Source organism: Acipenser ruthenus, chromosome 50, assembly GCF_902713425.1.
Source record: "Acipenser ruthenus chromosome 50, fAciRut3.2 maternal haplotype, whole genome shotgun sequence".
Classification (NCBI taxonomy): domain Eukaryota; kingdom Metazoa; phylum Chordata; class Actinopteri; order Acipenseriformes; family Acipenseridae; genus Acipenser; species Acipenser ruthenus.
In genome coordinates this window covers 3,599,278-3,671,366 of record NC_081238.1, presented here as the reverse complement: position 1 = coordinate 3,671,366, position 72,089 = coordinate 3,599,278, and the positions used below count along the sequence as shown (strand labels likewise).

General features: G+C 44.1%; 1 protein-coding gene across 5 annotated transcripts; it reads right to left on the bottom strand.

Moving 5' to 3' along the window:
* Window positions 1-23,666: 23,666 nt before the first annotated feature.
* LOC131721996 (zinc finger protein 79-like) lies at window positions 23,667-52,800 on the bottom strand. Of its 5 annotated transcripts, none has more exons than XM_059015486.1 (5): window positions 52,569-52,800; window positions 39,127-39,219; window positions 25,570-35,427; window positions 24,825-25,329; window positions 23,667-24,491 (listed from the first exon to the last, which is right to left on the bottom strand). In XM_059015486.1, the coding sequence occupies exons 4-5, from the start codon at window positions 25,297-25,299 to the stop codon at window positions 23,872-23,874; spliced, it is 1,095 nt and encodes a 364-aa protein (XP_058871469.1). In that variant the 5' UTR covers window positions 25,300-25,329; window positions 25,570-35,427; window positions 39,127-39,219; window positions 52,569-52,800; the 3' UTR covers window positions 23,667-23,871. The 5 variants fall into 5 exon arrangements, with proteins under 5 accessions (XP_058871469.1, XP_058871465.1, XP_058871468.1 ...); XM_059015482.1 differs by having other exon boundaries at window positions 34,825-35,427; XM_059015485.1 differs by having other exon boundaries at window positions 24,825-25,326; window positions 34,825-35,427.
* Window positions 52,801-72,089: the final 19,289 nt, after the last annotated feature.

Sequence of the window (72,089 nt, the reverse complement as noted above, 5' to 3'; positions counted from 1 at the left end):
CAGCCTGAAGGGGAGGAAGCCCTGCCGCCTTGGCAGCCTGAAGGGGAGGAAGCCCTGCCGCCTTGGCAGCCTGAAGGGGAGGAAGCCCTGCCGCCTTGGCAGCCTGAAGGGGAGGAGCCCCTGCCGCCTTGGCCGCCTGAAGGGGAGGAAGCCCTGCCGCCTGAAGGGGAGGAAGCCCTGCCGCCTGAAGGGGAGGAAGCCCTGCCGCCTTGGCCGCCTGAAGGGGAGGAAGCCCTGCCGCCTTGGCCGCCTGAAGGGGAGGAGCCCCTACCACCTCGGCCAGAAGGGGAGAAGCCCCTGCCGCCTTGGCCGCCAGAAGAGGAGGAGCCCCTGCCGCCCTGGCCGCCAGAAGGGGAGAAGCCCCTGCCGCCTTGGCCGCCAGAAGAGGAGGAGCCCCTGCCGCCTTTACTGTCAAGAGGAGAGGAGCAGGAGCTACCTCAACCTCTACCTCCACCACCACCATTGGGAGAAGTGGAGCTCCTGCTGCCGCCTTCATGGCCAGGGGCTCCCCTCCCGCTGTCGGCATCGCCTAGGGTCGCCTGTGTCTCCCTTGCATCTCCTAGGGTTGCTGCCGGTCCTGCGTCGCCTCCCGAGGGTCCGCTGCCGTCGCCTCCCGAGGGTCCGCTGCCGTCGCCTCCCGAGGGTCCGCTGCCGTCGCCTCCCGAGGATCCTCTGCCGTCGCCTGGGGTCGCCAGAGATCCTGCTTCACCTGGGGTCCCTACACTGTGGTTGGAGCCCCACGGAGGGGAGCTGCCGGCCATTAAGAAAGGGGGGGAGGTCAGGAGACCAGCTCCCCCAGCCGCACTTTCGCGGCAGGAGAGAGTGTGGAGGGAGCCCCGGAAGAGGGAGCTGCCGGCCACGAAAAATTGGGGGGTGCCGGAGATTCCACCATGGCCACCCCCCGGAAACAACTTTCTTCCCCCTCTTCCGGGACATTGAGACTGAGGGGGGAGGTGGCCGTTGGGGCCATGTGTGCTTCGCACAAGGGGGGGGATATGTAACAGGGCGAGCAGCCCTGTACGTTGTTTATTTATTTTTAGATCGGGGTCTCCCCCTCCGCCCCTGTGCAGTGTGTTTTTCTTTTGTATTTAGTTTTATTGTATTATATTTATGACGGCGTAGCGCCGTGTTTTGTTTATTTTTTAAAACGTGTCCTGGCAGAGGCGAGATCAGTGCTCGTCCTCTGCCAGGAGTAATGAATTAAAACTCGTGCAGAAGGTGGCCATCTCCCGAATGAATTAAGTGGTTTAATTTGTTGCTAATCGGGAGATGGTCACCTGTTATAAAAAGCCTGCAGCTCTTTAGATCGGGGTGGGTGTTTGGAGTAGAGAGACGGAGAGCGAGAGGGATTTATTTGAAAGAAAACAAAACTAAATTTACAACATACAGGAACAGTGACAGCGACTGCCCAGCCTGACCTGTATGGTTTGTTTATTATTTATTGTTTATTTTGTGTGCGAGATTTGTGTTTGTTTACTCTTTTATTTTGCTCGGTGAGTTTTTTTTGTTTAAATATTTTATTTATTTTTGGTTGCATTAAATAAAACGGCGCCCGCGCCACTGCATCATACCTTTTTGTTTTTGTTGTCCCTTCTTCTGCCGTGACGTCAGACCAGTCAACCATTCCTGCCACACGGGTCTTGGGGAGATTGTTGGCCCTATAAGATAATGATCTGCTGTTTCCTCAGGTCTGCCTTTTTAGACGCGCTGGATGTGCGGAATGTGCTGGCCGGGAGCAAGGATCAGCGGGGAGAAAGAAGCCTCCTGATAGAGAAATAGGGAGAGCGGGGAACCTTTGGGCAGAACCCCAAGTATTGAATAGGCAAGCATAGCGAGCCGGGAGAGTAGGACGGAGATCCGGGTCGTGCGGGTAGCGGCGACCGGGATATCGTTGCCAAGGGCAACACCTTTTTCTTTGTAGGTTTATTACTGTGTTTTATTTTCTCTTTCTTTGGCCTTTTGTTTTCATTGTTTTGTTTGAAGCACCTGCGAGTGCTACTGCCCGATCCCTGGTTTACCAGACTCCTGGTATTCTCTGTTGGTTTGTTTACCATTGTTGGGAAGCAGACCACGGACCCACAGCGCCATCTGCGGGCTAAAGAAACCAAATACCTCCTCAAAACGAACAATAAAACTGGGCACCTGTGTGGTGACTCCAAATACACCTGTCTGTCTCTGCGTCAGTGAATTACCCACCACCCTTCCACACCATGTTTCTGTTGAACAAACATACATAGAACAGAAAGTTTACAGACGAGAGGAGGCCATTCGGCCCATCTTGCTCGTTTGGTTGTTAGTAGCTTATTGATCACAGAATCTCATCAAGCAGCTTCTTGAAGGGTCCCAGGGTGTCAGCTTCAACAACATTACTGGGGAGTTGGTTCCAGACCCTCACAATTATCTGTGTAAAAAAGTGCCTCCTATTTTCTGTTCTGAATGCCCCTTTATCTAATCTCCATTTGTGACTCCTGGTTCTTGTTTCTTTTTTCAGGTCAAAAAAGTCCCCAGGGTCGACATTGTCTATACCTTTTAGGATTTTGAATGCTTGAATCAGATCACCGCATAGTCGTCTTTGTTCAAGATTGAGTAGATTCAATTCTTTTAGCCTGTCTGCATACGACATGCCTTTTAAACCCGGGATAATTTTGGTTGCTCTTCTTTGCACTCTTTCTAGAGCAGCAATATCCTTTTTGTAACGAGGTGACCAGAACTGAACACAATATTCTAGATGAGGTCTTACTAATGCATTGTAAAGTTTTAACATTGATTTCAACACTTTTCACAATATATCCAAGCATCTTGTTGGCCTTTGTAACAGGGGAGATCTGGACTGACTGTCTAGCACATCCGTATTACTGCAGGTAGAGGGCAGCAGTCTCGTGGGATCCGCCTGTCGGCCATGGCGATGACATGGAGAGGTGGGGAAGAGGGTGTGTGTGCTTTCAATCTCTATGAGTGGCTGAGGGGCAGGCCTTGGGAGACTGCTCGGCCCATAAGAACTGGCTTGGTTATGTGCTCGGATGGCCGTGTTGGGGGAAATACAGTGTCGCTGGCAGAAGAGGCCAGAGTGAAACAAGGAGCAGGCGAGCCCGGCTGAGGGGACAGCCTTTCATAAAAAAAAAACTAATTTTCACAGAGCAATATAAATAAATATGTACCCGAGGGGACGTGTGTAGAGGTACGGGGAACCCAGGCCAACCCCAGTGTATAGGCACAGCTGAGTGTAGGACGGAGACCCGTGCTGACCGGCTTAGCGGCAGTGGGGGCACTGCATAAGCAGCACTTTTGTTTGTAGTTTTATTACTGTGTTTTATTTTCCTTTTTTCTTTCGCCTTCTGTTTTCATTATTATTTTTGAGCACTTGAAGGTGCACGGATTGGGATACCTGTGTTGGTAACCCCGTGGTCCTGGTTTACTGTCGGCAGTATCCAGACCACAGACAACAGCGCCCTCTGCGGGCTAAACTAAATAAAAAAATAAATAAGTAAAATAAATAAATCTGGGCACCTGTGCGGTGTTTGCAAATAAAATCTTCTGTCTCCCGTGTCAGTGAATACCCCCACCCTTCCACATGTGGTGTTAGAAGTGGGATTCACTGGCACTGCCTAACCCAAGCAGTGCAATAGCCAAGGGAGTCACAATGGACCCGCAGCAATTCGCCGCAATAATGGACCTCCTGCGCCAAACCCTGACTGAGATAGGGCAGGGGAGTGTACGAGCTGCTGCGCCCGACCCAATGCTACGGCGGCCAACAAAAATGACGGCAGAGGATCGGCCGGACGCTTACCTGGAGGTGTTCGAGGGGATGGCGATTTCTGCCGGATGGGCCCGAGAGCATTGGGCTAGCTACCTCCTGCCCCATCTGACGGGGGAGGCGCAGGCGGCAGCGAGCTCCCTGGATCCGGTGGCAAGGATGGAGTACCCCACGTTAAAAACTGCCATCCTCAACCGCGTGGGTGCTACTCCAGAGGGCTACCGCCGCAGATTCCGGGAGGAGAGCTTTTCTGCGGGGGAACACCCCAGGGCCATCGCGCACCGGTTGCAGGATTACGCACGGGGATGGTTGCACCTGGGAGCCACCACCACTGCCAGGCTGGTGGAGGTAGTGGTGGTCGAGCGGTTCCTGCAGTGCTTGCCTCTGGAACAGCGGGTGTGTGTGCAACAGCAGGCACCCGCCACCCTAGAGTTGGCGATCCAACTGGCAGAGCAGTACCAGGCAGCAGAACCAACGCCCGCTAAGCTGCCTGGAAACCGCGCTACACCAGCATCACCCCCTCTACTGGCCCCAGGGAGGGTGAAGGGGGGGAGGGGTAGCAAGGTCTTTGGACGGAGTGTGGCGGTGGGAGCTCCCGGCCCGAGAACTGGGGCAGAGTGGGGTCACCCAAGGGCTGCTGCGGTGTTGGACCGGGGTCTCGCGCGGCCACCCTACCGACGAGCCCCTTTGATGGGTCCTGTGTTTCAACCTCCTGCTGAAGCTTCCTGGTGAGAAACCAGTTCACTGATGTGTGGAACAAGCTGGGAGGTGAGCCACATCGACCGGGATTGCCCCGCTATGGGATGTGACGTCATTCGACCAGGTAAGACTGTTCCATTCCATCAGTCACTCCAGCAGACGGATTTTGTGATTCCTGTGTCAGTGGATGATCTACAAACCCAGGCTCTCTTAGATTCAGGGTGTAGTCAGTCCCTGATACAAGAGAGCTTAATCTCACCGGGGCATAAGCAAATAATGGGACAGGTGCATATAAAATGTATTCATGGGGATGTGCGCACTTATCCCAAAATGTATGTAAATCTGAAAATTGGCCAGCAGGTGACGCGAGTACAATTGGGTTTGTGTCCTCGATTGCCGGTACTGGTAGTTCTGGGATGGGACTGCGAGCTAAGAAAGAGGAAGTAATTGGCGATTGGTGAAGAGACTGGGGGGGGAGGCCGCAGAGTCAGCGCAGGGGTCTGGCTCTGCTGCCTCCGCTCAGGACCGACCTGATCCCGAGTTGGAAGCCATGGGTGCTGATTTTTTAGCTTGTTCCTGTGACTTCTGACTTGAGAAAGGGCATGACGACGTGCTGAGCAGGCTCTTTGACCAAGCAGCGGTGGTTAATGGTCGTGTGGTCGAGCCCAGATGCGCCGCCACGTACCCTCACTTTGAAATTGATCGAGACCTTTTGTACCGTGTTGAAAAATTACCCCAGACGGGGGAAGTGCGTCACCAGTTGCTCATTCCTCAGCCCTTTAAGGAGGATTTGTTGCAGCTTGCTCACGCTATTCCCCTATCTGGTCATTTGGGAAGGGACAAGACTAAAGCGAGGCTCGTGACACGGTTCTATTGGCTGGGGCTGGATGGTGACGTCAGACGTTTTTGCGAACGCTGTGGGGAGTGTCAGAAAGCTAGCCCTAGAGCCGTCCCGCGAGCTCCACTGGTGCCATTGCCCCTAGTGGAAGCTCCATTTGAGCGTATTGGAGTAGATAAAGTGGCACCGTTAGAAAGGAGTGCGGCAGGATACATACACCTATTGGTCATTTTGGATTATGCTACGCGTTATCCAGAGGCCATTCCCCTCCGAACTGCGTCTGCTAAATCTGTTGCCAACGAGCTTGTGAAGGTTTTCTCCCAGGTGGGGATCCCCAAGGAAATACTGACCGACCAAGGCACCAACTTTATGTCCCGGCTAGTCCGTGGAACATGTAAACTTTTGGGGATTAAGACCATTAGGACCTCAGTTTTTCACCCTCAGACCGATGGTCTTGTGGAGCGTTTTAATAAGCCCCTCAAAAACATGTTGCGCAGATTTGTAAACAGTGACGTGCACTACTGGGACCAGCTGATTCCTCCCCTTCTCTTTGCTATCAGAGAGGTACCCCAGGCTTCCACGGGTTTTTTGCCATTCGAGTTGCTGTATGGACGGAGAACCCGGGGTGTGCTCGATCTGGTCAGAGAGATGTGGGAGGAGCAGCAGGACAATTCAACCAATACTGTCCGGGATGTGTTGGACCTGCGCAAACGTCTTGAGTGGGAGTGGGAAAATGGGCACATGACAATTTGCAGCAGGCTCAGCACAGACAGGAGACCCAATATAACAGGGGGGCCCTGTTGCGCACGTTTCAGCCGGGGGATAAGGTGCTTCTGTTGTTACCCAGCGGGTGGCAAGGACCGTTTGAGGTTACATGCCGGGTTGGGAAGGTGGATTATGAGATCTGCCAGCCGGAGCGACGGAGAGAAAAGCACATTTACCATGTAAACCTGTTGAAGCCTTGGTTACAGCAGGAGGCTTTGTTAGTGGCGCAAGCAGATGACGTCACCGACCTGGGACCTGATCTTTCTGTGTTGGCGAAACAGGGGTCGGTACAGATTGCAGAGAATCTGACACCAACACAGAAATGTCAGGCGCGGGCGCTGGTGGTGGAATTTCCTGATGTGTTTTCTCCCGTCTGGGGCAGACTCGAGTAGCCCATCATCACATTGAGATTGAGCCGGGGGCGCTAGTTTGTCAGAGGCCGTATCGCATACCTGAGCGCAAAAGGCAGGTAGTAAAGGCGGAGATTGACGAGATACTCAGACTGGGTGTAATAGAGGAGTCCCAAAGTGACTGGAACAGTCCGATTGTTTTAGTGGATAAGCCGGACGGGTCAACTCGATTTTGCATTGACTTCATGCGGGTTAATGAAAAATCGAAGTTTGACGCTTATCCCTTGCCCCGAGTAGATGAGTTGCTGAAGCGTCTTGGCACGGCTCATTTTATGACAACACTGGATTTAACGAAGGGGTACTGGCAGATACCCCTGACCCCAGAATCCAGAGAGAGGACAGCGTTTTCGACTCCCTTCGGGTTGTACCAATTTAGGACCATGCCCTTTGGGTTGCACGGAGCACCAGCCACTTTCCAGCGGATGATGGATTGCATTTTGCTGCCCCATCAGCAGTACGCCGCTGCTTACATAGATGACGTGGTTATCCACAGCGAGGACTGGCCGAGTTATCTGCGTAAGTTAGCGGCAGTACTGTAATCCTTGCGGGAGGCTAGGCTCACTGCTAACACAAAGAAATGTGCCATTGGGAAGAGTGAGTCGGAGTATTTGGGGTAGCGGCCAGATCAGACCGCTGATTGCTAAGGTGAAAGCCTTGGCTGACTGGCCGGTCCCTACAACCAAAACCCAGGTGCGATCTTTCTTGGGACTAGCGGGCTATTACAGGAAGTTCATCCCGAGCTTCGCCACGCTCGCTGCTCCTTTGACAGACCTCACCAGGAAGGCTGCCCCAAATACGGTTCAGTGGACGGAGCCGTGCCAGAGAGCATTTCTCGCTTTGAAGCGAAGGCTGTGTAGCAAGCCAGTGCTATGCAGTCCTGATTTTAGTAGGAGGTTCACCCTGCAGATGGATGCGTCAGAGACAGGTCTCTGGGCAGTGTTGTCTCAGGAGGTGCGGGGAAGCGAGCATCCTGTCCTGTATATCAGCAGGAAGCTCCTTCCCCGCGAGATAAACTATAGTACCATCGAGAAGGAGTGTCTCGCAGTAAAATGGGCAGTCGAGTTACTCCGGTACTACCTCCTGGGGCGACACTTCACCCTGGTTACAGATCATGCCCCCTTAGCATGGCTTCACCGGATGAAGGATAACAACACCAGAATCACGTAGTGGTACTTGGCCCTGCAGCCCTATGCCTTCAGGGTAGTCCACCGAGCAGGGAAACTGCATCAAAACGAAGATTTTTTCTCTCAGGAAGGCATGGGGTTGTAGGATTTTCGAATGGACCGGTGGTGCCATTCTGAGGGGGAGGATGTGTAACAGGGGAGATCTGGACTGACTGTCTGGCACATCCGTATTACTGCAGGTATAGGGCAGCAGTCTCGTGGGATCCGCCTGTCGGCCATGGCGATGACACAGAGAGGTGGGGAAGAGTGTGTGTGTGCTTTCCCTCTCTCCGAGTGGCTGAGGGGCAGGCCTTGGGAGACTGCTCGGCCCATAAGAACTGGCTTGGTTGTGCACTCGGGTGGCCGTGTTGGGGGAAATACAGTGTCGCTGGCAGAAGAGGCCAGCGTGAATCAAGGAGCAGGCGAGCCCGGCTGAGGGGGCAGCCTTTCATAAAAAAAAACAACTAATTTTCACAGAGCAATATAAATAGATACGTACCCGAGGGGACGTGTGTAGAGGTACGGGGAACCCAGGCCAACCCCAGTGTATAGGCACAGCTGAGTGTAGGACGGAGACCCGTGCTGACCGGCTTAGCGGCAGTGGGGGCACTGCATAAGCAACACTTTTGTTTGTAGTTTTATTACTGTGTTTTATTTTTTATTTATTTTTCTTTCGCCTTCTGTTTTCATTATTATTTTTGAGCACTTGAAGGTGCACGGATTGGGATACCTGTGTTGGTAACCCCGTGGTCCTGATTTACTGTCAGCAGTATCCAGACCACGCACAACAGGGCCCTCTGCGGGCTAAACTAAATAAAAAAATAAATAAGTAAAATAAATAAATCTGGGCACCTGTGTAGTGTTTGCAAATAAAATCTTCTGTCTCCCGTGTCAGTGAAGACCCCCACCCTTCCACAGCCTTTTTTATAGCTTCCCCACATTGTCCACATGAAGACATTTATGAGTCAACATAAACTCCTAGGTCTTTTTCATAGATTCCTTCTTCAATTTCAGTATCTCCCATATGATATTTATAATGCACATTTTTATTGCCCGCATGCAATACTTTATACTTTTCTCTATTAAATGTAATTTGCCATGTGTCTGCCCAGTTTGATGTAAGACCATGCTGTGGAAGCCTATCTAGCAGTGCTTGTCTGTTTTATGGGGTTCTTTTCACTTTGATATATGTCATCAAGGAACGAAGAGACATTTTTTCAGGAGAAGACAGTCTCCTTTCCACTTCATTAACAGACACCTTGTGCCGAACTGCTTTGAAACTTTTGATGTTCAAATCTAGGAGTGAAAACACATCTGCACTGTATCAGTTCTCCACTGGTCTGTGTCAGCTTTTTAACTGTTTCTTCTTCAACTCTTGACTGCTCATTTGCACTTTTACTACCTTTTCTAAATTTCAGAGGAAGCTTTCCTTTTTGTGAACAAGGTCTTCCTCCTTCAGACACATTATCCTCAGTATTCCTAAATTGTGTGTCAGTGGAGCTTTCTCTATCATCAAATATGTTATCCTTTTTTTATGGATTTGAGTGCTTTATCTTATCACTAATTTTTTTTTTCTTTTAACTATGTCTGAACTCATTTTCTTTGTCCTCTTCTCCTTTCTTGGATGCTTTCCTCTGCTGCCTTTTTCTGCATTACCTGTCGTAGCCTCTCGAATTACATTTGGTTTACCACTATTCTGTCAGGTGTTGAGTGCATTCTCCAAAGTCTACACTGTTTCTCTTTCTCTGTCCTGCCCTCATATCCATCTTCCCTCAGCCTCTTTATAGCACCTCCACCTACTTTTTGGTTTCCACATTTATTTTCCTTATACAAGAAAACATATTTTTAGAAAAAATAACATTTTCAGTCTAACCACCAACCAGTAAACACACAGACACACACAAAACATAGCTCCACTAACCCCAGATCAGTACTCACACACACACACACACACACACATACTGCTACACTGATCCCAGATCAGTATATACACACACACACACACACTGCTGGGCTGACCCCAGATCAGTACACTGCTCCACTGACCCCAGATCAGTACACTCACACTGCTACACAATACCCTATACTGCAGTCATTACACATCTAAAGCAGTTCATGTTTGGCAGTGAATAAAAGCTTTTGTTTCTTAAAAGTGACTGGAGGTGCTAATTTGAGTCAAGCGTCGGACATTTACCGTGGAGCCTCATGTGACCGAGTCAGACGATGAGAGCGCAGTGACGTATTAAAAGGGAGCATACCGGCATTTGAAAAGCACAACCGCATTTGAAAAGCACAATCTAAATCAAATCCATATTTGGTGTGACCACCCTTTGCCTTCAAAACAGCATCAATTCTTCTAGGTATACTTGCACAAAGTCAGGGATTTTGTAGGCATATAGTCAGGTGTATGATTAAACAATTATACCAAACAGGTGCTAATGATCATCAATTCAATATGTAGGTTGAAACACAATCATTAACTGAAACAGAAACAGCTGTGTAGGAAGAATAAAACTGGGTGAGGAACAGCCAAACTCAGCTAACAAGGTGAGGTTGCTGAAGACAGTTTACTGTCAAAAGTAATACACCATGGCAAGACTGAGCACAGCAACAAGACACAAGGTAGTTCTACTGCATCAGCAAGGTCTCTCTCAGGCAGAAATTTCAAGGCAGACAGGGGTTTCCAGATGTGCTGTCCAAGATCTTTTGAAGAAGCACAAAGAAACGGGCAACGCTGAGGACCGTAGGCGCAGTGGTCGGCCAAGGAAACGTAGTGCAGCAGATGAAAGACACATCATGCTTACTTCCCTTCGCAATCGGAAGATGTCCAGCAGTGCCATCAGCTCAGAATTGGCAGAAAACAGTGGGACCCTGGTACACCCATCTACTGTCCGGAGAAGTCTGGTCAGAAGTGGCCTTCATGGAAGACTTGCGGCCAAAAAGCCATACCTCCGACGTGGAAACAAGGCCAAGCGACTCAACTATGCACGAAAACACAGGACCTGAGGTGCAGAAAAATGGCAGCAGGTGCTCTGGACTGATGAGTCAAAATTTGAAATATTTGGCTGTAGCAGAAAGCAGTTTGTTCGCCGAAGGGCTGGAGAGCGGTACACGAATGAATGTCTGCAGGCAACAGTGAAGCATGGTGGAGGTTCCTTGCAAGTTTGGGACTGCATTTCTGCAAATGGAGTTGGGGATTTAGTCAGAATTAATGGTCTCCTCAATGCTGAGAAGTACAGGCAGATACTTATCCATCAAGCAATACCATCAGGGGGGCATCTGATTGGCCCCAAATTTATTCTGCAGCATGACAACAACCCCAAACATACAGCGAAAGTCATTAAGAACTATCTTCAGCGTAAAGAAGAACAAGGAGTCCTGGAAGTGATGGTATGGCCCCCACAGAGCCCTGATCTCAACATCATCGAGTCTGTCTGGGATTACATGAAGAGAGAGAAGCAACTGAGGCTGCCTAAATCCACAGAAGAACTGTGGTTAGTTCTCCAAGATGTTTGGGCCAACCTACCTGCCGAGTTCCTTCAAAAACTGTGTGCAAGTGTACCTAGAAGAATTGATGCTGTTTTGAAGGCAAAGGGTGGTCACACCAAATATTGATTTGATGTAGATTTTTCTTCTGTTCACTCACTTTGCATTTTGTTAATTGATAAATATAAACTATTAACATGTCTACTTTTGAAAGCATTCTTACTTTACAGCATTTTTTCACACCTGCCTAAAACTTTTGGACAGTACTGTATACAGTGCCTTGCGAAAGTATTCGGCCCCCTTGAACTTTGCGACCTTTTGCCACATTTCAGGCTTCAAACATAAAGATATGAAACTGTAATTTTTTGTGAAGAATCAACAACAAGTGGGACACAATCATGAAGTGGGAAGAAATTTATTGGATATTTCAAACTTTTTTAACAAATAAAAAACTGAAAAATTGGGCGTGCAAAATTATTCAGCCCCCTTAAGTTTGTAGCGCCACCTTTTGCTGCGATTACAGCTGTAAGTCGCTTGGGGTATGTCTCTATCAGTTTTGCACATCGAGAGACTGAAATTTTTGCCCATTCCTCCTTGCAAAACAGCTCGAGCTCAGTGAGGTTGGTGGAGAGCATTTGTGAACAGCAGTTTTCAGTTCTTTCCACAGATTCTCGATTGGATTCAGGTCTGGACTTTGACTTGGCCATTCTAACACCTGGATATGTTTATTTGTGAACCATTCCATTGTAGATTTTGCTTTATGTTTTGGATCATTGTCTTGTTGGAAGACAAATCTCCGTCCCAGTCTCAAGTCTTTTGCAGACTCCATCAGGTTTTCTTCCAGAATGGTCCTGTATTTGGCTCCATCCATCTTCCCATCAATTTTAACCATCTTCCCTGTCCCTGCTGAAGAAAAGCAGGCCCAAACCATGATGCTGCCACCACCATGTTTGACAGTGGGGATGGTGTGTTCAGGGTGATGAGCTGTGTTGCTTTTACGCCAAACATAACGTTTTGCATTGTTGCCAAAAAGTTCGATTTTGGTTTCATCTGACCAGAGCACCTTCTTCCACATGTTTGGTGTGTCTCCCAGGTGGCTTGTGGCAAACTGTAAACGACACTTTTTATGGATATCTTTAAGAAATGGCTTTCTTCTTGCCACTCTTCCATAAAGGCCAGATTTGTGCAGTATACGACTGATTGTTGTCCTATGGACAGAGTCTCCCACCTCAGCTGTAGATCTCTGCAGTTCATCCAGAGTGATCATGGGCCTCTTGGCTGCATCTCTGATCAGTCTTCTCCTTGTATGAGCTGAAAGTTTAGAGGGACGGCCAGGTCTTGGTAGATTTGCAGTGGTCTGATACTCCTTCCATTTCAATATTATCGCTTGCACAGTGCTCCTTGGGATGTTTAAAGCTTGGGAAATCTTTTTGTATCCAAATCCGGCTTTAAACTTCTCCACAACAGTATCTCGGACCTGCCTGGTGTGTTCCTTGTTCTTCATGATGCTCTCTGCGCTTTAAACGGACCTCTGAGACTATCACAGTGCAGGTGCATTTATACGGAGACTTGATTACACACAGGTGGATTCTATTTATCATCATTAGTCATTTAGGTCAACATTGGATCATTCAGAGATCCTCACTGAACCTCTGGAGAGAGTTTGCTGCACTGAAAGTAAAGGGGCTGAATAATTTTGCACGCCCAATTTTTCAGTTTTTTATTTGTTAAAAAAGTTTGAAATATTCAATAAATTTCGTTCCACTTCATGATTGTGTCCCACTTGTTGTTGATTCTTCACAAAAAATTACAGTTTCATATCTTTATGTTTGAAGCCTGAAATGTGGCAAAAGGTCGCAAAGTTCAAGGGGGCCGAATACTTTCGCAAGGCACTGTATATATATTTTTAAATAAAGTTAGTTGTTTGGGACGCACGGGTGCTGCAGACCCAGGCTTTGTTTACAAAACGAACAAGGCCGATTTAATTTAAATTGTATCAAAAATGAAGTGTGTTTTTTTTTTACACAAAAGCCCTTCAGCTGTGTAGAAAGAAAAGTAAACAAAGAGAAAAGGGCTTCTGTCCGAAACATCTGAATCATTTAAACCTTTGTGTACATAAAAAAAGTCAAATGTGATTTTCTTGAACGTGTTTTCATTTTCTTGTTGACTAATAAGTTATTCGAGCATCACAAAAGTGCAATACGACTTTTCAAGCATTATTTTGAAAATTTTCAAAGACCTAATTTAAGGATCGACAGTTTTCAATGTTGATAACTTATAACCAACTGTAAAATGATTTACTGTATAATACCAAAAATCTAAATTATACTCACTTTGAATGTAGATAAACTCTGGACCAGTAAACTTTCTTATTCAGTAACACTGAGTCAGTTTGGGTACCTATACCTAAAAGCAGACAACAATTCAGTGCATGTGAAAACATTTTTACAGTTTTCCACAAAAAAACATATATATACATATATATACATATATATAACATATATATATAATCATAGGAATGTACCTGGTGAGGCCATTTTGACTTTTTTACCCTTGCAGGTTAAGCAGTAATGTCTGTGCCTTCGTTGCCAAGTTCGTTACTTAGCAACTGTAAACAAACAAACAAAAGTCAGCGGAAGCAGCTAAAACAAAGACAGAAAACAAAACGGTAGCCTTTAACAACATATAGTGCAGTTCAAATAATATTAAACATTTTCTCAGCAATTTTTTTCATGAATTTTCCAAGACTTTTTGAATTTATTCTTTTTCCAGGGTATTTCCAAGCTTGGAATTTGGCATGTTCAAATTCTGTGATGTTTCCAGGATTTTCAAAACCGTACAAACCCTGTATATAACAATATAGCTTTGTGCATGGTAGGAATACCGGCATTCATTTTTTTGTCAGTTGTGGGCAGCACTGATTGTACTTACATTGCCTAGATGGAATCTGCGTGAGAGAGCAAGGCGCTGGAGAGGAAGGCTCTACCAACAGCACACAAGATGGAAAGGAAGACAGGCGGTCATATTCAGAATGCAGTCTAGCAGGTGAGTGACTTCCACTAGCTGTGACATTGTCGTTCTAGATTGTGTGATATCCACAGTGTGGTTGAGAGGGAGGGAGCATATACAGTAGGTAAGATTACTAGGCATTTGTTTTTACTTTTTTTGTTGTTGTTGCGCAACTGGAATGAATCTGACCAGTCAGAAGCAAGGTTAACACCCTTGACACACATCAAACACACACCTCAAAACACATCACGCCTCAAAACAGAAAAGTTATCAAACAAACAAAAATATTATCACGGTCCTACTGTTCTATACATTGTGAAACAAAGCCAGCAGTACGTTTGTATTCGATGTGACACATCCCAACATTACCAAGCTCATACATAGTTTTGAAGATTATGAGCCATATTTATAAAGCATTTCTGTCAAGTTCACCAGACTGTTTTAAAAAGAAAAACTAGATAAAGTAAAGGTAAGTTGTGACCTGTAATAACACGGTATTATTATTATTATTATCATTATTATTAATAATAATAATTTTGCTCTTTAAAAATACTTGAAGTTAATAAACAAAAATGATTAAAGAAGGAATTTGTAAAGAAACACAATTGAGATTGCAGTAAGTTGTATATATAAATGTATAACAATAAAATTATTTTGTTGAAAATAGCAGTTCAACTATACTGCTATTGTCCAGCTGTCTGCTGACAGTTGGAGATGTACCGGGCTTCAAATCAGACTACTACTACTACTGGTACCACGAAGAAAATAATAATAATACTACGAGTACAACTGTACAATTACAACTGTAATTTATGATAACAATAAAACTGTTGGATATATAGGGATGTTCAGTAACTCTGATTATTATTATTTGTTTATTTAGCAGACGCCTTTATCCAAGGCGACTTACAGAGACTAGGGTGTGTGAAATATGCATCACCTGCAGAGTCACTTATAACTACGTCTCACCCGAAAGACGGAGCACAAGGAGGTTAAGTGACTTGCTCAGGGTCACACAGTGAGTCAGTGGCTGAGGTGGGATTTGAAGCAGGGACCTTCTGGTTATAAGCCCTTTTCTTTAACCACTGGACCACACAGCCTCCTGATCTATAGAGTTGACAAGTCCAACCTTTATTTTACAACAGTTGCCGGAGGTCAGGGTGGTAACCTTTTATCAAAACGAGACCTGTTGTAATGGGACAGCCCATCTCTAGTATGTCAAATAGGAATGCATGGGCGGGGTCATGTATTTATTTCCAGTCTTTTTGGATTGTTTCCAAGTTGCGTCTGGCGTGGATTGACATTCGGCTACTTCGCTCGCGCGGCTCTGTCCAGTGTGGATGCATTTTAAGCTTTAAAGACACTCGCCTTTTTGACGGAGTGCAGCTAAACTGCACGTGGTTTGGAGTTATGCTCTGACCTCAATGGATTGTTCAAACGGGAGGAGTTCTAGTTATTTAACAAAAATCAATAAAGTAGGCTGTATAAAAGTGCTTATAACTTTCATCAGCATCAGTCTTTACTGACTTTGCTTTTACAGGCTTTACGTTTACTTTGTGTTTCTAAACTGATGTAACCCAGTGCAAGCCTCTACAGCTGAAATTAACATGCTTTAAGCCATTCCACCACCTAGCCACATGCCCTAAGCCTACAAGCAGTCCATTTTACTTTTATGTCCTGCTTATATTTTCCAGGTTCCAGTCCAGGTGCTAAAGCGAGGGCGGGCGGTTGGAAAGGTTTCAGTGACTCCAGAACTCGGAAAAAACACCAGCGAATTCACAGAGGAGAAAAACCATATTGCTGCTTTGACTGTGGGAAGCATTTCAGACAGTCATAACATCTGAAAACACACCAGCGAATTCACACAGGAGAGAAACCGTGTCTCTGCTCTGACTGTGGGAAGAGTTTCAGAGATTCAGGAGACCTGAAAAAATACCAGTGAATTCACACAGGAGAGAAACTGTATCTCTGCACTGACTGTGGGAAGAGTTTCATAGATTCAGGAAACCTGAAAAAACACCAGCGAATTCACAGAGGACAGAAACCTTAAAGATCATGTTCAATGGGACTTTTCACTTATTCGAGTCACTCATTATGAGTCCCTGTGTAATAATAATCTATTTATATCACTCTTAACAGCATGCATTTTAAATGGTAAAGATGCACTTGAGAAAGTGGGTGGTGATGTGGACATGTCTCTAGTTTAACTCAGGCTGTCAATGCAGACAGTGCCTGGGAGCAGGAATATACAGGAAGGAAACTATTCTGCAACTTATCCGATATACGAGTCAGGAGAAATCGGTAACTCGGTGGATTTAAATTTTAAATTTGATTAATTTGAAAATAAATGAATTGATCAACAATTATCCCGACTCCGGTATATAGCATCCAGAGACAAGACTGCATCATCCTTACTGGGCAATCAGCTGGATGATTTGACTTGTAAATTCATCACTTTTCTAAAACAAAGGAAAAATGATAGTGTCCAATGGCTGTATTATGACACGAATCACTGAATATTGCGTGACATGTAGGTTTGCAATGTGCATTGTCCATGCTTTTATTTTAGCCTGCTTTTAAATTGCCCCAAATAATACAAATGTGGCAAGCATGTGTATGGATCTTAGGTATAGAAAGGCAAGTAAACGCCTGGGGGGTCTATAGATTTTGCAATGGATTTATTTGCCTTTAGTACAGATAGCTATATACCAGTGCTAGACCGGGACCTTGTTACATTTTGTAATGAGGACGTGTGTAATCGGAGTTCTTGTGAGACTTGACTGTACAATTCACTCTTAAAAGTGTGCTGATTTAACAATTGATTAATAGGGCTGCAACGAAGGGTACATTTTGACCTTTGAAGGCTCAGAACACACTTTCCGAAGGAAGGTTTGAACCTTCAATGGTACTAATTTGCATAATTGACTGATGACGTCACCATAGCTACATCATATTTTATATTTGTTTATATTTGATTGAAAATCATGTTATTTTACAAGTAATCTATATAAATGGAATAAAACATTCACATGTAGTTTAAAAATACGTTCCATAGAACAGTAATCATGCTTTTATAATTTAAATACCAATAAAAATGCACATTGTTTATTTATACGTAATTGATGCTGCTTTGATGTTGTCCGACATCATCAAAAAGACGTAAAGCACAGGTCCCTAGTCATTGTTTCTCTGGAAAAACCCGAGAAAACTATTCAATGGCCATGTGAGACCGAAAGGGGTGGATCTGAGCAATACACATAGCCCCAGCACCACAGAGCTAACACGGCCATAAACAAACAAGATAGCTGCTTCTGCATCCAGCGTTCAAAGAACCTCACAGACATTTGCAGAGCTTTTTGAGATGTAACAGTAATAAAATAATGACGTGGATCGCATTATTGAGGAGTTTGGTGATAAAACGAGTGATCAGGAGATAATTTATCATTATGCACGACTATGAAGAGGTATGTGAAAAATACAGCAAACAAGGGCTGGGGTGGGGCTGGAGATGCAGTACTGAGTGTCCTGTTGATATGCAGTGCCTTTTAAACCTGTTTTACTGTGAAAAAATACTTTTAAACAACGCGTCTAAAACAAACTGTGCATGTGAAAATAAATTTGACCTGATGCGCCTGAGATGCTCTGAATAAATGGACTGCAAAGGGTTAAAGCTTAAAATTAAAGCAAAATTATTTCAAATTTGAAAAGTGAATATATCAACTTCTCCTCACTCCTCCTCAAGCATGCTGAAAGAAAAATGGCGCTGAGTCCTCTGCACTACTCGTGTTTATCTCCTGGGGCAGAGCCAATGACACCCGACGCATACAGGGCTCTTAAAGGAGCAGCTTTGATCGAAGTGCTCAGGTAATTCAGACTATATGAGATGTATCCCATTCAGTAATGGTTACATTTCGTACTTGAAAAGGAACATGAAAATATGAAAGAAAATACTGAATCGTAGGGCACTTCATTTCTTAATTCTTGAATGTGTAAAGGCACACTGGCGGATTTTAACTTAATATTGATTATCTGGGGTAAATTAAGTAAACCACATTGGTTAGTATATAAATTAATTATAGTATCTCAAAAGAAAATATGACCTAACCTATCAGTTAATGTAAATAAATTCAATTAAAATACCAAGATTAACTTACTTCAATATATACTTTATGTTCACTGTATATAGCTAACTTAATATTTAAAACACTATTCCCCATTAACTTAATAGATGGTATTTCTGAAAGTGCTTGAATAACATTCATAAATAAAAACAGACAACTCAGTTTAAAAATAAAATTACTTTTGTTTATTTCATTTTGTAATTAGTTAAGTTTGTTCAGAAAATCATTAAACCATATATTTGATCAGAATTATAAATAGAGTATATCTAAAACATTAATATATTCGATCAAGATATATTCGGTTCAAACAATGGATTTATTTAGAATTTCATTGTACACCATTTACAAATTAATCATATAATTTCTATGCACCATGGAAATTCAAAAAATATGCATATTTACCATATAGAAATAAGTTGAGAAGTCTCGGAATAAAGTTTTGACTCCTTGTGGTGAAGATGATTTTGCAAAGTCCAGAGAATGAGGTTTAGTTTTTCTTTGTCTGGTGATTTCCTGAAAGAAATGAATGCCTGGCTGTGTTTCTGTTTGGAAATTCGCAGTGATGTCCAGCAAGATAGAATCATGAAGCTGTCCTTTCCAACAAGCCATGCCGTGTTACAGAAAAAGTTACTCAGATGATGTAGTTTTCAAAGGGATCTCCCCCTTGAAACGTATCGATATGAGTATATAGAAAGATGAGCAGAGGAGAGATTGTGGACAGCCGATGTTGAATGGATGTCCACAATGTCAAACAATCCCCTTTCTATCCTTAGAAAACAGTAGGCAGTTTCTTACAAATTCTGGTCCATGATTGGACAGTTTGAGAACACCCAGAACTGGCCATTCCACTAGTCCATAGCAACTTTGCATCCTCTCCAGACAGTCTTGTTATACGAGATGGCTTTTCACTCCATACCTGAAGACACTATTTCCAGATGGCCATGGTCTGGTTCTGCTCTAACACTGTATATGTTAATGGGAAAATCTCTTCAATACACAGGTGGGACAGTCTTTGAAGTATCACCCAAAAGAGACTACAGTGCCAAGAAAAAGTTTGTGAACCCCAATGATAATTGTGGAAATTCCATAGTTTTACCATGGTAGCCGCCTTGAATCAAAACCAGTCTTTTCTTAAATATACAATAGAGTTGATATTAACCAATTCCATGTCTTTTGAAATAAAATGATGTATGAATTAGACAAACAATGAGTAATTAAGATTCAGGGTATATGAAAAAGTAAGTGAACCCCTGGTTTTATCAGCTCAGTTAAGGGAATAATTAGAATCAGGTGTTTAAATAATTAGGTAGATCTTCAGGGGTGTTTGGGAGGCCCCACCCTATATAAAGATCAGAAACTTTGTGAGTTTGGTCTTCATCATACAGGTGTGTGGAAACACATCACGATCAAAATAAATCTGTGAGGACCTCAGAAAAACAGTTTTGATGCTCATCAGTCTAAAAAGGGTTACAAAACCATTTCTAAGGATGTGGGGCTCCACCAATCCACTGTCAGACAGATAGTCTACAAATGGAGAAAGTTCAAGACCACAGTCACTCTACCCAGGAGTGGTCGTCCTACCAAAATCTCTCCAAGAACAAACCGGAAAATCATCAAGGAAGTCACAAAGAACCCTAGCAGAGTAACATCCAAGGATCTGCAGGCCACTCTCTTGGCTAATATGAGTGTTCATGACTCAACTATCAGAAAAAGACTGAACAAGAATGGTATTCATGGAAGGATAGCCAGGAGGAAACCACTGCTCTCTAAAAAGAACATTGCTGCCCGTCTGAAGTTCACCAAAGAGCACATAGATGATCCACAAGACTTCTGGAACAATGTTCTCTGGACAGACGAATCAAAGGTAGAACTTTTTGGCCTCAATGAGAAACGTTATGTTTGGCGAAATTCAAACACTGTGTTTGAACACAAGAACCTCATCCCAACTGTCAAGCATGGTGGTGGGAATGTGAAGGTTTGGGGCTGCTTTGCTGCCTCAGGACCTGGACGGCTTGCCATCATTGACACAACCATGAATTCTGCATTGTATCAGAAGATTCTAGAGGAGAATGTCAGGCCATCCGTCCGTGAGCTGAAGCTGAACCGGAAGTGGGTCATGCAGCAAGACAATGATCTTAAACATACAAGCAGATCTACAAAAGAATGGCTGCATTTTAGAATGGCCTAGTCAAAGTCCAGACCTAAACCCCATTGAAATGTTGTAGCAGGACCTGACGCGAGCTTTCCATGCAAGGAAGCCCTCAAATGTCACCGAGTTGAAGCAGTTCTGTAAGGAGGAGTGGGCCAAAATTCCTTAAAACCGACGTGAGAGTCTGACCAACAGTTACAGGAAACGCTTAGTTGAAGTCATTGCTGCTCAAGGGGGTGCCAGCAGTTACTGAATCTAAAGGTTCACATACTTTTTCACACATGGATATTGAATGTTATCATGTTTTTGTGTCATTTGTTTAATCAGGTTATCTTTATCTATTATTAGGACTTAGATTAAGATCTAATAACATTTTAGGTTTGAAATATGTGAAAATCCTAAGGGGTTCACAAACTTTTTCTCGGCACTGTAGATTTCAGTTTTTGTTTGGGTTTTGTTCAGCTACAATAAGGCACAAGTAAACCTCATGTTTTTACTTTATGAAAATGTGTCTATGACCACTGTTTACTGTGAAAAAACGGCAATGGCAAGGAATTAAAAAAATAAATAAATAAAATGTGACAAAGATCGCGCTAGCCTTTAAAAATGTGCATTTGTAAAATCATACCATGCGTTTTCAACCATAACATCTGCATATTGCATCAACATAGTTATATTATTTTCCAATATAACTATTTCAGATTAATGAAGTTAACATGCAAAACAGTACACAGTAAAAATAATGATAGTAGAAATAGACATAGACAAGATTACCATGAAACGTTTTTTATTTTGAAAGTCCCCCATTCACAACGTAAAAATTAGTGTTGCACCAAAGTCTCTGCGGGTAGCTGTCAACATCATAACTATTTACAGTTTTGCTATTTAAAAGTTCTTTAAAATGTTCCTTTTAGCACCCAAGTCAAAAAATGACTTGTGCTTTTTCCAAATCAAAGTCAATGAGCCAATATCCAAACATATAAATTCCGTGCTCGTCCCAGCACTAATATTAATCAATCATTAAATCTGCACACTTTTAAGTGTTAATTGTAGTCAAGTCTCACAAGAACAACGATTACATACATGTCTTCATAACACAATTTAACAAGGTCCTGGCCTTGCATCAGCATTTATTTATCTATACTAAAGGAACATAAAGCCTTTGCAAAATCTATAGACCCCCTCCTCCCCCTGTTTATTTCTATTACCAGACTGCATTTTAGATTTTATGCTCTGTAATGATAGCTTAATCTATTACAGTTGTAGCTAAGCTACATATTAATTTGTAATTCATCACAGTATAAAACTGTATGTTGTCACCAGAGTGTAAAATCTGTATGCCTTTCTGTACCTAAGATCCGTACACATGCTTGTTACACTTGTATTATTTGGGCCAACTTACAAAAGCAGGCTAAAATAAAAGCATGGACAACGCACATTGCAAACCCACACCTCACGCAATATTGTCATTCATGTCGAAATACAGCCATGGGACACTATCATTTCATAGGTTCTAGAATCATGATGAATTTACAAAATGAATCATCTAGGCAACTGTCCAGTAAGGACGGTGCATTCTTGTCTCTGGGATGCTATATACGAGGGTTGGGATACTCGTTCTGATCAATTTATTTATTTTCAGATTAATTAAGTTTAAATGGATAAGGGCGTCTGCTAAGAAATAAATAATAATAATAATAAATGCTAAACTCTGAAACTCATTTACCACACTGAGTTAACGATTTCTCCTGACTCGTATATCAGATGAGTTAAGGAATAGCTTCCTTTCTGCATATTTCCGCTCACAGGCACTGACTGCATTTAAACTGACTGCAGAGAAGCCTCTGTGACATTGAAATAAAGTCACAGCATAATTATTATTATTATTATTATTAGCAGACGTCCTTATCCAGGGCGACTTACAATCGTAAGCAAATACAGTACATTTCAAGTGTTACAGTACAAGTAATACAATAAAAGCAAGATAAATACAATGACTTTGGTTCAAGCAAGTACAAGTGTGACAAAATACAATTCAATAATACAGCAGATAACAGTGACAGTGATAGTTATTATTATTATTATTATTTATTTCTTAGCAGACGCCCTTATCCAGGGCGACTTACAATCGTAAGCAAAAACATTTCAAGCGTTACAATACAAGTAATACAATAAGAGCAAGAAATACAATAACTTTTGTTCAAGTAAAGTACAAGTTTGACAAACCACAAATCAATAATACAGCAGGTAATAGTGATAGTTACATCAGGATATGATTAAATAGTGATAGCTACATCAGGATGTGATTAAATACAAAGTACTACAGGTTAAAAACTTGGCAGATTACAGTATTCTGAAGTACAGGATTAAATGCAGTAAAATAGGGGCTGATAAGAGCAAAATAAAGCACATTTACATGAAGGGTGATAGTGTCCCAGGATACAAACAGAGGAGTTCTACAGGTGCTCTTTGAAGAGGTGAGTCTTAAGGAGGCGCCGGAATGTTGTCAGGGACTGGGCAGTCCTGACATCTGTAGGAAGGTCATTCCACAACTGCGGAGCAAGGGTGGAGAAGGAGCGGGCTTTGGAGGCAGGGGAGCGTAGCGGTGGTAGAGCTAGTCTTCTAGTGCAGGCGGAGCGGAGAGGTCGAGTGGGGGTGTAGGGAGAGATGAGGGTCTGGAGGTAGCTGGGTGCAGACTGGTCAAGGCATCTGTAGGCTAGTACAAGAGTCTTGAACTGGATGCGAGCGGTGATCGGGAGCCAGTGGAGCGAGCGGAGTAGTGGAGTAGCGTGGGCGAAGCGAGGCAGAGAGAACACTAGGCGGGCAGCAGAGTTCTGGATGAGCTGGAGCGGACGGGTGGCGGACGCAGGGAGGCCAGCCAGGAGGAAGTTGCAGTAGTCTAGGCGGGAGAGTACCAGGGCCTGGACCAGGAGCTGGGTAGCATAGTTGGTGAGGAAGGGTCGGATTCTTCGGATGTTGCTCAGGAAGAATCGGCAAGTGCGTGCCAGAGTGGAGATGTGCTGGGAATAAGAGAGGCAGGGGTCCAGGGTGACTCCGAGGTTCTTAGCGGAGGAAGAGTGTGGTAGATTCCAGAGGAACAGAGATAGAGAGATCAGAGGAGGGGGAGGAGGAGGGAAAGAAAAGGAGGTCAGATTTAGAGAGGTTGAGTTTGAGGTGATGCGAGTGCATCCAGGAGGAAATAGCAGACAGACAGGTAGAGATACGGGAGGAGATGGTGGAGTCACAGGTGGGGAAGGAGAAACCTGTCTTGCAATCTCTGGTCATTTCAAAATACTGTATCCCAAATAACAAAGTGACGTCCCAATTAAACAAATAGCATTGGGAAGAACCACCCCCAGAATTCTGTCCCATTTAAGTAGAAATACCGATTATCAGTGTCCCGATTAGGTTACACAGGGACTCAATACAAGGTTAATGCTTTTCCTGAATGAGTGAAAAGTCCCATTAATATGCTCTTTAAGGTTTCTCTCCTCTGTGAATTCGCTGGTGTTTTTTCAGGTTTCCCGAGTGACTGAACCTTCTCCCACATTCAGAGCAGGAATACGGTTTCTCTCCTCTGTGAATTTGCTGGTGTTTTTTCAGGTTTCCCGAGTGACTGAACCTTCTCCCACATTCAGAGCAGGAATACGGATTCTCTCCTGTGTGAATTCGCTGGTGTTTTTTCAGGTTTCCCGAGTGATTGAAACTCTTTCCACATTCAGAGCAGGAATATGGTTTCTCTCCTGTGTGAATTCGCTGGTGTTTTTTCAGGTTTCCCGAGTCTCTGAAACTCTTACCACAGTAAGTGCAGTGATACGGTTTCTCTCCTGTGTGAATTCTCTGGTGTCTTTTCAGGTGTCCTGAGTCATTGAAACTCTTCCCACAGTCAGAGCAGTGATATAGTTTTTCTCCTGTGTGAATTCGCTTGTGTGAAACAAGGCTGTGTGACTGACTGAAACTCTTCCCACAGTCAGAGCAGTGATATGGTTTGCTGGTGTTTTGCTGGTGTTTTTTAAAATGCCCTAACTGAGTGAAATCTTTCCCACAGTCAGGATATTCTCCATCGCCCGGCCTCACTTTAGCTGCTGGACTGGAACCTGGAAAATATGAACAGGAAAGAAAGTAGAGGGACTGCTTGAAGTTTTGGGGCATGTGACTTGGTACTGGAGTGGATTAAAGCATTTCAGCGGTGGAGGCTTGCAGTTTAGAAAAGCCAACGTAAACTTAATACCAAAGCAAAGTCAGTAAAGACTGATGTTGGTGAAACTGATCCCTGGGATCAAAATCTGACTTCAAAGTTTTTTCCCCGGTACAGGAAAAACAAATGTCTAGTAATCTTACCTGCTGTATATGCTCCCTCCCTCTCAACCACACTGTGGATATCACACAATCTAGAATGACAAATGTCACAGCTACTGGGAGTCACTCACCTGCTAGACTGTATTCTGAACATGACCGTCTGTCTTCCTTTCCATCTCCTTGCATGCTGTTGGGAGAGCCTTCCTCTCCAACTCCTTGCTCTCTCATGCATATTCTCTCCAGCACCACACTACACTCCCGCAGGAGTACAGGCTCCAGCTCAGGGATGTTTGGTTTGAAGTCCTCGGATTCTTCCTTCCCTGGTTCCATGTGGTCAAACTCTACTTCAGGAGGATCCTGTTTAATACGGACAGTTTCCAGCACCTCTTCTTGTTTAACAGGAAGGTGTTCTTCGGTCTGTGGGATCTCCAATTCATTGTGCTCAGCTTTAATCTCCAAGACCTCTGGCTGACTGCTTTCACATTCCATCTCATAGAGCACCTGTTTAATAGGGAGGAAAACCAGCCCAGAGAACTCCACTCTAATGGGTTCAATTTCAGGGAACTCCTCTTTAACTGGGATAGATTCCATCTTCACACTGTCCATGACATCACACAGGATGCTGTTTAGTAGCTGCTGAAAAAAAAAACATTCCAATTATTTATTTATTTAGTGATTGATTTATTTATTTAAATATGGTGTTAATAAGGTCATTCAAGGGGCTGACAAAATCTTGCCTTAATAGCAGGGGTGGCTTTACTATTGAAGGGACACAGAATTTCTCGTGATAAGCTTAAAATACCAAAAGTTTACATAATTTCACCATATATATATATATATATATATATATATATATATATATATATTGTAACAAACCAGGAGAGTACTCCCGTGTGTGACTCTCCTTTTGCTTCCACCGACTGGCACAGACACAAGGAATGTTCAGGTAAGTAATTCTTTATTTACAATATTTACACAAATTATCACTTTCTCTGCGTTGAGTAAAGCCCTGTACGGGTCACTAACTAGCTCACTTCTTCGTCCCTCACTAACTGATTCAGAAGTACCGAGTCCAGCAGGCCGAGGCCTTTGCAAGTCCTTTCCCTGTGGAGTATTCCTGCTACACAGGTAAGTATGGACCCGGTGCCCTCTGCTGGAGTCTCTCGGCCACACAGGTAAGAAGAAGGAACGCCCTCTGCCGGAATGTCTCTGTAACACAGGTCAGGACAACGCAGACTCCCTCTGCTGGAGCCTTGTCGTAACGCAGGTAGGAACACAAAGACACCCTCTGTTGGAATGCCTCTGTAACAGGTCAGGGTAACGCAGACTCCCTCTGCTGGAACTGGCTGAAACACAGACAAGAACAGAGAGATTCTCCTCCCCCTGTTGGAGTATCCTTGAACACAGGTGATAGGTAAGAACAACGTGGACACCCACAGCTGGAGTATCGCTGCAAGACTGGTAATAATCCACAAGAATGCAAATGGAATTGTATCCTGGTTGTGGGGGTGAACCCCTGCAACCAATGTCCCAGTGCTTCACAGGAACACGGGGGTATCCCAGAGTTCAAACACAATATCCTTGTTTGTTTACACCGCCTGTGGAAACTGCAGTTCCTGTCTGTACAATAAAAGCCACGTCCCAAAACTCCAGACCGTTGCCTCCGTTCTTATTATTACAGTTCGCTAATTGTGCTGCGTCTTCATGCGCGCTTCCCTCTGAGTCCCGAGACAAACATACACCCATATACAAACGGCAGTTGTGACGGTCCCAACCGTCACGGAAACTGCGGAATTGTTTTAAATTCGTCACCGGTAGCCAGCGTCTCTTGTCCGGTATTTCATAAAAATAAATTAAACTTTAACAAAACAAAAGACTACCTCACAAAGAGGATAAACGCCCACAGTAAAACAAAATACAGCTTTACTCAAAACGAAACCAAACGTTCACTTTAATGCACTTTCAATTCTCTGAGCCCTGTTCAGCAGTACACACCGGCGGTGCTCCCTACGATCACCCCCTGCTGTACCGCTCCACTTCCCTTTATACCCAGAAACCCCGCCTTCCTTATTAAAGCTTAGGTTCCTGGGTTGTATAGTTTTTCAAATGGCGTCGCCATTTCTTAAAGGCGACGCCGCTCTTTCTACAATATATATATATATTTAGGGCAGCAGTGTGGAGTAGTGGTTAGGGCTCTGGACTCTTGACCCGAGGGTTGTGGGTTCAATCCCCAGTGGGGGACACTGCTGTTGTACCCTTGAGCAAGGTACTTTACCTAGATTGCTCCAGTAAAAACCCAACTGTATAAATGGGGAATTGTATGTAAAATAATGTCATATCTGTATAATGTGAAATAATGTATAATGTGATATCTTGTAACAATTGTAAGTCGCCCTGGATAAGGGCGTCTGCTAAGAAATAAATAATATATATATATATATATATATATATATATATATATATATATATATATATATACAGTAATCCGTCACATATCCACAGGTCACATATCCGCCCTAACCGTTTATCCATCATGATCAGCCTCTTCAGCAATGTTAGTTTATTATTGAACAGAGAAGATTAGTTTAGATATTGTAGATCCTACCTAAGTTTTCGTACACTGGGTTGTATGTGCTCCATGCGCTGCCATTGATGGTAGTGTCACATGAGCTGTGTGTTGATATGTAAACAAATCCAGTTCACCTGCGGGGGGCGTATCAACTTCAACCTCCATCTCGATCACCTGCCTGTCACTCAGCAGCGAATGCACTCACCCACACGGCAGATGGCTACTCTGTCACAAGCTTTAATACCCTGTATCTTTCTAAACAAGGGATTTAGGGGAGCTCCCAATAAAAGCTGAATCTCAAATCAATAATTGTATGAACATATTAATTGTTACAGCTGTGTATAATGGCATTTAAAACAGGATTCATTCATCTGACTTTTTACATATCCACCCTTACTCTGGTCCTACCACAGTTGGATATGTGACGGACTGCTGTGTGTGTATAATTAGGGCTGGTACAATTAAATCGAAAATTGATTCGTCATTACATACATTGAGATAAATACTGGATAATCAGTTGAACAATTATTTTTTTGTAACGCTCATAGTTCATTATTTAGTTTATCAATGAAATCGCACCAAACTCGTATTTCTGCCAAAGGCAAGAAGTGGGCGTGTTCTTTTTTCCTGCTCAAGTGTTAACTATCATCTGACTTGCTGGTCCCATCCGGACAAACAGCAAATCCATTTTGAAAGTGCTTTGTAAGTATTCAATGTGAACACAAAGCCTGACGCCTTGGATGCAGAGCAGGTCGACAGGCTTGTATTCCTTGCAAACAACATGTAGTGTGCACATTGAGGAAAAAGTTAGGTTTTTGTCATAACCCTGGTTCCTTGAAACAGAAATGAAATCATTACCAAATGGGTATTTACCTAAAGACCTAAACCTGATTAAATATATCACAGCTGCTCAGCCGAGCCTCTGTGACGCAGTCATGCCCGCCCCCGAGAGTATAAAAGGACTGCACACACACACAACTCAGCGTCATTTTTCCTTCAAGCCTGCTTCAATCATGGATGCAGCAACCTTGAATGTTAATGGTTCCCTTTGAAGTACAAAAATTGAGGGAGAACTCACCTCTCTGTCTGTGTTGTAAGGTTGACTCGGAAGCAGCCCTTAACACTAGTTCCATAGCCAGGGTTTTGAGGATTCACGACATTCAGTCTGTAGAACCTAGTAAAGGTATGGGGAGTAACCCACACCGCTGCATTGCAAATGTCCTTGGCAGATGTACCCTGGAATAAAGCCCACAAAGTTGCCATGCCCCTGGTGGAATGGGCAGTGAGCTTCTTTGGAGGGGGCAAGTTGGCTATTTGGACAGCCTCTGTTTAGACAGGGCTTGACCTTGGGAATTAGCCCTATAGCAGACAAACTGTTCGGACTACCTCCAATTTTTCGTCCTATCAATATAATACACTAGTGCCCACACAAGACAGAACGTACTGTATGGAGCTGCTGCTCTCTGTCTGACTGGAAAGGAGGTGGATGGAAAGCCTCCAATTCCACAGACCGGTTGACATGAAATGCTGAGATAATTTTGGGCAAAAAAAGCAGGTTTGGTTGCTTCTGCAAAAATTAATCAGGCTTTTGCAATTGAGATTGCCTGCATCTCACTCACCTGCTTTGCAGAAGTGATTGCAAGCAAGAAAGCTGCTTTAGCAATACATATTTCAGCATAGCTGAATGCAAGGGCTCAAATGGAGGCTTCATAAGTGCTTCAAGCACCACGTTAAGCCTCCAGCGAGGAACAATATCCTTCATAGGCAGCCAAAGCTGGGGAGTCTGTCCATTTTGACATGGCAAACTGAAATAGGGATTTCCCCTCGTCAAACAGGTACTGCACAAATTGCAGTATAATTGCCATGGGACAGGCCATGGGGCCGAACCCCCGAGGCAGGCACCACGTCTGAAAGACGTCCCACTTCTACCAGTACTAGGAACGCGTGGACGCTGCTCTGGCATTTTGCAGGGTGTCAATAATCCTATTGGAAAGACCCAGACGGCTCAAAGGCAGACGTTCAGGGACCAGAGCCAGAGCTGCAGGCTTGATGAATTGGGATGCCATAAACTCCCCTACGTCTGCCTGAGCAGGTTGCGGCGCTTGGGCAGTGTCCACAGCTGGCCTCTCAGGAGATGTATCAGCTGAACACCAGTCTCCTGGGCCAATAAAGGGCTACTAAAAGTTCCTTGGCCCGGTCCTGGCTGATTTTCTCCAGACACAGCGGAGCACCCAGAGCAAAAGCTGGGAGATCTGAGGCCGTCCTGGTGGTTGATGTATGCCACCACTGTTGTGTGTCTGTACGGACAAGCACATGTCTTCCTCAAACCTCCTACAAATATTTCTGCAAGTAAACTGCCAAATATTGATGTGGAGACCCCGCCAAGGAGGGTTCCACACCCCCTGGACCCCCCTGCCATTCCACACAGTGCCGCAGCCCAGGCTGGATGCGTCCATGGAGATGACCTCCCTTCTGGTGACACTGCCCAATATTACGCCGAGGTGTAGATGGGCAGGCTGAGTACACCAAGAGAGTGCCTTTAGAGAGTGATGAGACACTGCCAATGGTTGGTGCTGTTGAACCATGCCAGCAGAGTGCGCATGTGCAAGAGACCCAAAGTTAGGGTCTGTGAAGCTGATGCCATCAAGCCCAGAATTTTTTGGAATGTCACTACAGTGAATGCTTTGTTGAGCTGAAAAAGCTCTAAACAGGTGGCTATTTTCTGCACTCTTCCATTCAACAGAGTGGACAGCATGGACCTGGAGTCCAAGCACACTCCCAGATAGCATGCTGTCTGAGAAGGCATGAGCTGGCTCTTCGCATGATTCACCGTAAGACCCAACTGATGTAAGGTGACTGTGTGAGCGTCTTCCTGAGCTGGAGACTGGGCACAAGAGCTAGTCGTCCAAATAATTCAGAACTCTGATGTCTTTGAGTCTCAATGGGGCCAGGGTAGCTTCCATGCACTTCGAAAATGCACAGGGAACTAGAGAGTGGCCAAACAGCAAGACCCGGAACTCGTACGCTGTTCCCTGAAAGGTGAACTGCAGGTACCTCATGTGTGCTGGTTTCATGGGGATGTGGAAATAGGCATCTTTGCGGTCCATCGTGGTGAACCAGTCGCCTGGCCTGTTTGAATGCAGCTGCTGTTGAACCTCCGGCTCAGATAGTGTGCAGTAAAATGTATGATAAAGTAATTGTCAGCATAAATCATTACACTATCTTAAGACAAGTACACATCATTTGAATACCATCTATAGACACGCCTGTATTTATGTCAAGCCAATATTTTTATATAAATTATGTATGTTTTTTTTCATAATATTCTTCGATATCACCATTAAAACTACATTCATATTTAAGTGGAATCAAAGGTTACACTGAACATATGAACATGTATTCTACAGCAATCATATAATTCTGGCTATAAAATATGATTCACGTGACATATGACTATGTTTTAGACAGTATTCAGCTTTGGTTCAATTCAATGTTATCGTATGTCAGTGCTTATTTGACATGCAAAAACAAAACGGATAAATTTTGTTGAAAGTTAAAATACTTTTATTTTAAAAGTTACAAAAATAAGAAAAAGATTCTATTAGATTGTGATAATTTGTTTTCAATGTATAATAAAGTATGTCTAAGAAAAAATAACTATATATTGAGTTGCAATTAGGATTCTGAATATATTTTAACATTTAGTAATGTATTCATATATTTTATCATGACATAATTCAAAATAGGTTAATAATTACATCATACACAATTTAAACAGAATTAATCATACAATCTATTTATGCACCGTGGAAATTCATAAGTTGTTTAGTTACCAGTACTTAAATGTGAAGAAAGCGGGAACAGTCTTGAAATGAAGAATTATATGGCTTTCTGAGCTTGGTTAAAAGCGCTTGGTTTTAAAACTTGAGATCTGAGATTTAGTATTCTCCACACTAGTTAGTCAACGTATTTGAAAAAAAATCAATGTGGCTTCTTCTTCAGGACTCAGTGACCCACAATGCAACGAAGCCACACACAAAACGGTTTCCTTTTCCTCCACATTGTGTTACAATGTTGTTTGTTCCCGCAATTCAGCGCCGGCTCGAGCAGATTTCTAAAGTAGTTTGGTTTTAAGTAACTTCAGTATTCTTTTGTTTACTTCTTTGTGTATTTTAGCAGACTTTTAGATTTTGTAACAACAAAGTTTTCTTTAGTAAGCAATGTTAAAAACATTTATCTTAATCTGATTTCCAGGAAACAGTTTCACTGAAACGGCTTTTTCTTCATTAAGAGGTGATTTATCATGTGATAACGTTTTAGAGCTTACATTGTTTATTCGTCGTTTGAATTAAGATTTTTTATTCAAGAAGTCCTGTCCTTGTTGTCTCCAGCAGCAGTTTTTTTGGTCCGTGAAGTTCTATTCTTCTGATGTGATTTCACACAATGCAGTACCAAATTAAATCATAAACGTCCAATATTTATCATTTTAATTAATTATTAAATATTACCTCATCTTCTGAATGATACAGTAAGGCTTTTAATGAAAATATCAGTAGGAGAGATCTCTTATGATGCTAGCCACGGAGCTTTGGCAGAAACATTTCGATCAGAAAACTGCAAAGTGGCAGGGAAACGCAGCTCAACCTGGATACAGTGCGCAACAGAAAACAATGCCAGGTAACTAAATATCTGTGCCCAGTGTGAAAGAGCAGTATGTGGTAAATGCACACACGTTGATAAGCGTTACATCTGTGTGGATTGTGCGAATACTATTTTGAAGTATGTTTCCCTGAATGCGCATTCCCGTTACACAACGGGAACTGAGTTATTTTCTTTTTTATGTTATTTTTTTTTATAAATAATTATTTCGATTTTACAGTTGTGTATGTAGGCCTACATATAACAAGTTTACAGTTTACACAATATTTTCTTTTGAAATGTTTATTTTATTATAGTTTTTAATTTTTTTACGTCATGCATTATATGCGCTCATTTAAAAAATAAAGCCTTTTATGTTTATTTTTTCATTTAAATAGAGTGTTTCTGCTATGCAAATGTTAGATATGATGTTCATAAATAAAACTTTTAAGTTGTATCTGATAGTTTGTGTTTCATTTTCATATCAAAGCTGTTTAAAATGTACCCGTCAAAATGACTACTGCTGGCGGTTCTAGGTAGTAGCATAAACCCGGAGGTTCTCGTGTTAACTTAACCACAACTCCAGATGTAAAAATGAAACCCCTTCCCAGGTACCAGATTTTGAAAATAATAATAATAATGATGATGTCAAACCTCTAATTGCTATATAATGTTAACATATGATGAATAAAATACAAATAAATAACCTAAACTGTGTTTTTCATTAACCCTTTATGCTCCTGTGTACTACATATCCATATTCAATATAGAGATGAAAACACTTTTTGTTTTGTTTTGTTTTGAACAATGAAAACAAAAATGCTGCTAATAATAATCAGTAAACAGTAATTATCAAATAAAAATCAAACTAAATCAAAACATGTGTCACTATCAACTTGCTCTGTGCCATTTATTGAAATGTTCAATACAACAGAACCCGGGGTTGCCTTCGCAACTACTGCACATTTTTCTTTTGTCTTTTCTTTTGTTTTCATTTTCGTAGCAGACCCTGTACCTTTTTTTACGGTCTCTGCTTCCCTCGTGTTGGAGGGATAGTCATAAATGCGTGTACGCAGCTACTTTGCACAGGCATTGTGATGGATCTGGCTGCCTTATTCCCTGTATCCAGTGCTGTGTTTTGATAGTATTTCGTCACAGCACTGCCATTTCAAACCAAACAGCTTCCCGTTTGCAGCTGGCTTACCTGTAAAGTAGCTGCATGCTCTTCTGTTTGTACAGTTTGTACTGTTCTTGGCTCCACATCCTCTTCATCATCATCGCTGAGTGATAAGTCAGCATCACTGTCGCTGGTATCGAAATCCTCCGAACCAACTTCACTCCCGTTGCTCATTATAGAAAGACCACGTACGTTGCCATGTTTAGCTTTCGCTAAAAACTATATAAACTACAACTAAACAAGTTAAACTAATAATAAAACTTGTAAAAGTTGAATGGTTTCCCGCAGTATATCTCAGTCTTCTAAATGCCCACAGCTAGATTGGAATCGCTACATGACACGCAATTGGATACAAATGTCACCTGACCCTCCTCCGACTTTCATTGCACATTCCACAGTACTAGCACTGCCTTAGAGAATTAATACTAGCACTGCATTAGAGAATTAAACTTTAACACTAGACTGAGAAACTGATCATAGAATAGAATGGGAAACTTGACATACGCAGATATGGCATGGTACTGTAAGTTTTCATTCGACGTATGTGCATACGTCATGGTGTTGAAGTGGTTAAATCTTGAAAAATACCAATGTATTTAATTCCAGACTGAACCATCTCCATCATCCACCAGAGGGCAGTATACCCTTAGGGTTTGCTGCTCACCTTGTAGTTTGGCCTGAGGCAGAACTTAATATAGCCTCCGTGGTGAACAGCTGCAAGCTGGTTCTGAATACCACCTCTGGCAGCAGGTGCTTGTGGTGAGAGCGTTGCAGCAACTCATCCACCGCAGGACCAAAGGTATACCCTGGTGTAACAGGGGCAACCGACAGCTTCGCTTTGTCCCCATCAGGCACGAAAGCCTGGGAAAGTCAAAGTTGCCTACGTACGGCTGCCAACACAGCCAGGTTTCTACCCACCGTCTGCCCATTCAGTTTAGACAGACAGAGCAGGTTTTTATTAAACAGACGCAGTGCATCCAGCTGTAGTAGTGATTCTCAGTGGTTGTCGGAGAGGGACCGCAGCAAATGTGACTGGTCAGCTACCAAAATGCTGCTAAAGTTGCTCAGCAGTGCGTCGAATGCACTGTCTGACTGTCTGAATAGGCACGCTTAAGGATCACCTCCGAGACCCGACACTGTTGTTGGGGCAGATAGCATCCTGGGACAGGAGTGCTGAATTAGGCACCTGTAACAATGCAGCAACAGAAGCCTCCGCTGGCGGAAACTGGGCCATGCCCAGCTTCTCTTCATCATGCACCCTATATATAGGGTGTCCATAGACCGGGAAACAGCCGGAGCTGTACCCGGGTGATCCCAGGGTGACTGGATCTCAAAGAGAAAATGCACTGGGGGGGGGGGGGGGCAGGTTCGTCATCAAAGATTGACTGCCATGCCTCGCCTTCTGTAGACCACAGCACCTGCAAAACTGCAGTGGCCCTCTTGATCAATGGCTCTCCCTGCTGACAGGGAGAGCCTAAAAGCAGGGGACGTGCTGTCTGACACATGCGGGAGGTCCTTCCCATTCTTGGTTAGCACTGGATCTTTCTGAGAGATCTTGCCTTCTTCACCATGTAAACAGATTCTGCTTGGAATCTGTTTGGATCATCTTGTTCTTAAGGGCATCTATCAGACCTTGCCTGTCCATGCCTGAATTATCAAAAATGGCTGGTGGGATTTGTAAACCTGTTGATAAATGTGAAACTGCAGCTTCTTTGGCTTCTGCTGCTTTTCTCTTTCCGTCACCTACCTCGTCTCTCCGACTCGCCTTTATCACTTTCACAGGAGAGAATCCTGCCTCTGTTAAGCTGGTACTCATATTGCCTACTGCTTGTTCTGCAAGACTACTGATGGCCGTGGCATCTTCTCTAGAAGGCCCTGCAACTAGGATAAGATAATCCATGTTGTCTTCATCAGACTCCTCTGATGGTTCAGAGTGAGCTTGGCTGTGCATTCTACACATTGGACAGAGCTTCTGTCCTGGATGGACATTGCTTCCAGTGATGCTGCTGATTTGGTCTGCTGTTTGAAGATTAATGGCCCGCAGGGACTTTTTCCTAGAGGAATCTGCATGAAGACGGAAAGGATCACAACAGGCCTTTTGCAGGAAGGAGTACTTTCCAAGAAAAAGTTTCTCATGATGATAACACACAGTTGTAGTAGAGTCTTGATTCTTGAAGTTGCTTCTTCTGAGTAGTAACTGGCGTTTTTCAAGTGGAAGTTCCAAAAGTTTTAGGATTCCAGTATTCTTTGTGTATGTTGTTTTATGGCAGTCTTCTTCTTGGCCACAGTGTGCCCCAATGCTACAAGTGTCCATGGTTCCCAGCGACAATGCTCACCAGTACCGATTACCCTGCAAAACAGCAAGAGGAGTTTATAAATTAACCCCATGCAAAAAAAAATAATATTTGTAGTAAATAAGTGCACAAAGATCTCAAAAATTGATGTTGGCATAAAATAAAAAAGTGAAAGACAAGCATAAAACCTGTCTGTATTACTGATCTGGTTCTTCAAATTAATTATTAAAACTTAAACATGAGACTTTACAGCATAGAGATTACAGCGCTAAATAAGATTAAACTGGTAGTGGCGCCATATTTTTTAGTAAAAGCCATCACGAGACTCACTCAAAAACATGTCGTAAAACTCATTCCTGTTCTGCCCTGCAACAAATATATGTGTTGCAGAAACCTGTAATTTAGACATCCAAAAATTGCATTAAACCTTAGCGGTCCATTTATTCAGCGCGTCTCAGACGTGTCAGGTCCAATTTATTTTCACGTGCGCAGTTTATTTTAGACGTGCTGTTTAAAAGTATTTTCTTCACAGTAAAACAGGTTTAAAAGGCACTGCATATCAACAGGACACTCAGTACTGTATCTCCAGCCCCGCCCCACCCCTCGTTCACTGTATTTTTCACATACCTCTACATAGTAGTGCATATCGATAAATCATCTCCTGATCACTCGTTTTATCACCAAACTCCTCAATAATGTGATCCAAGTCATTATTTTATTACTAAAGAATCTAAAAAAAAGCTTTGCAAATGTCTGTGATATTCTTTGAGCGCTGGATGCAGAAGCAGCTATCTTGTTTGTTTATGTCTGTGTTATCTATGTGATGCCGGGGCTATCTGTATTCATGAGATACGCCCCTTTTTCGGCTTCTCTTGGCTCCTATTGGTCTCACTCGGCCATTGAATGGTTTTCTCAGCTTTTTCTGGAGAAAAAAACGACTAGAGACCTTTTTTTTACATGTTTTTGATGATTGGACCGGAAAGGGAAAATTGCAATGTCCAGGTCCGACATAGGACCTCAAAGGGTTAAATACCTTTTCATATACCATTGGAAAAAGAATCTTGCAGACAGATTACCAAGTCAATGTTTTTACCACAAGTCCTTCAAACCCTCATCTATAAGTTTGGTAGCTTGTGTTCCACAAGGTGTTTCAGGCCTTCAAAGATGTGACTATCTTTGACATTTTCATTCTGAAGCTATTTTGTGGGGTCATTAAATCAGACAGTAAAGTAGGTGACAGCTGCATAAAGAACACCAATTACATTATGAACACACTTAAGCAATTTGAAAGCAATATCTGTACTACTTTAGAAGGAGCAAGCACTTTAATTTCTTAAAAAATCACTCAGAAATGTGACAATTTAACATTTTTCAATTTTGAGGCCCCCAGCACCGAAATAATACCATTCTGATATGTATGTTGTAAGTATTCTATAGAAAGCCTAACTGCCTATCTGTGCAGAAGTATTCATAGGGCTACTGAGGTGGAAATCTTCCTGGATTTTGCTTGAGTGACAAAATGTGTTCAAAACATCTGCCCGTATCTCGAAAAATGATGTGAAACAAAGCCAAATAGCTATTTCTTTCTGCAGGCGACTTTAAAGCTACCAGTGGGTTCCTTTGTTGTGGTTTTGAAACTGAACCGAAAGGACCGGTATTTCTGTGTTTAAAGAGAACGTGAGTGTTTTGTTTGTTTTTTGTCAGTCTGTCTATATCGTCTTGTTTGTCTTGTGTAGTATTAGACTAAACGGCTAAACACGATCCGGAGCTGTCGCCCATGACCAGCACAAAACCCGGACAACAACGCACTGACTGTTCACTAAAATAACATTGTAAATTCATGACCAGCACTACAGTACTCACTGGGAGATGTGACCGTGTTTGTGTTTGGGTATTTGCATTGGGATTATTGTTCTTGTGGGATAATTGTTTATTGTAAACGGGACTGCAACCTATCATAATTTACTGTGCGATACACATCGTTGTGCATTGCCAGCCATCATTGTTTGTCTCTGTTTGGTCATCAGACCCCTGGATTAAAATAAACAGAAACCTTTTCACCCGTACTTTGTTTGTCCATCGTTTCTTGTTGGATTACTGCACTGCACGTAACACTTACCACTTTGCCACACACCCCAATCCATGGAGCCTGCACTGCAGGGTGACAATGCCGACAAGGAAGAGAATTGAGGCTATGTCTCAATCAATATTTCTCGAGTAAGCAGAATGAAAAGAAAAGTATGCCATTGCACAACATGACTTTTATTGTATATGCATTAAAGGAGAAAGGCTTTTTTTCTTTTTTTTTTTCTTTACATCAGACAGGGAATACATGTTGAGTGCTGTGTCTTTTGATCAGGGAGGCTGTGTGGTCCAGTGGTTAAGGAAAAGGGCTTGTAACCAGGAGGTCCCCGGTTCAAATCCCACCTCAGCCACTGACTCATTGTGTGACCCTGAGCAAGTCACTTAACCTCCTTGTGCTCCGTCTTTCGGGTGAGACGTAATTGTAAGTGACTCAGCAGCTGATGCATAGTTCACGCACCCTAGTCTCTGTAAGTCACCTTGGATAAAGGCGTCTGCTAAATAAACAAATAATAATAATAATAATAATCGCTCATTTTCAGTCACCTCCTTATACAACGCGATACCCAGAGGCAGTTCCATTGAGGTCCACTAGTGCCGCTGCAATAGCCACAGAGTTAGTGCAGATTATGGCTAGAGTAGGGATCCCCAAAGAGATCTTGACTGATCATGGAACTAACTTCTCGTCTAACACGTTACAGTAGTGTGGAAGGGTGGGGTATTCACTGACATGGGAGACAGAAGATTTTATTTGCAAACACTACACAGGTGCCCAGATTTATTTATTTTACTTCTTTATTTTTTCATTTAGTTTAGCCCGCAGAGGGCGCTGTTGTCCGTGGTCTGGATACTGCCGACAGTAAACCAGGACCACGGGGTTACCAACACAGGTATCCCAATCCGTGCACCTTCAAGTGCTCAAAAATACTAATGAAAACAGAAGGCGAAAGAAAAAGGGAAAATAAAACACAGTAATAAAATACTCTTTTATTGAGATTTTACCATTTTTTTCTATTTACACCCATTCATTTCATTCATTTTACATTTCTTTTAAAGAAAGTAATAAAACTACAAACAAAAGTGCTGCTTATGCAGTGCCCCCACTGCCGCTAAGCCGGTCAGCACGGGTCTCCGTCCTACACTCAGCTGTGCCTATATACTCGGGTTGGCCAGGGTTCCCCGTACCTCTACACACGTCCACTCGGGTATGTATTTATATTGCTCTGTATAAAAGGCTGCCCCCTCAGCCGGGCTCGTCTGCTCCTTGTTTCACTCTGGCCTCTTCTGCCAGCTACACTGTATTTCCCCCAACACGGCCATCCGAGTGCACAACCAAGCCAGTTCTTATGGGCCGAGCAGTCTCCCAAGGCCCGCCCCCCAGCCACTCAGAGAGAGGGAAAGCACACACACCCTCTTCCCCACCTCTCCGTGTCCCACGGATCACACGAGACTGCTGCCCTCTACCTGCAGTAATACGGATGTGCCAGACAGTCAGTCCAGATCTCCCCTGTTACAAGCAGGTATATAAAATATAAAAAATACGTCCAATCAGGACATCTGTTTATCATCCACAGACAGACAGTTTGGTGGAATGATTTAATCAGACCTTGAAGCAGATGCTGAGACATTTTGTAACACAATAGCAAAAACATTGGGCATCGCTTCTTTCCTACCTCCTTTTTGCAGTGAGAGAGGTGCCGCAGAGCTCAACACGGTTCTCCCCCTTTGAGCTCTTGTACGGCCGACAGCCTCACGGCATCCTTGATCTGTTGAGAGAAGGGTGGGAGGAGCACAAAAGGTTCGTCTAAAAACATAGGTCAGTCGTTTGGCCCAGGACAACATCAAATCGGCTCAGATAAAAATGCATTAATTCGAACCTTTTGACCAGGAGACAAGGTAATGCTGCTGCTTCCCTCCTCAGAATCGAAATTATGTGCTAAATGCATACAAAGTGATTCGGATAATAAGTGAATTATGAAATTAGACAGCCCCATTGCTGTAATGAACATGACATTTATTGTGTAAATTTATTAAAGCCCTGGCAGGCAAGCAAGGTCTTATTTATAGCCCCAGGCAATATAGAGGATGATTTAGGCCCCTGTCCAGAGACTCCTAGCACTAAAATAATTTCAATGGGGGAACAATTGGTTCCAGATCAGCATCGGGAGCTGCGTAAGCTTATTGAGGAGTTCAGCGATGTTTTTTCTGACTTGCCTGGCAGAACTAACTTAGTTGAATATGACATTATCTTTCCACCAGGTGTCACAGTACGAGAGAGACCTTACCGGATCCCAGAAAGTCAACGAAGTGCCGTTTGTAAAGAGGTATTGGACATGCTCGAACTTGGGGTGATTGAACCTTCCAGGAGCGACTGGTGCAGTCCTATTGTCATAGTGGCCAAGAAAGACGGCACCAACCGCTTCTGCGTGGATTTCAGGAAGGTAAACGCTATTGCCAAGTTCGATGCTTATCCTATGCTTCGGGTCGACAAACTTCTAGATAGACTGGGAAAGGCGAAGTTTATCTCTACTCTGGACTTGACAAAGGGATACTGGCAGATCCCCTTAACCCGCAGTTCTAGAGAGAAAACCGCATTTTCAACACCAGAAGGGCTGTTTCTCTTTAAAATCATGCCGTTAGGGTGACATGGTGAGCCCGCTGCCTTTCAGATACTGATGGACCAGGTTTTATGCCCACATCATTAATATGCACCAGCGCATATATTGATGATGTGGTTATTTACAGCTCCACCTGGCGAGAGCATTTGGCTAGGATCACAGCCGTCCTCCAGTCTCTAAGGGTAGCCTGGCTGACAGCTAACTTGCGAAAATGCAAGTCCGGTTTCAGTTTTATAAATAGGTATGTTGTAAACCGATGTCTGTTCAAATGCTTATTTACATTTTCTTGTTTTGATTTGTAAAATAAATATTCATTAGAAGGACCGGAGATATACTCACACCTAGAAGCCCGGCAGCTGTCTTTCTGACAGCTGTATTCAAAACACTGTAAATTGTATAAAGAAAGGAGAAACAGTCGGATGTGATTATTATTTTTTTTTTTTATTGACTACGTCACAAACATCTGAACAACTGAAGCATGTATATATAAATAAATAATAATTACATCTAACTGTTATACGATTTAAAGTGTTTTGAATACAGCCGTCAGAAAGATGGCTGCGGGACAGAGGCAGAAGTGTTAAAGGGACTAGGAGCTCTTAAAATAAACAAATCCCCTGGACTGGATGAGATCCTCCCAATAGTACTCAAAGAAATGAAAAAAGTGATTTACAAACCGCTAACCAAGATCATGCAACAGTCTCTTGACACAGAGGATGTACCAACGGACTGGAAAATTGCAAACGTAATACCGATCCACAAAATGGTTGACAAAACCGAACCAGGTAACTACAGACCAATAAGCCTGACTTCTATTATATGGAAACTTATGGAGACTATAATAAGGTCCAAAATGGAAAATTACCTTTATGGTAATAGTATCCTGGGAGACAGTCAGCATGGTTTTAGGAAAGGGAGGTCGTGTCTAACTAACCTGCTTGATTTTTTTGAGGATGCAACATCAACACTGGATAATTGCAAAGCATACAACATGGTTTAATTAGATTTCCAGAAAGCTTTTGACAAAGTCTTGCATAAAAGATTAATTCTCAAACTGAATGCAGTAGGGATTCAAGGGAAATGCATGCACATGGATTAGGGAGTGGTTAACATGCAGAAAACAGAAAGATAATGTGTAGCACAGGGTACCAGGATGCATACTACTAAACTGCACAAGCAAAAGAGTTTTATAATTATAAAGACATTTAAAAAGTGTGTGTGTGTGTGTGTAAGTTGAGGAGAAATCAGCCAATCAAAAGCCCACTTTTAAAATGGGAGAAAATAATTACTGAATAAAGAATGAAAAGATTAACAAAGCCTGACATTATTTCTGTTTGTGTTATTTTTCTGTACATCCGAAATGATACAAAATACAAAATTTTGGCAGACACGATAAAAAAAAAAAAATACTTCTGATTGGTTTATATTTGGGGAAACCCCCAATATAGTCCATATATGGACAGTATTGATCACATGATTTGAATTAATGTATAATATGATTCAGAAGGATCCCCTAAAACAGTCAGGGAGCAGACTACTTCTTTGTAGAAAACAAATTCATGATTTCAAAGTACAGTGTACATAATACACATTCAAACAACTCACACGTTAGGAATTTAAGTTTCTACCACTTTATTTATCAGTAGTCTAACATAAAATAAAAAATGTCTTTTATATATTACTGCTAAAATGTTTCTTATGTTCTTAGCTTGTTCTTTTTTTTTTTAGCCAGTATTTTCTAAAACAAAATAGCATTTTTTTTTTAATAGACAGTTTTTTCGTATTTTTTTGGTATTTTTTTTAATTGAAATGAATGGGTAGAAACTTTGAACTTAAAACATAAACAAATCAAGTGTAGAGACAACGTCATATTTGTTAAGTAATTGTAAAAATAATTGTGTTTCTTTGCTCCATGTCTGCCAACTTGTTTTCCTTATCAGAGCGTGCGCGTTAAACAATCTGATGTCACTGGAATGGCGAGGAAGACGCTAGGACCAGAAATACGCTCGTTATGGTTTCCATGCAAGTAAGTAATAAATAAAAACAACGAGCGAGCGAGCTTGTCATGCGAGTAAAAACATTAGGTTACTTCCGTAACCCTGGTTCCCTGAAAGAGAAGACGACCACCAATGACATTACTGTCCCGTCCACAGAGGGGATAAAACTGTCATCAAACCCGTGAGGGCGACCGATGCGACCTCGCGGTTAGTGGTCGTCTTCTCTTTCAGGGAACGATAGGTTGCGGATGCAACCCCGGTTCCCTGAAAGAGAAAATAACCATCAAGGTATGGGACATTGCCGTCAGGCAGTAGGGATTGGCTGAGCTTTATGTCAAAGCTGCCGATAGGCCTCCGCACAAGCTGCCGTGCAAGCCCGCCCCCTTGGGAGCTTACTATACGCAGCGCGCGGAGAGTCACTTCCTCTTTTGCCCTTCAGGCCGTGAAGGCCTCCAGAGCGACCTCGCGGCTTGATGGTTATTTTCTCTTTCAGGGAACCGGGGTTGCATCCGCAACCTATCGTTCCCTTTCAAGTCGAAAATAACCATCAAGGTATGGGAACAGTGTACCCAAGCCGTCGCGAGGGAGGATTCTCGGCAGTAGGACAGACTTACGTCATAACGCAACTGCGTAGGCAGTACATCTAGGCATATGCGGAGCTGCGCCTCAGCGTCTATGCTCGCAATGACACCTGTCCCAAGGTGGAATAGTCACACCATATTGTACCTACTCTAGACGTCCGCAACCTGAGGCGTCATAGAGTGCAACACAGATGCTCCAAATGACGGAGCAGAGGATTCCAGCACATTTAGCCTGTAAAACCTCATGAAAGTATGCGGCGTAGCCCAACTGGCTGCCGCGCAAATATCAGACACCGGCACCCCTCGAAAGAGGGCCCAGGATGTCGCCATACCCCTGGTAGAATGCGCCTTCAACTGCCCTGGTGGAGGAAGGCCTGCAGATTCATACGCTAATTTAATAGCATCCACTATCCAGTGGGAAAGGCGCTGTTTAGACAGCGGCTGACCCAAAGATCTAGAACCATGGCATATGAACAACTGTTCTGTCTGCCTCACAGTCCTTGTGCGGTCAATATAACACCTCAATGCCCTCACAGGGCAGAGCATGTGTAACCGCTCTTCCTCTGGGGAAGAAAAAGGAGGAGGATGGAACGCCATCAACTCGACTGACTGGTTCATGTGGAACGGGGATATAACCTTTGGTAAAAAGGCCGGATTAGGGCGCATGGAGACCTTAGAACCGTCTCCTGCAAAACGAGTACAAGAAGGATGCACTGACAGTGCATGTAACTCGCTCACGCGTTTTGCTGATACCACAGCCAGCAAAAACGCAGTCTTAATAGATATGAGCTTCATATCCACGCTGTGGAGAGGCTCAAACGGCGCCTTGGCAAGGGCTTCCAGCACCACATCAAGGCTCCACGACGGTAAACTGGTCGTTCTTGGAGGCCGCAAGCGTCTTGCGCCTTTCAGAAACTGAGATGCCAAAAAATGGCAACCAGGTGATAACCCGTCAATGCGTACGTGGCAAGCCGAAATAGCGGCCAAATACACTTTAAGTGTAGAGGGAGACTTACCCTCGTCTAACAGCTTCTGCAGAAACTGTAATATCACTGCCATAGGGCAGGAGACCGGGTCATGGCCCTCAGCCAGACACCAACTCTGAAATAATTGCCACTTATACGTATATTGCGACCGAGTGGAGGGCGCCCTCGCACTTTGAATGGTCGATATAACCGCTGTCGAAAGCCCTAAGGCTGACAGGCGCTCCCGCTCAGGGGCCAAGCCCATAGCTGCATGAGCTTGGGGTTCGGATGCCATAGCCCTCCTTGGGCTTGGGACAACAGGTCCGCTCGCAGAGGGAGCTCCCTCGGGCGACCGTGCAACAACTGCACCAGACTCGGGAACCAAATCCTCCGAGGCCACCGAGGAGCGATCAGAATCACTGTCGCTTGCTCTACCCTGACCTTCTCCAAGAAGGCGGGGAGCATCGAAATCGGTGGAAATGCGTACAGGAGCCCTGGCGGCCATTCGTGAGCCAGTGCATCGACTCCTAGGGGGCTGTCGAGGTCCTTCACCGAGAACCATAGGGGGCAGTGCGTGGTCTCTCGCGAAGCGAAGAGATCGACTTGCGCTGTGCCGAACCAGTCCCAAATGCGCTCTACCACCCGAGGGTGAAGACGCCATTCGCCCGCAAGAGGACCTCCTCTGGACAGGAGATCTGCTGCGTAATTGACTCTGCCCGGCAGATGAACTGCACGCAGAGAGGCTAATCGCGGTTGAGCCCAGAGCAACAGCCGCGTTACCATCCGGTGAAGACCTGGGGACCGCAATCCGCCCTGGCGATTGATATACGCCACTACTGTGGTGTTGTCCGACCGCACTAACACGTGCTTGTCTAGAAGCACTGGCAAGAAGTGCCGAAGGGCGAGGTCCACTGCTCTGAGTTCCAGAGCGTTGATGTGGGCTGACCTCCAGGGTCCTGACCACACTCCACGGGTCCCTGTCCCGTTCCAGACTGCTCCCCAACCTTGGTTGGAAGCGTCGGTTGTGATAACTTCCCTTCGGAAGATGGGACCCAAGCGCACGCCCTGGCGGATGTTCGACTGAACTCTCCACCAGCGTAATGCTTCCCAGCAGGTTCGGGATACCCTCAACCTGCGGTGCTTGTCTCTCCGCGGATGCAGCGCGAAGGCATTGAACCAGGCCTGCAGAGGTCTCTGGTGTAGTAAGCCCAAAGGAAGGGCTTGCGAGGCGGCAGCCATCAACCCCAGCATGCGCTGACAGAGCTCCATGCTGACTGTTTCTCTCAACCTGAATAGGGAGAGACACCGCTCTAATGAGGCAACTCTTTGTGTCGATAGGGTCGCTTCCATGGACACTGAGTCCAGATGCAGACCCAAAAACTCGGTCTGTTGGCTGGGCACGAGGCGGCTCTTGTCTGGATTGACCTTCAGACCTAGCCGCTGAAGATGGTCTGTAACCATCACTGTGTGCTGTGCCAACTGCTCCTTTGACTGCGCGCAGACGAGCCAGTCGTCCAGATAGTTCAGCAGTCGAACGCCTTGAACCCGCAAGGGGGCTAGAATGGCGTCCATACACTTCGAAAAGGTTCGAGGAGCTAGAGACAGGCCGAATGGCAGGACACAAAACTCGTAGACCCTGCTCTGAAATGCGAAACGTAGGTACTTCCTGTGACCCGGACAGATGGGAACGTGAAAGTACGCATCTGTGAGGTCTACGGTGGTAAACCAGTCGCCCTGCCGGACAGACTGGACAATGTGCCTGTGCGTAAGCATCTTGAACGACAACACCCGTAGGTATTTGTTCAGTACACGCAGGTCTAGAATAGGGCGGAGCCCGCCGTCCTTCTTTGGCACAAGGAAGTATTTGGAGTAGAACCCCTGGTCGGTCAGAGCAGGGTCTACTAGTTGAATGGCACGCTTCTTGAGCAATGCCTGTATTTCTGCATTTAGAGCTGAGGACTGAACCGAGTCCTTCACTGCAGTTACCACCACTCCCCTGAAGGGGGGGGGGGTTTAACCGGAATTGAAGGGTGTACCCGGTGATTATAGTTTTGCGCACCCAGATGTCGTTGGTGCATTGTTGCCAGAACAGGAGCTGTGGAACAGTGTAGGGGTGGGTTAACGGCTGCCGGGGTTTCTCAGGGCTGCTTAGGCTGCGCTCGCTCACGAGGGGCCTGACCAGAGCCACGAGGACGTGGTCTGCTACCTCCTCTGGGGCGCCACCCTCCGCGCTGCGGTCTCGCAAATGCTGGTTGGCTGCGTGCTGCAACCCCCGAGGGGGCGGTTTTACTGCCCTGTGGGTGCGCCTGCTGCTGCGGCGGCGCCCTGCGCCATTGACGCTCCTGCGGCCGCCTTGGCTGGAAAGGCTTGCTTGGCCACATCTTAGCCAACTGCTGCGACGCCTCACGCGCCTTGACGGAGCGTTGCAGCATCTCCTCCACCGCTGGGCCAAACGTGTGCCCCGGGGATATAGGAGCATCTAACAACGGGGCCTTATCAGGCTCCTGTACCCTGGCCTGTGAGAGCCATAGCTGCCTTCTTGCTACTACTAAAGAAGCAATGCTCCTGCCCTGTGCTCGCGCATTTAGCTGAGCCAGCCTGACCAACAGCTGTGCAACTGCACCCAGCTCGGTCCTGAGCCCGACGGGTGGGGACTCAGGCAGGTCGCAAATCAGCGCCGCCTGGTAGACTGTCAGGAGGCTGGCCACGTTGGACAGTCTAACTGCCTCTGTAGCCGCGGCATAACCCTTTTTTAGGTGGGCCTCCGTAATCCTACACTGCCTGTTAGGGCAGGAAGGGTCCTTAGCCAGCCCCGAAAGTGTCGGCGTCTTTACTAGCGCGGCGAACGCGGCGCCCACTGGCGGAAACAACGCCAGCCCAGCTTCGCTCGCCCCGTGCATGGTGAAGGCCGAAGCCTTGCGAGAAGTCGCAGGGGCGGAGGCCGGTGCTCCCCAGGTGGACTGCACCTCCTTAATAAAATCCGGGAATGCCGGGAGCATCCTGGACTGAATGGGCGGAGCCGATGGCAATTCAAACAGAGAGCGACGTGTTGGCTCTGATGCGGGCCAGTCCACGCCTAGATGGCGGGCTGCCCTCTCCACCACTGACCAGATAGGGTCATTAGTATCCAGCACTTCAGGGTCGTCCTGCCCAGAGTGCTGGGATGCCACCTCAGGCTCTGTATCTTCAAAGAGCGGGTCTGCATCAGATGCGTCCCTTGAGACAGCATCGGCGTCCCACTCTACTTCCTGGGGAACTGGTGGAGGAGCCATCGGCTGACTAGCGCTGGGTCCGGTAACCATTTCTGGGGCCCGAGGCGCCACGTTCGCTAGAGTCATGAGGAGGGATTGTTGTCCCATCATGAGCTCCATGAACTGCGACATCTTGGAGGTGAGCTCAGCCACCCCAGATGTGTCTTGATGCCGTCTACCCCTTCGAGGGGAGCGGGAGTGTCTTCTCCGGCGAGGCGATCGAGATCTGGATTGCGACTCTCGACGGGGGCGAGCCCCGCGAGAGGAGGGGCTGCGGGAACGTTCCCGAGCACGCCTAATTGGAGACCTCTGACCAGCTGTAAGCTGGGAAGATGGGCTCATAGGCTGAGACGTCGCCGGCAGCGACACGATAGACGATGGTGGGGCCGAGACGGTGTGGGACGAGCCCGAAGATGGGGAACGACCTCCCACCGCCTTCCTAGCTCTCTGGCGTAGGGTGCGTGTTTGAAATCCTGCACATAGCTGGCAGTATGCCCTGTTTGCCAGGGCAGATGCTGCATGGTCCGGCCCTAAACATGCGACACAGTCCTCATGAGGGTCGCTGGCAGGCAACTTGGCCTGACAGGTCACACAACGGTGGAACCCAGACATAATGACGTCAAAGACGAGAGCGAGGTGCGCGTCGTCGAGCGCCGAAGCGCTGGGCACCAAGCGTCAAGCACCTGATGTGCGTGCGCCGAACGCCGCCGCGTCGAGCACCGAGGCGTCGAGGGTGCGTGCGTCGAGCACCAAGCGCCGAAGCGTCAAGCACCGAGGTGCGTGCGTCGACGTCAAGGGTGCGCGCGTTGAGGCGTCGAACGCCGAAGCGTCGAGCGTCGAGCACCGAGCGTCGAGCGTCGAGCGTCGAGCGCCGAAGCGTCGAGCGTCGAGGCGCCAAGCGCCGAGCACCGAGCGTCGAGCACCAAGCGTCGAGCACCGAGGTGCGTCGAGGGTGCGTGCACCGAGCGTCGAGCGTCGAGCGTCGAGCGCCGAAGCGTCGAGCGCCGAAGCGTCGAGCGTCGAGCGTCGAGGCGCCAAGCGCCGAGCAACGAGCGTCGAGCACCGAGCGTCGAGCGCCGAGCGTCGAGCGCCGAGCGTCGAGCCGCGTGCGTCGAGCGTCGAGGGTGCGTGCGTCGAGGCGCCAAGCGCCGAGCACCGAGCGTCGAGCGCCGAAGCGTCGAGCGTCGAGCACCGAGCGTCGAGCACCGAGGTGCGTCGAGGGTGCGTGCACCGAGCGTCGAGCGTCGAGCACCGAGCGTCGAGCACCGACGTAGATGGAAACGTGCACCGAGCGTCGAGCACTGAGCGCCGAAGCGTCGAGCTTCGAGCACTGAGCCCCAAGTGCAGAAGCACTAAGCACCAAGCGCAGAAGCGCTGCACAAAGCGCCGAAGCGCTGCACCAAGCGCACAAGCGCTGACACCAAAGCGCCGGAGCGCGAGCGCCGAAGCGCGAGTACCAAGCGTGGAACGCAAGCACAGACGCCTAAGCGTCAGCTGACCCGCCAAGCGGAGACGCAAAGTGCTGGTACAGTGTCTGGTGCTGTGCAATACCTACCTGAAGGTGCTGGGGATTTTGCACGTTGGTGGTTGTCTTCCTCTGTATAGTGAAGGGAAAAACTTTTTTTTTTTTTTTTTTTTTTGTGGACGCTGCAAAAGGAAAGGGAGTGTAGTGCAATACCACGTGGCGGGAACGCGCCGCGGGGGGGGACACTGCAGAGCAGACTACCCGCACACACACACGGTTAGCCTAAGCTAGACCGAGGATGCAATTGCGCGTGGCCAAGGCCAACGCAACACGCGTCCGACACACAATGTAAATATATAACAATATAATTACACAAAATATAATATATATAGAAAATATATATACAAAAAACCCACACAGTAAATATAAGGAACAGAGGAAAGACGGGGAGACCACGAAGAACGCAATGCCGAAGCAAAGCGAAAAGGAATATATAATGTAGACACAAAATATATCCTAAAATAATACAATACAATAATAATAATAATAATAACTGAAATAAACTCGGAGAAGGGGAAAAACCAGCTTCTCAAGCCTAAGCTTAGTGAGTACAATCAGTCAAAATAGCTCTAAGTCCTACCGCTACTGATGCTGAAGGCAAAAGAGGAAGTGACTCTCCGCGCGCTGCGTATAGTAAGCTCCCAAGGGGGCGGGCTTGCACGGCAGCTTGCGCGGAGGCCTATCGGCAGCTTTGACATAAAGCTCAGCCAATCCCTACTGCCTGACGGCAATGTCCCATACCTTGATGGTTATTTTCGACTTGAAAGGGAACCAGGGTTACGGTAAGTAACCTAACGTTTCCTTTCAATTCAAAGATGACCACCAATAACATTACGCAGGGGATAATGTATACCAGAGCCGTTGCGAGGGAACGACAGCATATGAGGGACGTATTGCATTGTTGTGTATATGTATAGCTAAATATATATATATATATATATATATATATATATATATATATATATATATATATATAATTTAAGTGTGCACTAGATATGGCAGGTTTTTGCAGTTGAACATAAAGTTGTAAAGTTTTGAATTTAAGTTTGGCAGGGATGGGGTTAATTCCAACTCTGCCAAATCCATGTGCGGAATGTGGCTGGGGCTTAATTGACTAATTGATGATCAGTTAAGCCCAGCCACATGGTATAACAAAGGAGTTGGAAAGCCCGTTTTTTTGTTCTAGTTCCAGCAAGCATGCAGCCTCACTACTGTGTGGAGAGCCAGGGTGAGTAGATTGTGTAGGGATTAATTTAGGGGATTTTGATCCCACAACAGTTTATTTTAGTGTGTCACAGAGTAGGTTCTGGAGCGGGACCTCCCTTTTAGTGGGAGCAGCGCTAAGCCAGTGTTTGGCAAACTTGTTTTTAGCTGTTTTCTCAAGGGGCATTGAAGCACCGGGGGGGCGCTACACAATTGTGCCTACCCTAACCACGAGGTCACACACACCTAGTCAGCGTGTAGCATGCACCAGGGGGACACAAGACCGAAGCCGCGGTGGGCGAGTTGAAGCAGACAGCAAAAACACAGTAGAAAGATAGTATAGGGGAGAGCACACATTTACTTTGAACTTATTCTTTCTTTTGGTCATTCTTTAACAAGCTTTAAAGAACTGCATTAGCTCGCAACCACATGTGTCTGTATAACTGTGTATAACTGCAAACTGTTTATTCACCGCCTGTGAGCCGTGTGGCTATATTTTATTATTGCTGTCAGCTATAGGGTTGGTATTTTCAAATCGTTTCTCTTTGTGCTTTGATATGCCCTTTGATTAGCTAAAGCATTTCAGCTACTGTGTTTCGGTCTATATGTAATACTATAGTGATTATAGTTTTTTTCTGCAGATTTACTTAATTGTTATGCTTTGGTACTAGAATTCATACTATAGTTGTTATTGCAGACGTTTTTGGAAATTAAGCCTATGCTACTAGAGTGACGTTTTCTAGTTTTTTTATTTTTTATTTTATATCCTCAGAATTATCATTTAACTTTAAATACTTAATACTTATTGGAGGGCTTGACTACTGTTTAATGCAGTGTTTCTCAACTGGTGTTTCGCGGAACAGTGGTTTCGCATGTACAGGTGTTCCGTGGAAAAAATGAAAACATTACTGTTAGCTAGCTAGCGAAAGTTAGCCTAGTTAGTTAGCTAACGTTACATTTACATTAAGCCCTCATACACGTTAGCTAATGCAATGTTGCTCACAATTAACTCATCATACACACGCATTTGTATTGTAGATTTAAAAAAAATATAATAATCAGCTACAACAAGGAACTTTACGCTAAGTAGGCCGATAGTTAGCGGTGTGTTTCTGTCACATAAGACGTAACTATAGCGACAAGCAGTTTTCGACAACTTACATGTTCGAATAAAGTTGTTCAAGCCTTACTTACATCAAGAACAAACAAAGAGAGCGGCTGCGATCTGTGGAACAAGAACTCCGAGTGTCACTGTCAACGATTCCCCCAAGGATTAAACACGTCTGTGCCACAAAACAGGCACAGGTGTCGCACTGATTTTTTTTTTTTTGCCTTTCATAACAGACTATGAATAGCGGCACGCACAACACTGTCAACCAATTGTTTTTAATTTCACTTCTATCTTCAATTACAGTTTGAGCACAAATAATTTATTTTAAAGTATTAATACATATATATGGATGGATGGATGTTTACCGTGTTAAGGACAATTTTTTCAGTTTTGAGCATTCTGACATTTTTTCTTGGCTTTTATAATGCCTAATTAGCAACATAAATTGAAGAGGTTAAACTAGTTTTTATTTGAATTAATAGTTTGATTAATAATTCAAAATGAACACAATGCTATATTCTCTTAAATCAGTTGTTTGTCTTATACTAAGTGTTTTGTTCTCGATTTGAATAGGAGTGCTCATTGCAATGTTTAAGATCATCACTTGTTACATTTTAGTCCATGTCTTTAGTCAAAAACATGGATACATTGTTTATCCTGAAACATGATGATGCAATTGCAACAGACAATCTGAAGTTTAAACCTGAGGTTTAAATCCAGTTTAAACCTTAATCATCAATCTGATTCACATTGTCCGTTGCAATTGCACCAATAAGTTTATAATGGTATTTTTTATTATTTTTGTCAGTTATGATTTGCCCGTTGGGAATGCAGTGCCCATAATGCACTGATTGCCTATGTAAAATTAGTAATATAAAAAGCAATACTATCTGTGATTAAACTACAGTTTCAAGATTATATAATGTGGTGTGCATCAGACTAATTTCAAGTGCCAGATTATATAATGTGGTGTGCCTCAGACTAATTTCAAGTGCCAGATTATATAATGTGGTGTGCCTCAGACTAATTTCAAGTGCCAGATTATATAATGTGGTGTGCATCAGACTAATTTCAAGTGCCAGATTATATAATGTGGTGTGCATCAGACTAATTTCAAGTGCCAGATTATATAATGTGGTGTGCCTCAGACTAATTTCAAGTGCCAGATTATATGATGTGGTGTGCCTCAGACTAATTTCAAATGCCAGATTATATAATGTGGTGTGCGTCAGACTAATTTCAAGTGCCATATTATATAATGTGGTGTGCCTCAGGATAATTTCAAGTGCCTGGGTGTGCCTTCCCTAAAAAAAGGTTGAGAACCACTGGTTTAATGGTTGTAGCTCTCGGTGAGCTGAGCAATAAAATAACATTGTCATTTACCTGATTGCAATTTTGGATTTTTTTTCTTTATCGCTGTATCTAGTTACTGCCCAAAACTAAAGTAATTTGTTACAACGTGTAGTCTCGGGGGTTATCGTGCATATTAAATTATTGCTCGATTCATATTGTGTCTGCTGGCTAACTTCATCTTAGAGAAGACTTTGGCTATAAAACACTTCTCCTGCTTCCCGAGGGGTGTTCTCTTAACTGGTGACTACTGTATTGCAAAGACTTATAAATCCCACCACCAGCAGACAACACAAAACAGAACCAATTAATGTGGACTTCTTTTATATAATTGAATAACAGCAAAGTTTAGACAAGGAAACGACAAATAATATATACCATATATACAAGGAAAGTTCTTAGCAAACAGTCCAAGTTGCATTGAGCAATGAACATTGCGATTGAACAACCAAAAAAAAAATTAAAATAAATAAAATAACAATCCACAAACAGTAATGTTTTAAGCAGATCTTACCCAAAGATGAAATATTGTACGACTGAGATGCTTCTTCGGGGAATTGCCCAAAAAAAGGAAAACCCATGAAAAGAAAAAATCCAAAAAGGGAAAAAATATATTTCACAGGATCGGGCTCAGGTTCCGCAAACTATTCAGCTGAATAATTGAAGATTTGTTTTCTACTTTTTATAAACTTTTATATTTTAAAGAAAACAACAGAGGTCATAAACTGCACTCTGTATTGGATTGAAAGCTAACTATTACACATCTGCCTAACAGCCTTTTAACAAGGTGAAAACTGGAAAAACAAGCTCTTTCCCCTAATCAGTACACCTGCTGTCAGACGAGGAGAATGCGGGGGAAAGTTCAAGAAGCGATGGTTTCTCTTAAAGGAACATTTGCCTTTTGTTTCATCTTATTCTTTTTTCTCTTTAAGTAAAACGTACGTAACGGTGTTACAACTTGACCGCAGTAATACAGCATCAGTGGCAATACAAGTCTTTTGCTATTTTGTTCAATTTCTTTTTATTCAGATTTTAGTAAAATGTAAATTTTTATTATTAAAATGCCACCTCAAAGTCATCAGAGGGTTAAATGTCATTATTGTACAAAACACAGCATTAAGAGACTTTGGGCTGGTTCATGCTTCTGTCGCAGATGAATGCGATAAGTCAGGAAAAGACAGATATAAAAGCTGTGCAGCTTCACTATTTGCTGTATGAAGGACGCATTGTGTCGCGCCCCTTTTGACTGTAGCTGTCGTTCACACTACAAACTGCGTTCGCGTAATTGGAAAAATGTAATTGGAAAAGTACAAACTTCATTCGCGTAATTGGAAAAATGTACGTTTTAGGAGATGTGTTGAGTTTGTACCTCTTATAAAAGAGGCTTTAAAAAAATCTAGATGGACGTTTTTGGTACATCGGTACTATAACCCTGTGACAGGATGACAGAGGTTGAGGCTTAGAGACAGTGTGAAAGTTCAAAAAATAAAGCTTTTAATATACAAAAAATACAAAATAAACCTGCATGAGGGCCAAACAAAAGGTTTCTAAAAACACAAACAATTAACACAAAACAAAACTTACAACAAAATAAGGCTTCCAGGCTGGGCGTTGCCTTCACTAGATCGCAAAACATGAAAAACAAATAACCAGCACACACAGACAAACACTCTTGCTTCCTCTCCTTCCAGAACTCTCCCCCCTACTGGGAGGCTGAGTAATAATTGAATAATTAATTGATTGATTGGTCCCATCTGATGCATGAGAATGAGGATGAGAATTTAACTCCATCCCTGCCATTATTTCCAAGGGCAGAGCCCTGCTCTGCCACAAACCCTAATATGTTTCAAATCTATAATTAAGGCTACTGATTTTCTGTGTTTACTGTGACTTTTATACTCTCCTTTACAAATTCAATTGATACCTGTTAGCAATTAAAAGAAAGAGATTGCAGTCTCCTTAATCTATTCTCAGATGTCATTTACACAGCACAATTACGATAACTCCCTCTCAGCACACACTCGCTTGTGCTACAGGACCCAATTAGAGCGTGTGTGTGTTATACATGCTGTAGCAGGGCTGAGATCAGTGCTGACTCTGCTGGCGTGTTCACAGTGCTGCAGGAAGAGGGCAGCAGTCGTCCAACAACCACCTGTCAGTCATGGCCGTGACACGGGGAGGTGGGAGAGGGGGTGTGTGGACTCTCCCTCTCTCTGAATGACTGGGAGGCGGGTCTAAGATATTGCTTTACTGTTTCCTCAGGTCTGCCAGATTTTAATGAATGGGCCAGCAGAGACCCTACGGACGGACAGAGCGGGGCTGGAAGAGAGCCACGCGCGACTTGGGGAAAAAAAAGAAAAGACAACGCCGAAAGAATAAGTGTAGCAGGGAAAATAAATGGGCAGACCCCAGAATTGTATAGGGTAGTGAGAGAACAGGGTGAGTGTAGGACGGAGTCCCGGGCCGTGCGGCTAGCGACGCTTGGGGTTTGTTTTGGCTGCCGAGTGCAGTACCTTTTATTTTGTAGTTTTTTGGTATTTGTTTTGTTTTCTTTTTGCCTTCTGTTTTTCATATGATTTATTGCAATGGCGTGTGCGCTATAGGTGAGCACTGAGACACCTTTACCATCGTTGGTAGCAACGGTGTCCCAGTGCCACCTTGTGGCGAGAAATAAATAGTGCACCCAAGGGGTGTTTAGAAACCCAGCTTTCTGTCTCCGGTGTCAATGATTTCCCCCACCCTTCCACACATGCCTTTTTGTGGGGGATTACATTACTAATGCTAACTAAAATAATAATAATAATAATAATAATAATACATAAAAACTAATTATAATGCAGTTCCCTAAATTTAGTACAAATATTTTTTTGATTATTTTGGATATTCTGTTACCCTGTATTACACCGGGGTTAATTTGTTCCGATCGCCCCAGATCTCATTCCCTACATTTTTGTCTCCAGGTGTTATTAGCCACACACACCAAATACAATTATAAAATGAACCCCTGATTTACCCAATATACATAAAATGTTTTCTTTAGTTACACAAAATATGTACTCTAAAGGCCTTGAAAAAATTTAATGTAATCCTATTTATATGAAAGTGACCCTTTACACGTTGGTAACTGAGATCAATAACGAGGTGCTGATAACTCCAGCAAGCTCCTTAATCCAGCAGTATTTAAACACTGAAGCTGCTCACTACATTCATCTAATTCACAAAGTAGGTGATCAGATATTATCTAGGTGTATCATAATGCAATACATGTTTATTCCCTTGTTATGTTCTCAAAAGGCAAAGATAATATTTGGATTTGAAATTCATGAGAACTAAACGTGTTCGGAATTACACATTGAAGCAAAACATGTGTTTTGTTGAATGCATGATGGATTATGTTGCAACTCTGGATGACACTGTGTTGGGGTATTCCCCTCCCATGTGCATATTATGTTTTGTGTTATTTTGTATTCGTTGTATTATTATTTAAATGTACTGTTTTGTGTATTTAAAACATGCAGTTTTATTATTGTTTACAGCCTGGATGGGGTTAAAATGCCCCATCCAGATAAAATCGTGAGAATGCGTGGTCTCCAGCGAGTGCTTATTGATAAACTGGCTGTTCACCACGCATATGATAAAACCTGTACCGAATGTGGTTGAGGTGTAAATTAGGTAATTGATAGCCAGTTGACCCCTCAGCCATAATATGAAAGACCTGCAGCTTTGGCTGAACGGTGTGGGTTGTCCAGAGGAGGAAAGAGACAAGTAGAAACAGATACTGAAAGTAAAAAAAAATTGCTACTCGTGCTAGCTGAAACCAGCACAATATTAGTTTGATTTAGTGTTCCCTTTGTTTTGTGTTTTGTCTGTTTTGGTTTGGCCAATGAGCCGTTTTGTTTTGTAAAGTGTTTCTGTTTTGTTAAATCTTTTTATTTATAATTAATATGCGCCGTAGCGCTTTCATACCCTGCAGTATCTGTGTGTGTGCTATTTTCTTCATGACCTGACATCACCACGAAGCCAGCCTGTTCACAGTCACCCACAAGGATTGGATCTCCATACAATTATTTCAGGTTTGCCGATTTCTAGTATTGTCACACATATCTTATGAGTAATTACTGGACTGAAGTAGCAAGTTAAATGCAATCTTGTCAGTAGCCCTTCTGTGGCCCTGTGGTTAGTGTCACTTTAAATAATAAAAAAAGAATGTCACTGTAGTAAACCTATTAGAAAGCAGCATACAAAAGTCAGACCACTAAGATACAGCGAATTAGAAAGAAGTAATGGGTAGCGGGGATGGGGTGTCAGAAAAATAAAAAAGTGTGTGAGAGACTAGAGTGCGTGGCTCAAAGAAGTATAATTAAAAAGTTATCAGCGAAATCAGCTTGATTTCTACTTATAGCTATCCACCCAGTAGTCTTTCTCGTCCTCCTTCAAGGACGCTAGTAGGGAAAGAAGGGTCTGGTTAAGTCTCTCGCACGCCCCATTCCCCTGTGGATGGTAGGGGGTAGTGCGGCTCTTCCGGAAACCGTACATCCTACTTAGCTCCTGGACGAGTTCCGTCTCAAATGCCGCCCCCCGGTCGGAATGGATACGTTCCGGGCATCCCAATGGTTGGATTATGGTTCTCCATAAGGCCTTTACTGTGGTTGAAGCAGTCCCTAGTAGGTACTGCCCATGCAAATCTGGAAAATAAGTCAGTCATTACTAGAACATATGGGTAAATATCCCCGGCTCAGCCCAACGACAAATAGTCAACCGCAATAACCTCTATAGGATAGGAGGTAGAAATGGGAACAAGAGGGGCTGTCACCTCCGTCCAGCTTTGCTGCACACACACTGGAGGCACTCCATGGTCCATCACTTCACATCTCCTCCCATACCATACCAGTAGAATCATGGTCGTAACACTGACAAGAGCTTGGCACTGGTAACGTGCCCCAAGGCTTCATGGTACTTCGCGGAACCACGATGTGTGTCTGAGCTTCCCCGGTAGCCTGCCCGACAACCCTCCTTAGCCGTCCCACTCCTGTAACAGCCTCCAAGCCTCCAGGGGTGCCATCTCTCGGGCCCGGTCCTCGGGGGGGGGGAGGGGGGTATCTTGTCCGAACCAGGTCCGAACCAGCTGAACAGCTGGATCCTGCTCTTGCCACTCTGCCCACGAGAAGTCGACATCCAAGGTCCCTTCATTCCCCGTTCTTGGTGTATTCTGTCCTTCCTCTGGGGGCCCATCTGGATTTGGGCGACCTGGACCCCAGTCTCTCTTGGGAGCCTAGAGAGAACATCTGCATTTCGATTAGCCACCCCTGGTCGGTATTTAATATCGAAGGTGAAGTTAGCCAATTGAGCCGCCCATCGCTGCTCTGTTGCCCCTGAGCGGGCCGTATCTAGATGCACCAACGCGTTGTTATCCGTAAAGGCAGTAAAGGTGACCCCCCACAGATAATCCTTAAATTTTTCTGTTACACCCGACTTCAAGGCCAATAGCTCCAATTTAAAGGAGCTATAGTTCTGATCGTTCCTTTTGGCTGGGTGTAAACTTCGGCTAGCGTATGCAATAACCCTCTCTCACCCTTCCTGTACCTGTGCCAATACAGCTCCCAACCCGTCAAGATAGCATCCGTGTACAATCAGAAGGGGGTAGTAAAATCTGCATATGTCACCCGATGCCCCAGATAATGGACCTCCCGCTGGAACAACTTGCACTTGGTGGGCTGCAGCTTCAAGCCATGGTCCCACAGCTTCTGGAACACCTGCTCCAGGTGACAGAGATGTGCTTCGAAAGTAGGAGAGTAAATTATCACTTCAACCAAGTAGATCAATAGGGAATCATGTACCTGACCTCCTAGGCAGCGCTGCATCAACCTCTGAAAGGTGGCTGGGGTATTGTACAGCCCAAATAGCATCCGGTCGAATTCATAAAGGCCCAAGGGGGGTCGTGAATGCCATCTTCTCCCGGTCACGGGGGTCCACCTCCACCTGCCAGTATCCGCTGGCCAAATCCAAGGTGGAATACCACTCTGCCTTAGTAAGGTTGGTGAGGGATTCTTCTATCCGGGGGAGGGGGTACACATCCTTATGGGTCAACGCGTTGAGCTTTTTATAGTCCATGCAGAACCTCCAGGAACCATCCTTCTTCTTGACCAGGACGATAGGGGCTGCCCAGGGCTGCTACTTTCCCTAACCGCACCTTGATCGATCATACTCTGTAATAATGTCCTCAGTTCTGCATACAGGGTGGGTGGGATAGGTCGATACCTATAGGGATACCGTAGGGATGCTATGGAGGACGGCATCAGTCCACCCACAATCATCCTTATGTGAAGCTAACACTTTCTTCAACCATCATAATAGGTCATCCAGCCCCCTCTGCTGGGCAGGGGAAAGCCCATCCCCCTCAAAGGCCAGGTCTGGTTCCTGTTCGGCCACAGGCGAATGTACAGGACGGACATCTACTTCCACCACATCTGGTTGTAGATACTGCAAGACAAGGTCACAGTCACTGTGTAAGATCAATTTTAAACACGGTCGCTAAAGGGCGCCTTTGAGGGATCTTAATGGGATAGGGGTTCACTTTACGCAGCCTGAGGGGTACCTTCCCTTGCCTTACCCAAGCGAGGGTGCGAGCTACCTGCCACTCAGTGTCCTCCTCTCTCACCTCCACCAAAGCGAAGTATTCGATCCGAGCTGGATGCTCAGTCACCTGGGTCCAAACCACCATCTCGCTCTGTGGAGGGATCAGCACCAGCTGCTGTCTGGTCAACCGCGCGGTCCCCACTTTCCCATCGGGGGCCTCTTCCCACTCGACTCTCCTACAAACGGCGAAAGCCCTATCCCACTCATCCCTCGCCTTGGTCGACACAGACGATTTGAAGCTCCTCAGTCTTGGGCTGGCTCCCCTGAATAGTTCCTCCCAGCAGTGGCTAATCACGTTCATCCCCAGGATCCCCCGTTCCGCACTCAGGTTACTATCCTCCACAATGACAACCCCCCGATCTGGGACCTTCACTCCCCCTATAATGAAATCCAGGACCGCGTAGCCAATATACGGGATGTGCAGCCCATTCGCAGCCTTTAGTTTCAGCCAAGAGATATCGGTGGCCCCTCTCATGGACTCCCGGCCCAGCCATTTCTCAAAGAAGGATTTGCTAAATAAGGTCATCTGGGACCCCCTGTCTAGCAGTCGAGCAGTTAGTAGCTTATTGTTCCCAGAATCTCATAAAGCAGCTTCTTGAAGGATCCCAGGGTGTCGGCTTCAACAACATTACTGGGGAGTTGGTTCCAGACTCCAACAATTCTCTGTGTAAAAAAGTGCCTGCTACAGACATGCTCAAATTTGTTGGTACCCCTCCACAAAAAAAGAAAAATGCACAATTTTCTCTGAAATAACTTGAAACTGACAAAAGTAATTGGCATCCACCATTGTTTATTCCATATTTAATAGAAATCAGACTTTGCTTTTGATTTTTTATTCAACATAATATTGTAAATAATAAAACAAATGAAAATGGCATGGACAAAAATGATGGGACCGCTAACCTAATATTTTGTTGCACAACCTTTAGAGGCAATCACTGCAATCAAACGTTTTCTGTAGCTCTCAATGAGACTTCTGCACCTGTTAACAGGTAGTTTGGCCCACTCTTCCTGAGCAAACTGCTCCAGCTGTCTCAGGTTTGATGGGTGCCTTCTCCAGACTGCAAGTTTCAGCTCTTTCCATAGATGTTCGATAGGATTCCGATCAGGACTCATAGAAGGCCACTTCAGAATAGTCCAATGTTTTGTTCTTATCCATTCTTGGGTGCTTTTAGCTGTGTGTTTTGGGTCATTATCCTGTTGGAGGACCCATGACCTGTGACTGAGACAGAGCTTTCTGACACTGGGAGTACGTTTCGCTCCAGAATGCCTTGATAGTCTTGAGATTTCATTGTGCCCTGCACAGATTCAAGGCACCCTGTGCCAGGCGCAGCAAAGCAGCCCCAAAACATAACCGAGCCTCCTCCATGTTTCACTGTAGGTATGGTGTTCTTTTCTTTGAAAGCTTCATTTTTTCGTCTGTGAACATAGAGCTGATGTGACTTGCCAAAAAGCTCCAGTTTTGACTCATCTGTCCAAATGACATTCTCCCAGAAGGATTGTGGCTTGTCAATATGCATTTTAGCAAATTCCAGTCTGGCTTTTTTATGTTTTTCTTTCAAAAGTGGAGTCCTCCTGGGTCTTCTTCCATGGAGCCCACTTTCGCTCAAAAAGCGACGGATGGTGCTATCAGAAACTGACGTACCTTCACCTTGGAGTTCAGCTTGTATCTCTTTGGCAGTTATCCTTGGTTCTTTTTCTACCATTCGCACTATCCTTCTGTTCAATCTGGGGTCGATTTTCCTCTTGCGGCCGCGCCCAGGGAGGTTGGCTACAGTTCCATGGACCTTAAACTTCTTAATAATATTTGCAAATGTTGTCACAGGAACATCAAGCTGCTTGGAGATGGTCTTGTAGCCTTTACCTTTACCATGCTTGTCTATTATTTTCTTTCTGATCTCCTCAAACAACTCTCTCCTTTGCTTTCTCTGGTCCATGTTCAGTGTGGTGCACACAATGATACCAAACAGCACAGTGACTACTTTTCTCCATTTAAATAGGCTGAATGACTGATTACAAGATTGGAGACATGTGTGATACTAATTAAAGAAACTAATTAGTTTGAAATATCACTATAATCCAATTATTTATTATCTTTTCTAAGGGGTACCAACAAATGTGTCCAGGCCATTTTAGAATATCTTTGTAGAATAAGCAATAATTCATCTCTTTTCACAGCTTCTTTGCTTTATTCTATGACATACCAAAGGCATGCAAGTATACATGATAAAATAGCTTTTAATTTCATCACTTTTCAGGAGGAATGAAGCATTATTTCAATGAGCTGTAAGGGTACCAACAAATTTGAGCACGTCTGTATTTTCTGTTCTGAATGCCCCTTTATCTAATCTCCATTTGTGACCCCTGGTCCTTGTTTATTTTTTCAGGTCCCCTGGGTCGACATTGTCAAAACCTTTTATAATTTTGAAAGCTTGAATCAGATTGCCCGTAGTCTTTTTTGTTCAAGACTGAACAGATTCAATTTTAGCCTGTCTGCATATGAGATACTTTTTAATAATTCTGGTCGCTCTTCTTCGCACTCTTTCTAGAGCAACCATATCCTTTTTTGTAGCAAGGTGACCAGAACTGAACACAATATTCTAGATGAGGTCTTACTAATGCACTGTAAAGTTTTAACATTACTTCCCTTGATTTGAATTCAACACTTTTCACTTTGTATCTGAGCGTTTTCCTTTTTTATAGCTTCCCCACATTGCCTAGATGAAGACATTTCTGAGTCAACATAAACTCCTAGATCTTTTTCATAGATTACTTATTCAATTTCGCTATCTGCCATATGGTATTTATAATGCACATTTTTATTGTGGGCTTGCAGTACCTTACATTTTTCTCTATTAAATATAATTTTCCATGTGTCTGCCCAGTTCTGAATGCTGTCTATATAATTTTGAATCACTTTTGCTGCTGCAACGGTGTTTGCCACTCCTCCTATTTTTGTGTTGTCTGCAAATTTAACAAGTTTGCTTACTATACCAGAATCTAAATCATTAATGTAGATTAGGATTAGCAGAGTTCCACTGGTTACCTCGCTCCATTTTAAGGTTTCTCCTCTAATCAGTACTTTCTGTTTTTGACATGTTAACCACTCCCTAATCCATGTTCATGCATTTCCTTGAATCCCTACTGCATTCAGTTTGAGAATTAATCATTTATGAAGGACTTTGTCAAAGGCTTTCTGGAAATCTTTTGCAGCTCATGCGCTATATCTTGCCTCAAGAAAAGGGCTCTGTCTTACTTCCTCCTTTATCCTCCTGGGACGTGGCCCTCATACTCTGAGTGCTCGAGTCTCATAACTATCAATTATTTGTGTGTTTCAGATTCTTTTCTTCCTTATGTCAAGGCTTCGTATGAGCTGTTCTGTCCTCTGAGGGTCGAACCTGGTCCGTAACTGGGACCCAGTCGTGAGGCAACGCCTATAACGACTCTCCAAGAAGTCAGAAGACTCAGGGGCCTGGAGGCCGATAGGGCTAGCTTTGACTCCATAGGGAAGTCTCTCACGGCTGGAGTCCGAGCCCATACTTTTCTTTCTCCCCTGTTTTCGAGGCCGAGCCTCCAATCCTAAGTTGCCAAAACACTCCCTTTAACTCTCAGCCCTAAGTACTGTGTTGTATAATGTATTGTGTATTCAGCTGGGAGGAGGGTGTTAGAGGAGAGCTGCGAGGAATGCAAAATTGCTATTTGTGCTGCTTACCTGTTTTCCCACCTTCCTGAGGGTGCTTGTATTCCGTTTCTTTGTGTTTGGTTATTCTGGCCATCAAGCCATTTTGTTTTGTTTATTATTTAAGTGTTCTTATTTAATAAATCCTCAGTGCAGCCAGCGTTTCATTTGCCCGCACTGTACTGCCTTGTGTCCATTCATTTCCTGGATGTCACAACAAAGCCGTTCTGTCACAGCTTCACAATGAACTTCCAACAAAGTTTGCAGATGACATTCAAAGCCACCTGCTTTACCCATTTAGTTTGAATGACTGTTTTAAAAAGAGTTGTTTTCATATATCTGCAGCTTCATTTATTGGAAGTGTACCCAAACTGGAACGGCAGCATTTTTTTGTATACAATTGAGAGTTTTGTTACTTTGATTTAAAGACGTGATTAGCCTTCTGTAACAGGGCGAGGAGCCCTGTACAGTGTTTTCTTTATTTATTTTTAGAACAGGGTCTCCCCCTCCGCCCCTGTGCAGTTTATTTTGTATTTGTGGTTTATTATTATTATCATAATTGTTATGATTTATTATTGTATTCATATGATGGCGAAGCGCCGTCTGTATTGTTTTTGTATTTATTTATTGTATTTAAATATGACGGTGTAGCTGTGCGTTTTGGTTGTTATTGTTTTATTTAAAATGTGTTCTGGCAGAGGCGAGAGTGGGTACTCGTCCTCTGCCAGGAATAATTAAAAACCTCGTGCAGAAGGTGGTCATCTCCCAAATTAATTAAGTGATTCATTTGTTGCTAAATCGGGAGATGGTCACCTGCATATAAACCTGCAGCACTCTCAGTTCCAGGTGGATGTTCAAGAGGAGGAACGAGAGGGGAGGGAGCGAGCGAAAATGAAACTAAACTTAAAAGAAAATACAGAATCAGCTAAGGCTACTGACCTGGATCATTTATTGTTTATTTTGTGTTCGTGATTTTGTTTTGTTTAAACCTTTTATTTTGCTTTGTGAGCAAGTCTTTTTGTTTAAACCTTTTATTTATTTTTGTTATTTAAAAATAAAAGGGCGCAAGCGCCTTTGCACCGTATCTGCAGTGCCTGTGTTTCTTCATGCATTCTGGCCTGACGTCACCACACACGACCATCCTGTCACACCTTCATATAGAACATGTGCATTACTTCACCACCATCTCTTCTTAGGTATTAAGTCATTTTGTGGTTTATCAATGGAAAAAAATAAATAAGTAAGACTGCTCTCCCTTTGATTCCCTCCCATATTTTCACAGTATTGAACATTGGCGTTACTTCTTAAAAGCAATACAGTATGTCCAAGCAAGATCGACATGTTAAAGAAGGTAGCTTGTGAAGAAGGGGGGGGGGGATGCCTTACCAATCTGGTTTTGACATGTACTTGGTACATTCTCATACTGGTATCTGTATTATGCCAGCTTGTTGTTGTCTGGCTACGTTGGGAGGTGCACTTCAGTACAATCCTGACAAGGTGTGCCACATCAGGACTGCATGCATAGACGGGATTGGGTTCCGAAATGTGGGATGGGGGCAAAACAAATTCACAGAGGTTTCCCGCAAAAACACTTTCCAATCACTAATAAAGTGTTTTTGTCTATTTGCTTTCTACAAAGTTTACCACTAATCCTTCTGTGCAATTTCTTTGAAAAGTGACTTCAAATCATTGTACCCAGTGCTAATTGTTTGCATTTTTGTGGTTGACACAATAAAATGATTGAATCATGTTTTGCTTCTTTTGGGGGAACATTTGTTTGGTATTTGTTTTAAATTGTTTTGTGATTAAACTATTGATTTTAATAAAAGGTTCTGACTCCTTACTGCACTGTACATGTGTGTGTTGTGAAGCTACGCAATACAAAGTTACCTGTGTTACAAAAAATATTTCTGTTACTATTTTCCTTTGTGTGTAATTCCTGAAGTGGCGTGCTAGGTTGGCATAACTTCTACCTGTCTCCTGTAGCCTGGGGTACTGTGAATGCCTTTCAAGTGGTAGTGTTTTTCTGTACCTTATATGGGCTTGTGACAAAGTGGTTAGCAGTGTTGAAACTGCAGGTAAAGGAGATTTGGCCCCTTTAACAGGGGAGACCTGTACTGACTCTTCTGATGTGTTCATAGTGCTGCAGGGAGAGGGCAGCAGCCCGTCAATATCCGCCTGTCAGTCATGGCAGTGACACGGAGAGGTGGGAGAGTGGGTGTGCGGGCTTTCCTTCTCTCTGAGTGGCTGAGCGGCGGGTCTTGGGGGATTGCTGGCCCTATAAAATGACATTCTGCTTTTCCCTCAGGTCTGCCCTTTTGAGAGAAAATAAAAAGACATGCGGACGCTGTGGTCCAGGTCCAAGACACGGCCGGGGAGGAAAACCCCAAAAGAAACAAAAGACAAAAAGAAAGAAAGCAGGGTTAGCAGGGAAAACCGTGGGCAGACCCCATCAGTATTTGTTTTAGCAGCCTGAGGGAGCGGCAAGGGTAGGACGGAGACCCGGACCGTGAGGGTAGCGACGGTCGGGGTGAAGCTGCCGAGAGCAGCACCTTTTATTTGTAGTTTTTGATTACTGTGTTTTATTTTACCGGTTCTTTTCTCCTTTTGCTTATTTTTTTGTTCGAGCACCTGCGAGTGCGCCTAATTATTTAGTACGGTACCACCCCTGGTATCTCTGTGGCTCTGTCTATCATTGGTGATAGGCAGACCACAGACAACAGCGCCCTCTGCGGGCTAAAACGTGGAACTGCCCCCCTAAATAAAACTGGGCACCTGTGCGGTGCTGTCAAAATCATCTGTGTCTCCCGTGTGTCAGTGAATTACCCACCACCCTTCCACAGCCCCACATTAGGTCCGCGCTCGAGGCTCACTGGTCCGGTATATTGAGATGGGCTGCAGTAACTTCTGCCCTGGATGGTCCAGTAACCTCGCCCTCTCAGTCACAATGCATACCAGCTCCCTTTGATTGGTGTTTGGTACTTTCAGAGCATTCTCCCACCAGACCCCAGCCTTGTCTCATTGATGCTCCTTCCCATTTTTCGGTCCTTCTCTCTTTATTTGTTTTTCTAGGATGGAAAACAGGGGAAAACATTTCAGCATGTAAGGGGAAAATATCACCAATCATTTCTCCTTTTTTTCTGCCACGTTTATGTGTGTGGCTGAGACTGCCATTAATTTCATCAATTCTTTAAAGTTTGGCCAGTCCCAGTCCAGAATAACCGGGTGCTTGTATTCCGTTTCTTTGTGTTTGGTTATTCTGGCCATCAAGCCATTTTGTTTTGTTTATTATTTAAGTGTTCTTATTTAATAAATCCTCAGTGCAGCCAGCGTTTCATTTGCCCGCACTGTACTGCCTTGTGTCCATTCATTTCCTGGATGTCACAACAAAGCCGTTCTGTCACAGCTTCACAATGAACTTTCAACAAAGTTTGCAGATGACATTCAAAGCCACCTGCTTTACCCATTTAGTTTGAATGACTGTTTTAAAAAGAGTTGTTTTCATATATCTGCAGCTTCATTTATTGGAAGTGTACCCAAACTGGAACGGCAGCATTTTTTTGTATACAATTGAGAGTTTTGTTACTTTAATTTAAAGACGTGATTAGCCTTCTGTAACAGGGCGAGGAGCCCTGTACAGTGTTTTCTTTATTTATTTTTAGAACAGGGTCTCCCCCTCCGCCCCTGTGCAGTTTATTTTGTATTTGTGGTTTATTATTATTATCATTATTGTTATGATTTATTATTGTATTTATATGATGGCGAAGCGCCGTCTGTATTGTTTTTGTATTTATTTATTGTATTTAAATATGACGGTGTAGCTGTGCGTTTTGGTTGTTATTGTTTTATTTAAAATGTGTTCTGGCAGAGGCGAGAGTGGGTACTCGTCCTCTGCCAGGAATAATTAAAAACCTTGTGCAGAAGGTGGTCATCTCCCAAATTAATTAAGTGATTCATTTGTTGCTAAATCGGGAGATGGTCACCTGCATATAAACCTGCAGCACTCTCAGTTCCAGGTGGATGTTCAAGAGGAGGAACGAGAGGGGAGGGAGCGAGCGAAAATGAAACTAAACTTAAAAGAAAATACAGAATCAGCTAAGGCTACTGACCTGGATCATTTATTGTTTGTTTTGTGTTCGTGATTTTGTTTTGTTTAAACCTTTTATTTTGCTTTGTGAGCAAGTCTTTTTGTTTAAACCTTTTATTTATTTTTGTTATTTGAAAATAAAAGGGCGCAAGCGCCTTTGCACCGTATCTGCAGTGCCTGTGTTTCTTCATGCATTCTGGCCTAACGTCACCACACACGACCATCCTGTCACACCTTCATATAGAACATGTGCATTACTTCACCACCATCTCTTCTTAGGTATTAAGTCATTTGTGGTTTATCAATGGAAAAAAATAAATAAGTAAGACTGCTCTCCCTTTGATTCCCTCCCATATTTTCACAGTATTGAACATTGGTATTACTTCTTCAAAGCAATACAGTATGTCCAAGCAAGATCGACATGTTAAAGAAGGTAGCTTGTGAAGAAGGAGGGGGGGTGCCTTACCAATCTGGTTTTGACATGTACTTGGTACATTCTCATACTGGTATCTGTATTATGCCAGCTTGTTGTTGTCTGGCTACGTTGGGAGGTGCACTTCAGTACAATCCTGACAAGGTGTGCCACATCAGGACTGCATGCATAGACGGGATTGGGTTCCGAAATGTGGGGCGGGGGCAAAACAAATTCACAGAGGTTTCCCGCAAAAACACTTTCCAATCACTAATAAAGTGTTTTTGTCTATTTGCTTTCTACAAAGTTTACCACTAATCCTTCTGTGCAATTTCTTTGAAAAGTGACTTCAAATCATTGTACCCAGTGCTAATTGTTTGCATTTTTGTGGTTGACACAATAAAATGATTGAATCATTTTTTGCTTCTTTTGGGGGAACATTTGTTTGGTATTTGTTTTAAATTGTTTTGTGATTAAACTATTGATTTTAATAAAAGGTTCTGACTCCTTACTGCACTGTACATGTGTGTGTTGTGAAGCTACGCAATACAAAGTTACCTGTGTTACAAAAAATATTTCTGTTACTATTTTCCTTTAGGTGTAATTCCTGAAGTGGCGTGATAGGTTGGCATAACTTCTACCTGTCTCCTGTAGCCTGGGGTACTGTGAATGCCTTTCAAGTGGTAGTGTTTTTCTGTACCTTATATGGGCTTGTGACAAAGTGGTTAGCAGTGTTGAAACTGCAGGTAAAGGAGATTTGGCCCCTGTAACAGGGGGAGACCTGTACTGACTCTTCTGATGTGTTCATAGTGCTGCAGGGAGAGGGCAGCAGCCCGTCAATATCCGCCTGTCAGTCATGGCAGTGACACAGAGAGGTGGGAGAGTGGGTGTGCGGGCTTTCTTTCTCTCTGAATGACTGAGCGGCGGGTCTTGGGGGATTGCTGGCCCTATAAAACGACATTCTGCTTTTCCCTCAGGTCTGCCCTTTTGAGAGAAAATAAAAAGACATGCGGACGCTGTGGTCCAGGTCCAAGACACGGCCGGGGAGGAAAACCCCAAAAGAAACAAAAGACAAAAAGAAAGAAAGCAGGGTTAGCAGGGAAAACCGTGGGCAGACCCCATCAGTATTTGTTTTAGCAGCCTGAGGGAGCGGCGAGGGTAGGACGGAGACCCGGACCGTGAGGGTAGCGACGGTCGGGGTGAAGCTGCCGAGAGCAGCACCTTTTATTTGTAGTTTTTGATTACTGTGTTTTATTTTCCCAGTTCTTTTCTCCTTTTGCTTATTTTTTTGTTCGAGCACCTGCGAGTGCGCCTAATTATTTAGTACGGTACCACCCCTGGTATCTCTGTGGCTCTGTCTATCATTGGTGATAGGCAGACCACAGACAACAGCGCCCTCTGCGGGCTAAAACGTGGAACTGCCCCACTAAATAAAACTGGGCACCTGTGCGGTGCTGTCAAAATCATCTGTGTCTCCCGTGTGTCAGTGAATTACCCACCACCCTTCCACAGCCCCACATTTGGTCCGCGCTCGAGGCTCACTGGTCCGGTATATTGAGATGGGCTGCAGTAACTTCTGCCCTGGATGGTCCAGTAACCTCGCCCTCTCAGTCACAATGCATACCAGCTCCCTTTGATTGGTGTTTGGTACTTTCAGAGCATTCTCCCACCAGACCCCAGCCTTGTCTCATTGATGTTCCTTCCCATTTTTCGGTCCATCTCTCTTTATTTGTTTTTCTAGGATGGAAAACAGGGGAAAACATTTCAGCATGTAAGGGGAAAATATCACCAATCATTTCTCCTTTTTTTCTGCCACGTTTATGTGTGTGGCTGAGACTGCCATTAATTTCATCAATTCTTTAAAGTTTGGCCAGTCCCAGTCCAGAATAACCGGGTGCTTGTATTCCGTTTCTTTGTGTTTGGTTATTCTGGGCATCAAGCCATTTTGTTTTGTTTATTATTTAAGTGTTCTTATTTAATAAATCCTCAGTGCAGCCAGCGTTTCATTTGCCCGCACTGTACTGCCTTGTGTCCATTCATTTCCTGGATGTCACAACAAAGCCGTTCTGTCACAGCTTCACAATGAACTTTCAACAAAGTTTGCAGATGACATTCAAAGCCACCTGCTTTACCCATTTAGTTTGAATGACTGTTTTAAAAAGAGTTGTTTTCATATATCTGCAGCTTCATTTATTGGAAGTGTACCCAAACTGGAACGGCAGCATTTTTTTGTATACAATTGAGAGTTTTGTTACTTTAATTTAAAGACGTGATTAGCCTTCTGTAACAGGGCGAGGAGCCCTGTACAGTGTTTTCTTTATTTATTTTTAGAACAGGGTCTCCCCCTCTGCCCCTGTGCAGTTTATTTTGTATTTGTGGTTTATTATTATTATCATAATTGTTATGATTTATTATTGTATTTATATGATGGCGAAGCGCCGTCTGTATTGTTTTTGTATTTATTTATTGTATTTAAATATGACGGTGTAGCTGTGCGTTTTGGTTGTTATTGTTTTATTTAAAATGTGTTCTGGCAGAGGCGAGAGTGGGTACTCGTCCTCTGCCAGGAATAATTAAAAACCTCGTGCAGAAGGTGGTCATCTCCCAAATTAATTAAGTGATTCATTTGTTGCTAAATCGGGAGATGGTCACCTGCATATAAACCTGCAGCACTCTCAGTTCCAGGTGGATGTTCAAGAGGAGGAACGAGAGGGGAGGGAGCGAGCGAAAATGAAACTAAACTTAAAAGAAAATACAGAATCAGCTAAGGCTACTGACCTGGATCATTTATTGTTTATTTTGTGTTCGTGATTTTGTTTTGTTTAAACCTTTTATTTTGCTTTGTGAGCAAGTCTTTTTGTTTAAACCTTTTATTTATTTTTGTTATTTAAAAATAAAACGGCGCAAGCGCCTTTGCACCGTATCTGCAGTGCCTGTGTTTCTTCATGCATTCTGGCCTGACGTCACCACACACGACCATCCTGTCACACCTTCATATAGAACATGTGCATTACTTCACCACCATCTCTTCTTAGGTATTAAGTCATTTGTGGTTTATCAATGGAAAAAAATAAATAAGTAAGACTGCTCTCCCTTTGATTCCCTCCCATATTTTCACAGTATTGAACATTGGTATTACTTCTTAAAAGCAATACAGTATGTCCAAGCAAGATCGACATGTTAAAGAAGGTAGCTTGTGAAGAAGGGGGGGGGGGATGCCTTACCAATCTGGTTTTGACATGTACTTGGTACATTCTCATACTGGTATCTGTATTATGCCAGCTTGTTGTTGTCTGGCTACGTTGGGAGGTGCACTTCAGTACAATCCTGACAAGGTGTGCCACATCAGGACTGCATGCATAGATGGGATTGGGTTCCGAAATGTGGGGCGGGGGCAAAACAAATTCACAGAGGTTTCCCGCAAAAACACTTTCCAATCACTAATAAAGTGTTTTTGTCTATTTCCTTTCTACAAAGTTTACCACTAATCCTTCTGTGCAATTTCTTTGAAAAGTGACTTCAAATCATTGTACCCAGTGCTAATTGTTTGCATTTTTGTGGTTGACACAATAAAATGATTGAATCATTTTTTGCTTCTTTTGGGGGAACATTTGTTGGGTATTTGTTTTAAATTGTTTTGTGATTAAACTATTGATTTTAATAAAAGGTTCTGACTCCTTACTGCACTGTACATGTGTGTGTTGTGAAGCTACGCAATACAAAGTTACCTGTGTTACATAAAATATTTCTGTTACTATTTTCCTTTAGGTGTAATTCCTGAAGTGGCGTGATAGGTTGGCATAACTTCTACCTGTCTCCTGTAGCCTGGGGTACTGTGAATGCCTTTCAAGTGCTAGTGTTTTTCTGTACCTTATATGGGCTTGTGACAAAGTGGTTAGCAGTGTTGAAACTGCAGGTAAAGGAGATTTGGCCCCTGTAACAGGGGGAGACCTGTACTGACTCTTCTGATGTGTTCGAAGTGCTGCAGGGAGAGGGCAGCAGCCCGTCAATATCCGCCTGTCAGTCATGGCAGTGACACAGAGGTGGGAGAGTGGGTGTGCGGGCTTTCTTTCTCTCTGAATGACTGAGCGGCGGCTCTTGGGGGATTGCTGGCCCTATAAAACGACATTCTGCTTTTCACTCAGGTCTGCCCTTTTGAGAGAAAATAAAAAGACATGCGGACGCTGTGGTCCAGGTCCAAGACACGGCCGGGGAGGAAAACCCCAAAAGAAACAAAAGACAAAAAGAAAGAAAGCAGGGTTAGCAGGGAAAACCGTGGGCAGACCCCATCAGTATTTGTTTTAGCAGCCTGAGGGAGCGGCGAGGGTAGGACGGAGACCCGGACTGTGAGGGTAGCGACGGTCGGGGTGAAGCTGCCGAGAGCAGCACCTTTTATTTGTAGTTTTTGATTACTGTGTTTTATTTTCCCAGTTCTTTTCTCCTTTTGCTTATTTTTTTGTTCGAGCACCTGCGAGTGCGCCTAATTATTTAGTACGGTACCACCCCTGGTATCTCTGTGGCTCTGTCTATCATTGGTGATAGGCAGACCACAGACAACAGCGCCCTCTGCGGGCTAAAACGTGGAACTGCCCCCCTAAATAAAACTGGGCACCTGTGCGGTGCTGTCAAAATCATCTGTGTCTCCCGTGTGTCAGTGAATTACCCACCACCCTTCCACAGCCCCACATTAGGTCCGCGCTCGAGGCTCACTGGTCCGGTATATTGAGATGGGCTGCAGTAACTTCTGCCCTGGATGGTCCAGTAACCTCGCCCTCTCAGTCACAATGCATACCAGCTCCCTTTGATTGGTGTTTGGTACTTTCAGAGCATTCTCCCACCAGACCCCAGCCTTGTCTCATTGATGCTCCTTCCCATTTTTCGGTCCTTCTCTCTTTATTTGTTTTTCTAGGATGGAAAACAGGGGAAAACATTTCAGCATGTAAGGGGAAAATATCACCAATCAGTTCTCCTTTTTTCTGCCACGTTTATGTGTGTGGCTGAGACTGCCATTAATTTCATCAATTCTTTAAAGTTTGGCCAGTCCCAGTCCAGAATAACCGGGTGCTTGTATTCCGTTTCTTTGTGTTTGGTTATTCTGGCCATCATGCCATTTTGTTTTGTTTATTATTTAAGTGTTCTTATTTAATAAATCCTCAGTGCAGCCAGCGTTTCATTTGCCCGCACTGTACTGCCTTGTGTCCATTCATTTCCTGGATGTCAC

Bases quoted from the DNA above. Each gene is read 5' to 3' on its own strand.
- LOC131721996 (XM_059015482.1), bottom strand. From the start codon at position 35,391: ATGGACACTTGTAGCATTGGGGCACACTGTGGCCAAGAAGAAGACTGC. The intron at 25,330-34,824 runs GTAGGTGACGGA...TTTTTTTTTCAG, and splicing joins AGGCGAGTCGGAGAGACGAG to CAGCTACTAAACAGCATCCT. The intron at 24,492-24,824 runs GTGAGTGACTCC...CATATTTTCCAG, and splicing joins TTCAGAATACAGTCTAGCAG to GTTCCAGTCCAGCAGCTAAA.